The 72,089-nt window shown below is 45.8% G+C and overlaps 1 protein-coding gene across 1 annotated transcript; it reads left to right on the top strand.

Annotated features, from left to right (window-relative positions):
* Nucleotides 1-19,720: 19,720 nt before the first annotated feature.
* On the top strand, nt 19,721-49,424 carry LOC133347664 (uncharacterized). The gene is made up of 9 exons (XM_061560135.1): nt 19,721-19,894; nt 20,897-21,075; nt 33,868-33,984; nt 37,753-37,875; nt 38,800-39,006; nt 41,091-41,170; nt 44,828-45,045; nt 47,644-47,785; nt 49,239-49,424. Exons 1-9 carry the CDS (start codon nt 19,746-19,748, stop codon nt 49,341-49,343), a joined length of 1,320 nt encoding a protein of 439 aa, XP_061416119.1. The 5' UTR covers nt 19,721-19,745; the 3' UTR covers nt 49,344-49,424.
* Nucleotides 49,425-72,089: the final 22,665 nt, after the last annotated feature.

Here is a 72,089-nt window from a genome sequence, read left to right as displayed (position 1 = left end):
TTAAACATGGTCATTGACGAAAAAGTACAGAACAAAAAAAAAGTTAGCGAAAGAAGCATGTCGATATGCAAGCTTGTGAATACATTGCGGCTTAGAGAACATGCACAGGTAACTTACATCATCCAAAACTATTGATGAAAGTGGCTGGAAGGGATGAAGGCCAATGGTCAAAAAAATAATAACGGAGTGGCAGCCAAGGAATGGACACATCTAAGAGGACGTCCACCGAGGAGATGGAGCAACTAAATTCATTCACGAGTCGGACAACGTGGCTCACAATACTGGGGAGTTACACTGGGGAGTTACACTGTGTATTACACTGGGGAGTTACACTGGGGAGTTACACTGTGTGAGACGGCGTCCGTAACGCCGTCTCACACAGTGTAACTCCCCAGTATTGTGAGACGGCGTTACGGACGGATGTAAAGGGGCCTCTTCCTCTTCGTACTTGTACATCACTGGCAATACGGCCCCTTAATTCTGATTTTATTTCGTTGATTTCAAAAGTCACGAAATTTGAAAATGCACGTGCAACTTCCATTTCTCCAGCAGATCCACACCTGCCCATCATGCACGCATCACCAGACCGAGACCCTGGCAAGCCCCAACGGTTGGATGCTAATTTCCCCAAAATCCAGAGTGAGTCAATGGGCCCGGATGGAGTTAAGAAGGTAGCAGCAGGACCCAGGGTCACGCAAGGCAAGCAGTGAAAGGGGGCCCTGCCTACCTTTAAACCGGAATGACCCTAATCTACACATAATTCATGAAATGGGTAATTGAGAAGAGGTTTGTAAACTAATTAGTGTGCAAATAACTCTTACATTTCCAATTAATGGAGAGCATCTCTGGAGAGCGGTAGGCATTTGCTAATGAGGGCAGTCACTCAGGTTGTATTTGTGAGACCTGAGTCACTCTCATAACAAAGTCTCATTAACCTTCTCACACACTGCGCACACATAAATTATGTTCGCTATTAGCCTTGAAATATTAGGCAAGAGTATTTTTTGGTTATGAAATGCTAAAAGCTATTACTACAGCAGTGCATAGCATAACGATTGGCTTGATTCTTCGTCAGCGAGTAATTTCCTGAAGCTGTTTAGCACATCTGTACGCGAGGAATGCACGCTCGCAGTCGGGACTGTAGCCGTCTTCCCCCCCTCAGATAGAGAGTTCCAGAGGCAAGATTGATGAACGGCTATTTGTAATGAAGTGGTAGTTTATCTGTCATCTTAATCTGCCGTCTTTGTTGTCGCAGGAAGTCTAAATTTCAGCACTCAGTGCCCGGGAGCAACCGGTATGTGAGAGGTTATTGGATTCCTGAGCAAACTCGCTTTGATGCGAGGTGGGAGGAGACCGTCGCCAACCGACATTATGCAATGGAAGAACGTTTCGCACACGTGCGCGGGACTGCTCACTGATATCCGTGCGTCGACGTGATAATATTGAGACCCACCGCTGATCATTGCAGTGCTGCAAGGCTGAGTTGAAGAAACCAGATTTGGGCTCGCTCACAAGGCCGTAACTGACTTTGGAATTCCACAATCCTTTGTGGTCCCTGTGCCTCTCAACATTATTTTTGCATACTATAATTCAGCAATGCTGTGGGTAAACACACATCAACAACAACAACAAAAACTAATTAAGATTTCTGAGGTCCTAACCTTGCCAAGGTCGCATCCTTGCTCTTTATCGCAAACAAAGCAAAAGCCGTTGTGGCAAAGCCTTTTGATGGGCATGCCCTCTGTGCACATTTATCAGTTTTAATCTGCTGTTGGCTGGGGCTCAGTGGAATGGCAGGGCCACCTCTGCTCTCCCAGCGCAGGGGGTGAGCAAACACTCCCTTGCTAATGCCTGATAGCGGAAAGGAGGGCTGCGGATTAGCCGTACTGACATGCAAAGGCAAATGGCCCAAAGCCCAATAACAAACTACTACTTTAATTATGTATTATCCACCACTGCATGTCTGTAACAACCTCTCTGTTGCCATCTGCACCGGTGATGATTTGTCCCACTTCTCCAATCCGGGGCACCAAATGTGACGAATGTAAATTGCATATTGTCGGTCATACCAAATTTCGTGTGAATGAGTTTGTTCAGAAAACTGCTTTTTTCTGCGTTGAACAGGGCCCCACCGTTCACATGGAGTGATTTTGCATCGGGCAACCAAGAAACATTTTCGCTTAACAGGTCTGACTCAGCTGCAGAGACCCAGAAGATCGAATCTGGTTCAGAATTGGCTTGCTTAAAAAAAAATGCTGGATCCTAGTATTGGTCTGGAAAACGAATAGGCCAATTGACTAATCACATGTTTTATGTATATGTGGAGACACAAAACTGAGTTCTTGCTTGTATGCATAATATAGGGCAACATTGTAATTACAGTAATTTCGTATATGAGACCACTTTCAATAAATTAGAGGGCAGAGCAGTACATTCCATCACCAACTCACACTAAACCAGCAGGGTAAAATATGATCAAATAATCTCATTTTAAAAAATGCGGATTAATTGTGGATAATCTGAAAATTGGGACCGCTGATAACAAGGGATTTTGCGGATCCAACCGGCTGTCTGAAAGTATATGTGACAAATGGTAACACGGCAGAGGGCTGCCCTTCAGACAGTGCGGTGCACACTCCTGCGTGTGCTAAACAACCAAGCAAAGTCCTAATCCCGGACGGCTATCAAGGCAAAAATGACCATTGCTAAATTGGGAACAATAAGAGGAAATCCAGGACACATTTCCTATGAAGGAGGGCTGTCTGTCTACACCCCATGCATTATAATGGAGAGGGTGCCACCATGCATCCTTCTAAAGTGATTATTAAACCGCCAAGTCGGAGCGCCCAACAGGCACTTTGCTTTCTGCCACGAGCACAATAAATCTACAGACTTCCTGCAGTTATGTCATCTGTATCCGTTAAGCCTACACACACACGCTACATATATCTCTTCACTCATGTCGTAAGTGGTTATGAGACACGATAAAAAATGTTAGGTTATGATAAAAAAGAACACTAATACGTTCATTTATTCAGGGAAGCCTGAGTACTCGGGTTTTTTTTACAGGAGGTTCCTGCATGAAATATATGGCAAATTTCTTTTATTGAATCATTATCATTACCAACAATGATATATTCACTGTTTGGTGAAGGCCTCACCAAGGCTTTCGCCATCTCTTAAAGCCTCACAGTGCAACAACCCATCCAAGCTTCGGTGCACAAACCGATTTCACTGCTCCATCTCCATTCCCTCGCGTGTACTATCTCTTTTGGCTGCCACTCTGCCGTTAGTCTTGACCGCCGACGATCATGATTCATCCCTTCCTGGCCATGCTCGCTTACTTTTGTGAACAGTCCATATGATGAGAGGTGCATGTTTGGAATTAGACTGTGAAACAGGAAGAAGAGCACATGGTCCTGAGAACATGTGCAAGTTAAAGACATCCTTTTTGAGTACTGTACTAGATGCGGGTGTGTGTGCGTGGGGAGCGATAGTGTAGCGATTTGCGCGCTGTGCTGTAAACTCGGTGACCCGAGTTCGATTCCCGCTCATGGCTAACACCAGTAACGATTATCTGAACTGATCCTGGGCCTCCCCTAGGTCGACTCAGCCTAAAATAAGTACCTGGTGTGGTGTATGAACATCTCTACAAAGGTGGCCGGGCGTGGTCCTGGCCATCCACCCCCTCGTGTGCTGTGCCGGCCTTCATAGGTGCTCCCTACCAACACTTGGCCCCAATAACCTGTTGCAGGAAAACAGAGTGGATTGTAAAAACACACGAATACAAAGGAATAACAATGAAACATAACACACACTGCCAGCAACCTACTTGTTGTACTGCCTCGAGCAAATTCCTTACTTCCCTGCAGAACAGCATAAGCAATAAAATCTACAAATAAATAGGATAATGAAGCCAGCAAATGCACCTCAACTATGTCTTTCTGGCACTTAAATTGGGGCCTACGCTGAAACAATAAGTGATTGTTCAGCAGAGACATTTTTTTCCCAGACCCTGACTTGTCCTTGCTATTTCTTTCACGTTACCACGCCAGCAACTCATCAAGATAACTTGCGTCTTTCTCCACGTCAGTCTCCCCTGGAATGTTGGTCCATTCCCCAAATGCCTGTGCAGCCTCGAATCCTTGCAGCCTCCGAGTACTGTAACCCTCTTCACAAGCGGGACGAGAGAGCCACCGCTGTGTTCTTGCAGCCACCTTTACCCCAATTCCAAAGCCGTGAACCAGTAAGCATGCCAACGTTGAGCCCAACGTTGGCATGTGGCTGGAACCGTTGGGCCAAGTTTGGAGTAACAAGCCATGCTTGCCAATGACAATAATTACCTAGAAATGCTCCAAATCTCGTCAGGTCTCGGGGGTCAAGCCTGGATAGTGTATGAGTGTATGGATGAATGAGTGGCTACGATGCACCAACAGGTGGATTTGCACTTCAGCCAACTCTCAGAAGAAAACAAACTGAATGCCTCCAATCATAGCTGCTCTACATCGGCCACACGAAATCACCATCACGAACAGGTTGTCACGGGGCCACTTTGTGGGCAACAGAAGGCAGTGCATAAAAACCCATTGTGCGGTCCAAGTATTACCCCGATTTACGTCTCCCCCTTTCTAACGTCGTTTCGCAAATACGTCGTCACTTTATTCGACAGAGACGACGCACTGGCGCCCTCTGCTAGCACGTGAGAGCCCAATGAGAACAGTGGCTATCCCTCAAGATAGATTAGTGTGCAAACTAGATTTGAATCGAAGCCCCATAGACCATAGACTTCCACAGCATTTACATAGGCACCCACGATGGAGCCCACAGACAAAAATAACCACAGAATTGCAGTCATAAAAGCCAACGGACTTGTATTGAGACTCGCATACTTATATAGACCCGCAGATATACAGTAACAACCTGAGCTATCCCCCCCTTTTTTACGTTGTTGCGCAAATCTCAAATACGTCGACACTTCATTAATACCACCAACGGATTTGCGTCGTCTCAACCCACACTTACGTCGCTGACAGCATCGTCCGTCCTTCCTCGTATCCTCCGTCGCCTCTCAGCCTTCGCCTCCACCTGCTACCCTGTGCACGAACTACTTTGCGTCGCGCATGCAGAAACGTACCGTACTGCAGATGTACGTGCAGTATTTTGGCGATTTTGCGGGAAAAAACGCCTTTGATGTACGTCGTTTCGATATTCGTCGCACATTTTCAGGAACGAAACCGGGGCATGACTGTATTGTTGTGATCCCTCGCCAAAGCTAGCCGCCTTCACCAACCTGCATTGACCAGCGTGGTGAAGCATTACCAAAGCCGCCCACATACCGCACCCAAACAAAACAACAATGAAAATGTGTCCATTTCTCACAATGTCCTTGACAATATCATAACAAATACAGTACTGCACTTATATAATATACATGTAAGAGATTGCCTCCATCAATAAAAACATCTACACGAATTGAAGCACTTATTTAGCAGAAGACAAACGCAATTTGGTGTCAGGCAATGAAACACTCAAGTGTTAGTGGTACACGTGTGTACTTTATCTGCTTATTGTATTAAAAACAGTACGGCAATACTGTGATTCATCAATGTGGTACCAACTTTTTCATGCTTTCTTTTCTTCAGGTCTTGCCTCTTCGGTTTCAAAACATGTTGATGGCTTCGTCCCATTTCACTGCAACGAATTGTGTTCGTGAAAAAAAATCACTTTGTTAATGAATATTTTCTATAAATTGAATGTGGACCACTATGTAATAATCTCACCGGAAGAATACAGGACCGCACGTGCATTTTCGCAATCGTCATTGTTGGATGGTGGTTGAATAATGGCTATATGTTGCCCTCTGCTGTGCAATGTTGGAACTTGTTGAGTCAAAGCCACGTTTGCTTCAGATTTCAGGCCGTTCGTTTTTGCACAGGGTCTCTTTATCTGTGTGAGCCCCTCTCCTCTAAGGCGGTGAGCTGGTCAGTGGGATAATAAGTAGGCCTGTTGCCTGTTGAACAATATTTTAGTTTAAATAGTCGTTTTACCTTTCATTCTATCCTCACTCAAGAGCACTTTACACACTTAAATAATTGGCCAAACATCCCATTGCAAGACCCTATTGCAAAAAAAGTCTCGAGATTTTGTGAGGCTTTGCTGGATAAATAAAGGTAATTACTTTTATGAAATTGTGGGTTTTCTCCTGATATTCCCGTTTCCTCGCGCACAAACAAATACTGTACTCATAATCAAATGGGCTCAACGTTACATCCAGGGGACTCTTGAAAAAGATTGTCATGAGTAAAACACAAGTCAAACTTGTGAAATCTCAAAAGGAAAGGGTGTTTTTCATTCAGGGTGACCGATTTACAACAAGAGGGTATAAGACCTTCAATCCCGCATGGAATTTTGTTTTCTCAGATCAAGCTGGATTTATTCCGACCTATGTAATGGAAAAGCCTCCTTCCGTGCTGTCAAAATCACGCTTTAGTCGATCCCATATGCATGAGATATGCATCCCTGACAATACACAAACCCTTGATGAACACTAATTTTGTTAAATGTGCACGTCTCCATATGTGGAACTAAATTACGTTTTAAATGACACTCAGACGTAACTGGAAGATAATTTCATAATGACCGCCAGAAGGCACATTTCTAAAGGACAACGATTTCAAAATGGGATCTACATCAGATGAACATTTGGGTATCTTCCTTAATTTACCATTAGGTCCTTCTTACCAGGAAACCATCTGGTCGACGGTAATTAGCTTTGCATGCATTTGGCAGCCGTCTGTTAAACTTGAACTGTACCGCATTGCTGTGAATTAAACAAAAAAAAACCCAAGGGCTTTGAAGCACTGTACATTTATCCAGGCATAGTGGGACCACAATACTTACCCAGTCGTTGCCCATATTTTAACTGGTGAAGGAGAGACCTGATTTAATATGAATAGAGCAGGGGAAAAGGATACAAAACATTCAGTGTGGGGGGAAAGTGAAAAAAACCCTGCAAATTCGTGCAGGTAATAGTGTACAACAGAGTGGATTGATGGAGAAACAGTTAATGCACTCTACTATGAAGCAGACAAGCTGACCTCAATTCCTGGCCATGGCAATCATCAACTGCAAGTAAATATTGTAACCAGTCCTGGGCCATCCCTTTCCTTCTCCAGCACTTCCGATTAGCACGGTTGGCTACGTACGATACAAAATAAGTTAAAACTAAACTTGTTTTATTATTTTTATTTTACCAGGTAAGGCCACAAATGATAGCTCAAGAAGTGACTTATCATGTGGACAATACTCTAAACTCATGATTCTAAATATGGAGGGAAAACCCAGAGGACCCGGATAATAATGCATGCGACCACAGGGAGAACACGCAAACTCCAAATATATAGGAGTTAGGGTGGGGATCGAGCCCACGACCTCCAACATACCAGGTGAGGAAGTTAACATTCCATCACCGTGACGGGATGTTAAGTTCAAAATATGTTCATCCTGCACTAAATAACATGGTGAAGTATGGTTAAACAATACCTATGACCAAAGGATGTGAGGAGGCATCCATATACCCGTGACTTGACAAAGGGCTGACCATCAATAATACATGCTCATACATTATATGGTATTGTAATGTAAAAATATATAGCAAGTACACATTTAAGATGTATACAGTACTATGCAAATGAATGCGGTAAAACTGCATTATGTGTAAAATCAAATAATTCCGTTTAAAATAATGTAAAAATCCTGAAGCTGCTTCTTGGTTTCTTGTAGCAACGTATCATCAGCTTTATTTTCGGTGATTTCACGTGCACTGTAAATTTGTTTGATATTTGATGACATTTTTTTCAAACGTGATTTCAATTGATACCTACCATGAACACAGTCACGCCTCTGTCGCTGTGTCGATTTTCTTTGCTGCCTCCCCCTGCTTGAGAAATCGCAGGACTTCCGCCGAATTTCAGAAGCTTGGGAGCTCTTTATGAGAAAACAGGGTTGCCGAGAGGTCAAACGGGGCAGGATCAGAAGGCATCCTCCCAGCTGTGAATCATTTTCTTCATTTCCCCAGCCTTGCACTGCCCCCCAGGGTCTTTGGTCAACTTTTAGCAGAGTGTGGAAAGAGTGGCTAAATTAGATTTTTTTTTGGCTCGGCGATTTCATTCTGATAAATAAAAAACACATCATTGTCACGTCAGCAGTGGGATGTTCATATTATAATCCTCACTACAGGTGAATGACGTCCGTCTGGAATATAAATGTACAGCCCACAGTAAATCGTGACGGCCAAATCATGATGGACTTCATGGAATGTCATAATGGCATTGCAACAACGGCTTCTTCCTGCTCTAGCAATCGTCTAAACAATGGATCATTATCGGCATATATTCCAGATGCTTTGGATGCTGCCGTGTGGCGTCGTGGTGAGCACGTTCGACTTGCAATCCAGAGGCTGCCAGTTAAATTCGTTCCCTGGCGTGTCAGTGAGCTGACACCCCCCCACCCTCCACCTCTGTACACCCAGCAATGTACATGGATACACTACATAAGTGACACAGTTGATCGACAGGCAGGCAGGCAGGCGGTGTTTGGTGGGAAACGCGTGGGCATTTCCACCTCTTCTCAGACGTATGGCCAGCGTGAACGAGCAGGCCAAATAATTATATCACGATGTAACACGATTTTTGTTCCTGGGTAGTAAGTGTTATGTTGTAATTGCTTATGCTTAAAAAGTACAGAAAATGGCTATTATTCCTGTGGCACATTAGGAATGGATCACTCTTTTAATTATATCCTTGTGCAGCAAGGGAGTAAAGTGTGGTTCTGTGAAGGTCCTGATGTGCTGTGCAGTGCATCAATGCATGTGTGTACAGCAGCATGTAATGTCTGAGTCGGGCCTGTAGGTGGCTGGCGGGGTTAATGAATAAACGCACGTGTAAACCAGCCACATGGTTAATGGCGTCTCGGAAGAATTGCTGCGTGTAACACGCGCTGTTGCATTTTACAGAGTGACGGTGCGGTTCTTCACAAGATTAATATTAACTACAATAAATAAATGTGCTTGCCCTCGATTTGGAGCACCTGCCCACGTCCTTCATTTCGAGTGTGCAACATTCCCCACAAACTTTGCTTTTGTGACCAGGACTTTATGGGAAGAAATGACACAAATGCACACGTTTTCTCATTTAAAATAGGTACATTTCAAATTATCACTGTCCTAGTCACAAAAGCAAAGTTTGTGGGGTATAATAGCCATTTTATGTACTTCTGAGGCATAAGCAATTAGAAAATAACACTTACTACCCAGGAACAAAAAATAAATAAATTAGCTACACAGTGTTACCTCTGAGAGGAGCACTCTTGAGCTCCCTCCAGTGGAGACCCTTCGGCTAGCAATGGCACGAGCAAGCGGTGCATATCCAAAGCTGCACCTTTATCTACGTCAGCTTCCTTGCGTCGCACTTGTGGGCCAATTTTAAGTGAAACGCATTCGGTAGACCTGGCACAAGCACCCAACGCAATGACCTTGCAAATTGGACGTTGAGCGTGCACTTATCCCCCCCACCCTCCACGTAGGCCTCTCCAAGCAGCAGTGGTGGCCGCGACACCGAGTGGTGTGATCCATTCTGGCGTGGTTCTCAACGGACTCCCGTGATCCACCACCAGAAAGCCACGAGCAGCAACGACCCCGATGGATTTAACCCTGCAGCGCACAATACTACGTAGCCAACAGTGCAGATCGGAAGTTTACTAGACAGTTTGTTTGAACGATTTGGGGTAAAATGTCTAATTGCGATTTTTCTGACAGAAACCTCGATTTGATTTGTGATAAAAAAATTAAAGTCAAGCTTCAGTTCAATATTCACTGTGTAATAGATTTAAAACATGTGATGGAGCATTACCACATGATGCCATCAAAATATGAACTGCTCTATATATTCTAATGCACTTTTCAAATCGCAAAAAATCGCAGCCTTTGCGATTTGCTTATCGCATTGTTTCAAATTGCAATTTCGATTTAAAATCGATTAATCGTTTAGCCCTACTACACAGTACACGTTAAATACCCAGCGCCATCTGTTGGTACAACTTGTTTTTTTTAACGTACGAATTCTTCGTCGCAGATTTGTTTTATTTGCCATCAGCCGTAACGAGAATTGTTCTAAACTTGTTCTGATTTGTCTGGAGATTCACGCACAATATTTTGCAACCCATCCAATATTTCTTTGCCAATATAATATATATTGGCCAATACAGGAGCATTCGCAAGTGGTGGCAGGCCTTCAAGCCATCAAACCCTTATGACCCACTTTATAGTGAATGTTCCAACGAGAGTAACAGCTTAAGCTATACTTTCAAACCAAATCTAGATATATACTATATATATTTATACATACATTCACAACGTTCATACAGTACATTACTTATATTGCCAATAAATGTATGCAGAGCAACAAATGGCCTCTGATATTGTTTTTTTTATGGATAGTGCTTTATCAGAATAATATTCCCATATAAAAACCAGTGCAGTCAGTTATCCCATAACACGTATTTTTATAACGTGAAATGGATATAAAACGATTACTGTATTTGGGGACAACTATAAAATGTGGATGCGAATTGGATATAACGCGAACGAGTGAACAAAACTATGTCGCGCGAGTAGGAATAAGCGGTTGTACGGCTGCCTTGGCTTAGCATCAAAGACGGCGGGATGCTGCTGGATACGTCCACATGCTACCCACGCGAATCAGTCTTTGTTCAGCCTGCATACGCATAGCGCGTGTTATCGCGAACTGTGCTTTACACTATATATATTATAACGCGATTTTTCCATCACGCGGTGTTCTTCAGGAACGCAACTGCTACCCCGTTGTAGAAGAACAGACTGTATTGTTCATATTTACATACGCTTGAACACAACATCTGGCAGCTTCGATGCTAAACATATTTCGTGCAGGTGGTTAAAATAAATTTAAACACTTGAGTGCACAGAGTGCCCACTGCACAGTCTGAATCATAATTTGCGGCCCTTTGTCTATCCCAGGGTTGGGCAACCTTTCAACGAAGAGGAGCCATTTCTCCTGTTTTTGTCTTTGACCAAATTAGTTCGAGAGCCGCATCACACGCAGAGCTACTTGTACACAAACACAGCAGCAGATATTCTTCTTTCTTCTGGGATTACTCGTAGTCGTGTATGATTTCCCTACAGGTGTCACTTGTCTGTGTTGTGAGGTGGACCAGGCTGTCCATGGGTCCGGAGATGGCTGAATAGGCCAATCCGTGACCTGCAGATCTTGGCACAGTGGGTTCACCAGGATGGTCCATCCTGGTGCTCCCACTCGTTGTCTCTGTCTTTAGTGTGTGTGTTGCTTTGCGGCGTGCACTTTTCCTGGCTATCAACTCTCTTTGCTCGGCCTCAAAATGCTGAATTCCATTGTTTATTTTGGCCCTCCCATGATGGTCTATCAAGAGCATAGATTTCCCAGTTGTTTGGATCTATGTGGCTTCGCTTGAGGTGCATTTAAGGTTGTCACGGAAACGCTTCCTTTGACCTCCGAGGGCACGTGATCCATCGCTGAGCTCGGAATAGAAGATTTGCTTAGGAAGCCTCGAGTCATTCATGCTCACAAGGTGACCTGCCCATCTGAGTTGATACTTCATCATGATGGCCTCTATGCTGGATGAGTTGGATCACTCCAGGACACTGATATTAGTTTGTCTTTCTTCCCAAGTGATGTTTAGTATTTTCCTGAGACAGCGTTGATTAAACATTTCGAGAGATTTTACATGTTTACAATAAGTGGTCTAGGTTTCTGCACCATATAAGAGGGTTGGAATGATCAGCATTTTCACAGCCTACTTGGGTCTTGGTGGTAATGTCGTGGTCCTCAAAGACGCTGTTCTTGAGTTTGCCAAAGGCAGCACTAGCTCGGGCAATCCGATGTTGGGTTTCATAATCAATTAAGACATTGCTAGAGAGATGGCTGCCTAAAGTATGGGAAACTGGGAACGTTTTCTAGTATTGCATTGTTGGTAATGAGTGTAGGGGGTGGTAGGTGTCCTCCTGGAGCTTGTTGAAAAAGGATCTTTGTTTTGCTGGTGTTCAATGTTAGACCCATCCTGCTGTAAGCATCTGTAAATATGTTGACGATGATCTGAAGGTCAGCTTCTGAGCAGGCAATGACTTGGGTATCATCAGCATATTGGAATTCAATAACGGATGTGATTGATGTTTTTGACTTGCCTCTGAAACAGTTGATGTTGAATATGTTCCTGTCTGTTCTATAGATGATATTTATGCTTCTGGGAAGTCTGTTATCTGTCAGATGAATCATTCCCGCCAGGAAGATGGAGCAAAGAGTTGGTGCAATAACGCAGCCTTGCTTCACACCGGTCCTTACTTCGATTGTCTCTCAGGTTTCACCATCAGAGAGGATGACAGCCTTCATACCGTCATGCAACAGACGTTAACACATTTTGTTGGGCAGCCATATCTCAGAAGGATTCTCCGTAGCGGATCCCGATTAACAGAATCAAAAGCTTTAGTCAAATCAAAGAAGGCCATGTACAATGGTAGTCTCTGCTCCTGGCACTTCTCTTGGAGTTGACGGGCTGAGAAGATCATGTCGGAGGTTCCCCTGCCAGGTCGAAAACCACTCTGCGATTCAGGAAGGAGTTTTTCAGCAAGTGGTAGAAGTCTGTTTAGTAGGTTTCTTGCCAGTATTTTCTACCAGTGGCAAGAAGAGAGATTCCTCTGTAGTTGTCACAGTCTGACTTGTCACCTTTTTTGAAGACGGTGACAATTATGGCATTTTTCAGTTCGTTGGGAAGGTCTTCATCATTCCAGATCCTGGCCATGAGGGAGTGCAAGTGTTCTAGTAGGCGTTGTACTCCATGTTTGTAAATCTCAGCAGGAATCTGGTCGAGCTCACTCGCTTTGTTCTCTTTCATCTGCTTGACAGCTTTAGCCATTTCAAGCATCGTTGGTTCTCCAGCTAAATCATCAGTGGTAGAGTGTTGGGGAATCTCACTAAATATAGAAGCGTCTACAACAGTGTTGCAGTTGAAGAGAGTGCTGAAGTGTTGCTGCCAGTGGGAGATGATTGCATTTTTGTCTTTGAAGATTTATGTCCCATCCTTAGACTGAAGTGGTGCAAGGCCCTGTTTTGATGGTCCATATAAGACTTTGGTTGCTTTAAAATGCATGTGGGTAATTGGAATCTGCAAGAAGTTGTATTTATTCTGCTTTGTTTCTGAACCAGTTGTTCTTCAGTTCCCGGATTTTAGTTTGTACTTCCGATTTGGCCTCCTTATATGATTGTTGTTTCTGTCTAGACTGTTTGTGTTTTTGCCAGGCGATGAATGCTTTCTGCTTATTGTCAACTAGCTTTACTACCCGGCTTCGCCCGGGACTTGGATTCTTGTCTTCGATTAATACACGGCCTACGTGGAGGGTGGGGGGGATATGCGTGACGTCAGCAGGCACACTACGTGACACTGCCGCATGCGGGTGACATCACAGATGTGACGTCACCGCTCACTTGCAAAATATATACATTATTGCGCCCCTCCCCCCCCCCCCAAAAAAAATTACAAAAGTCTATTTTTATACATCTTGCATTGTGTAGTCTGGAAGATACCCACATGCCAAATTTCAAGTTTGTTGCATGTTGGGAAGTATGCTAAACATTTCGAAAATATTCACAAATTGTCCTTTTATATATGTAGATGAGGCCTGTGATTTCCTGGTCATTGTCATCAAACCAGTCACAGTTTTTCCTTCTTGTGTAGCCAATGGTGTTTTCACAGCTGGTTTCAACTGCCGTCTTCAGTTGTGTCCAGTACTCATGAACATTTCCCGAAGCTGGGTTGGTGCTGAGTATTTGAGCTAGTTGTTCTTACAGTCGGGTCTGTGCTGCTGGGTCTTTGAGTCTGGTTACATTGAGTCTTTTCCTCTGTAGTTTTGGTCGGTTGATGTGTTCATGGTTTAGTTTGAGAGTCATCACTGATGGAATTAGTCTGTGGTCAGTCCAGTAATCGTCTGCATTGATCATGGCACGAGTGATGCGGACGTCTGTGCTGTCAAGCTTCCTAACAATCACGTGTATTCTTCTGCCTGAATAGGGTGTTGGTGATTGTCACGTCGTGCTCAGAACAGGTTGTAAGAAGAAGGTGACCATTGCAGTTGGACTTTACAACTCCCTCTTGACCAATTACACCGTTCTACATTTGATGGTCTCTCCCAACTCCAGCATTGAAGTCTCCGAGGAGAATCAGCTTGTCAGTGTTTGGTCTACTCTGAAGGATTTGGTCGAGTTCGCTGTAGTAGGTCTCCTTGGTGTCTTCTTCAGAGTCCAGTGTTTGTGCTTAGGTGCTAATGATGGTTGCATGCTGGTCTTTTGCAGAGTTTCAGGTGTAGGGTCATACAACGCTCATTGATACCAATTGGGAGTTCACTTAAGCTGTTGATGAGCACGTTGTCTATTGCAAACCCTACGCCATGCAGGCGTCGTCCATGCGCTGGTTTACCCTTCCAAAAGAAGGTGTAGCCTCCGTTTAGCTCGGTCAGTTGGCCTTCATCCGCCAGATGGGTTTTGCTGAGGGCGGCAATATGGATATTAAATAGTCTCAGCTCGCGTTCCACAAGAGCTGTTCGGTGCTCTGGATGTTGTGAGTTTGGGTTGTCTGTGAGGGTCCTGACATTCCAGGATCCAATGTTTAGGTTAGATTTCTTTTTGTTTCGACCGCAATTATTGATGCTCCCTCTGGTCGCGGTAAGCCAGACAGAATGTTGCTAGGCAGGCTATGTTTAGGGCACCTTTTCTAGCCCCCTCCCCATTTGGGGTGAGCAGAGTGGATCCTTGAGGGCTGCTCAGTCACAGCTACAGCTGCCGGGATGCACTCCTGCCTAATCCGAGTGCATGACGACCTTCTAATAGCTGTCGTCTTGGTGCTGGGTTGTGACTGGGAGCTTCTAGCTGCATAGGCCTGCCCCGCTCACCACTTGCCAATCGCCCAAGGGCTTTGGGTGTGTCGTGTGGTGGTGCGATGGCACAGTTCCCCTGGAGGGTGCCAGTGCGTGAATTAATTTACGTGCAGTGTCTGTTGCACACCAGTTACCGCACAGGGCTTAACCAGCTACCAAGCCTGGGTCCAATGGCGAGGCAGAAATCCAAGACGATCGGAAGGCTTGTCCTGAAGCACCAGACATCCAGTGGCTCCGCCGCCATATGCCGCTGGCCATCTGGACCGTAGCTCATTCGCCCCACCGAGGTGGGCCGTTGGCCACTTGGTATCCACCCGGGATTTTATCAGGGTTTACTCCCTTAGCCTAAGTGGCTAACCAGAGCCCCGTTAGCCAGCGCGTTTCCAGGTGAGTCCAGACAGGCCTTCTTGGTTAGTGAAGCGGCCCAGGTGGTCGAACCGCCGGCCATACTTCGCCCTGTCTGGCAATCTTGTACTTTACCTGTTACCACCTCCCACGACGTGGACGAGTTTGTAACTAAACCCGGGGTTTTAGTTACAAACTCATCCTAAAATAATGCAGTGCAGCCACCGAACTTGACATAAATGCTCTACAGTTCTGAAGTGCTACAATTACACATTAAAATGTAACTATCGATACACGGGTAAGGATCAAAGTAACAAATCACATTTGCAAATGTGGTTGTATCCAAGTGCTACAATTACACGTTAAAATGTTACTATCGATACACGGGTAAGGATCAAAGTAACAAATCACATTTGCAAATGTGGTTGTATCCAAGTGCTACAATTACACATTAAAATGTAACTATCGATACACGGGTAAGGATCAAAGTAACAAATCACATTTGAAAATGTGGTTGTATCCAGCAATAATTTTCTGCTTCAGGTTTGTAACGAGGTGCAAGTTTTAATCGAGTGATATTAGCAATGATATTAGCCCACGGCAATTACACCGACCACTATGCTACTGCTCCACCCACAAGCACAGAGGCTTAGGGATATAAATACAAACTGTACTATAGATACCACTGTGTCACAGTTACCAATCGAAAACACAACGGCAGACTGCCATGCATGCAAATTCAATCCCCATTTGACGAGGGTCAGAAGCAAAGTGGAATGCAAAATGTTGTACATCATATCTGGTGTTATTGTCATTATCAAGGTCACTGCCTTGGCTCATGTCATTGCATACTGAGCAGATACTTGTAAATTGTTGATAGGGTATCTTACCAACAGCAAGAATTCCTTTGGGCACCTGCTGGATGGAACATTCACAGTGAATATTGTAGGGCGAGGGGTGGGAGTGTGGTGGCTGGGTGTGGGGAGTGGCGGTGCAGTGGTTAGCGCGTTGCCCGACGAACTCGGCAACTCGAGTTCGATTGCCGCTCGCGGTCAACACCAGTGGCGATTATCTGAACTGGTCATCGGCATACCCTCAAACGAGCACCTGGTATTGTGTGTAATTATTATTTTTCTGACCAAAGCACCCTCAAAGCACCCAATTACATCAGATATCGAGAGCCAAGCAGAGTTATTAGTCGGATGGATGAACTCCAGGCCTTACCAGGTATTGTAGTTTTGAGGCTGTGAAGTGATGGTCAGGTGACGGCAGCGCTGAGTGTTACTCCCTCATACGTGTAGGTTTTTTTTTTCAATCACTCATCAATGGACTCGGCTGAACGCTCCCAGCACGAGACCCTCCTAAAAAAGTCTTAATAAATAACTGTTGTTGTTTAATATTCGTATTGTTATTGTTCACAATGCACAGAGGAAATGAATATTTATTTAACGTTATTATGCCTACATAGCCTGAGCTCTGAATGTAAATTATCAAGAAAGTAACCATTGTCCATATGTCTGGAAAATAACGTATTTGTGTTGATAAGCGCAATTGAAAAGAGTCAAAATAAATATCTACAGATGGCCCTGACTTAAGTTCATAATATTATTGGAAATTTCCGGAATTAAAAGCAGAGGCTAAGGATGCCCAAAAGCGGAGGAAATTGGCTCTGTAAAGCTACTTCTGTATTAAGCTAAAAGATAACCATCCGCTCCCAGATGTCTCCTGACCCTGATTACATCGTATCGTCCACACCTGCTTTGACAGTTTGACATCATTACTGCGGCCAGCATTTCCTACTGATCATGACCGAGAACTTCGGGCGTCACGTTTCAAAATATGATTTACAACCGCTCAATATGTTTCATAAAAACTGTTATCGACGGACAACCACAATGGATGCTGTCACACACCAGCTTATTGATATTCGCGGTGCGTGGGAACACAGTCATCTGATGTTGTGTCCTATTCAAATTTCTGACGTGCACTGGGGTGCTTGGGTTGCAGAGATAACATTCTGCAAGAGAATTACTCCACGTGCATAATCAAGATGGATCTGTGGGTGCATCGATCACACACGGGGCCCACTGTCGTCTCTGCTGCGAAGAAGGGAGGGCCGATGCCTGGAACATTCACCGGCTGTATATATTGCCGCTGTAAGGCGGTGTGTCTTGTACTGAGGATGGTGGTGAGGCTGTATCAGCCTATGCTAGTGATGTACACGATGGCCAGAGCAGTGACGAAAGTGGTTACGCCATGTTATATCGCAGCTTGACGCTTCACGGCAAAATATCTGTAGGAGATATCACAGCAAGACGTTTGTTCCCCCCCCCCCCGCCTTGCGGCATTCCATTCGTCTTGAGTGCACTTCTTGAGTGCTTACCATCGATTCAGATTCTATCACACGCTGACGAGTTATCAAAAAAAGAAATCTGCGACACATCCAAAGCAATGCCCTACCGAATAACAGTCTTGAGACTTCGCGATGGCTCCCTAGATAAACACCTTGATGAGGCAATTAAAAAACAAAACAGACTCGAGCAAAGAGCCAGCGTTGGCAGGCTTCCTTCTTGCGAGCACACGGGACGATGCAGGTTGGTTGCACATTTTAATGATGCAACGGTTCCTTGGGTAGTTTTTTTGTTGTTGTGTGAAAACGGCAAGAGTGACTTTTGTCAACCAGATGTGTCCTCACACAGGTGAACCCTGAGCGAGGTGCAATTGTTATCTCGATCGATACATTTCACTTATCGCAGACTTAACAATGTTTGCCAAATAAAACGGTGGTGATCAATAACTGCTATTGGTGTTTGCCTACAGCTCATTGCATTCTGAACCAATCAAGGATCAGTATGTGTCCCTGATCAGTGTTAACATTGTCAAAACCAGCTGTCTTTTGTTGAAAGTTTTTTGATGTACAGTAGCGTATGTGTGCTTGGCACAAAGTGGGATGTATTTGTGTATCATTTCGCGAACCCTCATTATGGTTAAATTGGCTCTGTCAAAAAAGTATACTTAGTCTGCAGTCGATACCACATTGGGAAGTGTGTTAAAATTGAGTTACACGATTTGAGGATACGACAACAACAACAGACAGAGTGAGTTAATAGAAAGCGTGTAAAAAGCACACTGGTAAAAAATTGATTTAACGCTTTCGTGACTGCAGGGTTTCATATTCTTCGTTCTTTCGGTAAAGTCACGTAGAAGGGAAATAATAAAATAATATAAACATAAAACAATAAAAATTCTCACGACGTTTCGACTGCAACACAAGCAATCATCACACCTGATGACGATTGCTTGTGTTGCAGTCGAAACGTCGTGAGAATTTGTATTGTTTTATATTTATAGTATTATTTTATTATTTCCCTTCTACGTGACTTTACCGAAAGAACCAAGAATATGAATAAGCACACTGGTGTTTTGCACATTTTGGCACGATATGAAATAATATATTTTCACATTTTTGTTGCAGCAAATTTCATATCATGTACAATGCAACCACATATCTAAAGTGTATAACTGGGGCAGATCCAAGTCTGGTTATCTTGCAGCAAATACTCATGCGGGTAACCGTCTCCATCTGTCTCAAACAATTGGAAACCATTTCAGGCAACAATTGACGACTGTAACGCTCTGCGGCTATAGCCTTGGAGAGCAGGGCACAGAAGAGGCCAAGGCTCATGTGTCATGGGAGGTTCACGACACAGGGTAGGTGTGTGTGTGTGCGCGCGTGTGTATCTGCCCGTATGTTGTGGATTCTGTTGAAGCGATACAAGCAATGTGCTATGATCTCAGGGACCCGGGTTCAATTTCAGGTCACGAAGCACAACGCAATTGGTATCTAGCTCTCACTTGGTTCCTTGTGAAAGTTTGATGATGCCTCACTGTTACCCTTCCATGATGCCTATGAAGCAGAAACAGCCTCGACAAGAAATGCAATGGCACACCTGTATTTGTGTTGTAATGTACCGTCACGAACGGATGTATTCGTGAAAATGCATCAACGCAACTTCTGGAAATAGTTTTACGTCAAGGGGATTTGAGCTGGGTTTAATTCATTTTTTTTACAATAAAAGTTACATTAATTAAACGTTTTATTGTAGTGTAAATGTATGTTACATTTTAATAACTTTACAGCATTGTATAACTGGGAACATTGTGCTTTCATGCCACACACCTCTTCTTGAACTCAATTTCAACTCGGAAAAAAAAGTCAAATGGTCAGTTGATACACAGTGTTAATGTCCACATTTCGGGAACTCAAAATAACGAGCGTAAACATTATGAAACTTTGCTGACTGATAACACCTATTGGAATCAATAATCTGAAATCCGATAAAAGGGCTGGAAAGAAGCCATCGGCTATCATCGGGAGTGCAGGCGCCGAGCTACAGCTGCTAAGATGACCAAGTTCCTCCTCCTGTTGCTCAATGTGAGCGCATTCGGAGTCATTTATCTCAGCTCTGCCGTGGAATTGCCCAGGCTGCTCTACACCCGCAATGTCGACTGCCAAGTGGGATTCCTCAACGTTCTGCACAATCCCGTGCCAAGGTGGTAACCAATTCTGTGCGAATAACCCACGAGATTAACAACGCTTGCAGACTGCTTTTTAAGAGGCACTCGCCACAAAATTCACCGTCGTGTACTGCTCTAATCAGAGCTTTGGAGGTGGGTTTTGTGGATTGCACACAGGCCATCTTGTGGAAGCAACAAAAGCGGTTCAACACTGACCATTCGCTTGTCACAAACTGTTACAATAGGCCTTGCATTTATCGATCACAGTGTGATGATGATTGTGATTGGCTGAGTCTACAACCAACTAAGAGTTAACTTTCAACCTTCTATGAGCCTGGCATTCAACCTTCTGTGAGGCTGGCATAACCACAATTCCGTGCATAAGAAAATAAAACGTGGTAGAGGTGCAGCCCTGCAATTTCTTGCTCCCACCACTGTTGGTGGAAGGGCCTCCACTAGAGAGAGAGCTCCAGAGAACCCCTTTGGAGGTTATTTTGGCCTACGCCTTGAAAGAGGTGGGAATACTCGTACTGTACCCTACCACACACGAGCTGCCAATCAACTAACTTCGATGTAACCATTTATATTGCTGGATGGACAGAGGCGAGGGCATTTACGAAATGTGCTCATTGGTTTTCAACTGCCAGCGACAGGCAATCCAACCGATGGCCCCTGGATTGCAGATGGAGCATGCTATCCATTTAACGCGTTGGCTTTCGCGACCAATATTATTCACAATAAATGTTTTTTTAGGTTAGATTGCGTAATTATAAGTGTGCCGTTCACCGACCACCGCCCGACACAGACAACTAGTAAGGTTTGTCACGGAAACAAAACGTGCCAATCAGTTACTCCTTCTGCATCCCGGTTGTGTTTGACAATAAACCCACTAAAATGTACAACTTGAGTACGACGTTTCGCTGGTCATTTTCAACCAGCTTCATCAGGCGATTTTGCGGCAATGCTGCAACATTGCACCACGGCAAAATTGAACGCGTGAAAGGAGATCGAGCGCTCAAATGTCCATCTCTTTTGCAGCGCGGACGGCCGCAGCGTGTACGACCTGTCGCTCTCGTGCTTCGCGAGCTTCTCCAAGCACCCGGACAACGTCTCCGCCATCTTTGATGTTGGGCAGAAGTTCCACGACGCTTCCCTCATGACACCCACGCCGATCACGACCCACGTGGCTTGGCCCAACGAAGTCGAACAAGTGCCGGGTAAGGTCAGACCTCCGTGCCTTTCGATCTCTCACGCGACACGGTTGTTTTTGCTCTCATTTATATTCGCTTCATTTGCTGTACTTTGTCTAATTTTATTATATTTTTTCGCGTCACTTTTGGTGATCCAGACTACTCTTGCAAATGAGACTCATGCTGGTCTCTTTGGGTTCTCACACCTGGTTGAACAAAATAAACGCGAAACTTATCTTCACACAGATTCATAATGATTTTGGCACGCCACATCCATCTCGCCATGTTTTGTCCTCATTTGACTCGTAAAAAAATAGATAGATATATAAACCCGTTCACACGATTATATGAATCTATAGTTTATGTGTGGATGCCCCCATCACACAGTGGATTGTAAAATGGCCACACATGCACTTTATCACATTGTCAATTCCAGTCAAGGCTCATCACGTGTCACTTTCACAGCCCTAAACTACCTTCTTGCATGCCGGTCAAACCAGTGATATAGCTATCGAGTTTGCAGGTGTGCAACTGCACCAAGGCCCACTGGAAATTGTATAGGGGGCCTCATTTCATTTCTTACACCAGGACCCATTCCAACCACGCTACTCCACTGGGCCAAACAAAGCATATTCCGTTTTAGAGAAAGCGACTTATGTACCATTAATGTTAAGTATATTCACGCGAAGTGCAAATGTCAATTCTGTTGGGGCAAGTGACCCATTTGAATCCATAAAAAGGTGAGAATAAGTCTTCCAGACAGGCGAAGGCAGTGCTCATTTTTTGCTTGCTTGCCTTGGGGCATGGGGGATGCACAAGTCTCAGAAGTTATCTTGGCATTCTAACATAATTTCTTCACAGACATTAGACCCCTGGGCCACACGGTCATCTAACAGTGGTCCATAATTCCCTTTAAAGTGTGAGCTCGCCGAGGTCAAGAGTACGGGTCAATGTCGAAATTACTTCCCAAGAAATGTCAGGATCAAAAAACCGAAGGCTAAGAGTCCTAAGCTCTCTTTCTATAAACTGCTTTCATGTAGGAAATGAGTGGGTGCATGGCTTATCGACTTCTTGCAGAGTAGCACAGTTACAATCGCAGCTCTCGATCAACATAATGCTAATAACTGAGTACTGCCAAACTCTATGCTGGGCAGAGGTTAAGCGTTGTCCATAAAATGATACGTAAAGTCTCCCTACTCTTTGGTTTTTTCGGTAAAGTCACGTAGGTAGAAATAAAGTCACGTAGGTAGAAATAAAGTCACGTAGGTAGAAATAAAGTCACGTAGGTAGAAATAAAGTCACGTAGGTAGAAATAAAGTCATGTAGGTAGAAATAAAGTCACGTAGGTAGAAATAAAGTCACGTAGGTAGAAATAAAGTCACGTAGGTAGAAATAAAGTCACGTAGGTAGAAATAAAGTCACGTAGGTAGAAATCATTTATTTTATTTGTGACTTTACCAAAATAACTAAAGAGTATGGATTCCTGCAGTCACGAAAGCTTCAAATCAAGATTAAAGTCTCCCTGCTGAAATGAGCAATAGGATGGTCCGTAAATTCCCTAGCCTTGAGCCATCGTCATTAATCATGATCTATCCACTGCTGGATGAAGTGCTGCCCTAGCTCTTGCGATTACCCCCCCCCACCCCCCGCCCTCCATTGACTACTGGTGACTTTCCACAAAGTAGTATCCATTGAAACTAGCATGGGTGAGGGGGGGGGGTGATGGGCTGAGTCAACCCCTGATTTGTGAGTCAAGTACTCTAACGAGAGCACATTTCGGCACCGACCTCTCTACTGACCTTTTTTTTTGCCAAGATAGTGCAGTCCATGACACTGTGGGACAAAGCGAAAAAAATGTAACGCTAAACTCTGTTGGCATTTCATTAACCCACAGTCCACCGCTGCTATTGATCTTCTCAGCCCTTATTTAGCGAGCAGCCTGTAAAAAATAAAGCAGTACCAGTGAAGCGCTGTTCTATAGGATTGATCTCTTAACCTCCTTCAGCACCAGCAATTGTGAGTAATCACAATCCAAACTGACATGTCCAGTGCCCTTGTATTGAGAAACCCGAATGTGAAAAGTACTGCCTGGATTGATGAATGGCACCATACTTTACCTGTGAGTGATTGAGTCGGAATCATTGCATTGCCTTTCGTTATTAAAGCGCATAGCTATAATTTTTATTGGTGCATCCACCTAATTTTAAGCTGTCCAAAGTAAAGCAAAATTCAAGGGTAATTATATGCAACAATTGTGAGGCGATACTTCTTGTATTAAGCAATTCTTTTCGCCATTCCACATTGTTCTGAAAGGGGCAGGGACTTGTTTTTTCACATGAAAATCACTGGTGACTTCGAAAAAAGTGGCAGTTGATTCATTCATTGTGAGGGGATGATTGGCTGAGTTGATGCAGGTCTTTACATCATCTCTTGAAAGTAATGTCTTTGAACTTCCTTACAGAAATTTACAAAAATATATCGTAAAATACAACTTTTTAACTTGCTTTAAAGAATCTTTCACCGCTGCAGAAGGCTTATAATAATCAGTTGGCTGCATGAGTCAACAACATGCAATCAAATCAACATGAGCACACGCAATCTCAACAGATCGTGGAAGCTGATCAGGTTTAAGCCTGGTTATTACTTGGATGGGTCGCCAACAGGGCTTGCCAGGCGTTGCAGGCATGGGGCTCAGAGGTGGCCGGGAGATGTCAGTGCGGAGTGTTACCCCACATATGCGTGATGGGCAGAGGTGGGACAAAGTCATTGCTATGCAAGTCCAAGTCGAGTCTGAAGTCATCAAATTCATGACTCGAGTCCAAGTCACATGACTCGAGTCCACACCTCAGAAGTGGCACAAAGTCATTGTTATGCAAGTCCAAGTCGAGTCTGAAGTCATCAAATTCATGACTCGAGTCTGACTCGAGTCCAAGTCACATGACTCGAGTCCACACCTCAGAGGTGGGACAAAGTCATTGTTATGCAAGTCCAAGTCGAGTCTGAAGTCATCAAATTCATGACTCGAGTCTGACTCGAGTCCAAGTCACATGACTCGAGTCCACACCTCAGAGGTGGGACAAAGTCATTGTTATGCAAGTCCAAGTCGAGTCTGAAGTCATCAAATTCATGACTCGAGTCTGACTCGAGTCCAAGTCACATGACTCGAGTCCACACCTCAGAGGTGGGACAAAGTCATTGTTATGCAAGTCCAAGTCGAGTCTGAAGTCATCAAATTCATGACTCGAGTCCAAGTCACATGACTCGAGTCCACACCTCAGAGGTGGGACAAAGTCATTGTTATGCAAGTCCAAGTCGAGTCTGAAGTCATCAAATTCATGACTCGAGTCCAAGTCACATGACTCGAGTCCACACCTCAGAGGTGGGACAAAGTCATTGTTATGCAAGTACAAGTCGAGTCTGAAGTCATCAAATTCATGACTCGAGTCTGACTCGAGTCCAAGTCACATGACTCGAGTCCACACCTCAGAGGTGGGACAAAGTCATTGTTATGCAAGTCCAAGTCGAGTCTGAAGTCATCAAATTCATGACTCGAGTCCAAGTCACATGACTCGAGTCCACACCTCAGAGGTGGGACAAAGTCATTGTTATGCAAGTCCAAGTCGAGTCTGAAGTCATCAAATTCATGACTCGAGTCTGACTCGAGTCCAAGTCACATGACTCGAGTCCACACCTCAGAGGTGGGACAAAGTCATTGCTATGCAAGTCCAAGTCGAGTCTGAAGTCATCAAATTCATGACTCGAGTCTGACTCGAGTCCAAGTCACATGACTCGAGTCCACACCTCAGAGGTGGGACAAAGTCATTGTTATACAAGTACAAGTCGAGTCTGAAGTCATCAAATTCATGACTCGAGTCTGACTCGAGTCCAAGTCACATGACTCGAGTCCACACCTCAGAGCTGGGACAAAGTCATTGTTATGCAAGTCCAAGTCGAGTCTGAAGTCATCAAATTCATGACTCGAGTCCAAGTCACATGACTCGAGTCCACACCTCAGAGGTGGGACAAAGTCATTGTTATGCAAGTCCAAGTCGAGTCTGAAGTCATCAAATTCATGACTCGAGTCCAAGTCACATGACTCGAGTCCACACCTCAGAGGTGGCACAAAGTCATTGTTATGCAAGTCCAAGTCGAGTCTGAAGTCATCAAATTCATGACTCGAGTCTGACTCGAGTCCAAGTCACATGACTCGAGTCCACACCTCAGAGGTGGGACAAAGTCATTGTTATGCAAGTCCAAGTCGAGTCTGAAGTCATCAAATTCATGACTCGAGTCTGACTCGAGTCCAAGTCACATGACTCGAGTCCACACCTCAGAGGTGGGACAAAGTCATTGTTATGCAAGTCCAAGTCGAGTCTGAAGTCATCAAATTCATGACTCGAGTCTGACTCGAGTCCAAGTCACATGACTCGAGTCCACACCTCAGAGGTGGGACAAAGTCATTGTTATGCAAGTCCAAGTCGAGTCTGAAGTCATCAAATTCATGACTCGAGTCCAAGTCACATGACTCGAGTCCACACCTCAGAGGTGGGACAAAGTCATTGTTATGCAAGTCCAAGTCGAGTCTGAAGTCATCAAATTCATGACTCGAGTCCAAGTCACATGACTCGAGTCCACACCTCAGAGGTGGGACAAAGTCATTGTTATGCAAGTACAAGTCGAGTCTGAAGTCATCAAATTCATGACTCGAGTCTGACTCGAGTCCAAGTCACATGACTCGAGTCCACACCTCAGAGGTGGGACAAAGTCATTGTTATGCAAGTCCAAGTCGAGTCTGAAGTCATCAAATTCATGACTCGAGTCTGACTCGAGTCCAAGTCACATGACTCGAGTCCACACCTCAGAGGTGGGACAAAGTCATTGTTATGCAAGTCCAAGTCGAGTCTGAAGTCATCAAATTCATGACTCGAGTCTGACTCGAGTCCAAGTCACATGACTCGAGTCCACACCTCAGAGGTGGGACAAAGTCATTGTTATGCAAGTCCAAGTCGAGTCTGAAGTCATCAAATTCATGACTCGAGTCTGACTCGAGTCCAAGTCACATGACTCGAGTCCACACCTCAGAGGTGGGACAAAGTCATTGTTATGCAAGTCCAAGTCGAGTCTGAAGTCATCAAATTCATGACTCGAGTCTGACTCGAGTCCAAGTCACATGACTCGAGTCCACACCTCAGAGGTGGGACAAAGTCATTGTTATGCAAGTCCAAGTCGAGTCTGAAGTCATCAAATTCATGACTCGAGTCTGACTCGAGTCCAAGTCACATGACTCGAGTCCACACCTCAGAGGTGGGACAAAGTCATTGTTATGCAAGTACAAGTCGAGTCTGAAGTCATCAAATTCATGACTCGAGTCTGACTCGAGTCCAAGTCACATGACTCGAGTCCACACCTCAGAGGTGGGACAAAGTCATTGTTATGCAAGTCCAAGTCGAGTCTGAAGTCATCAAATTCATGACTCGAGTCTGACTCGAGTCCAAGTCACATGACTCAAGTCCACACCTCAGAGGTGGGACAAAGTCATTGTTATGCAAGTACAAGTCGAGTCTGAAGTCATCAAATTCATGACTCGAGTCTGACTCGAGTCCAAGTCACATGACTCGAGTCCACACCTCAGAGGTGGGACAAAGTCATTGTTATGCAAGTACAAGTCGAGTCTGAAGTCATCAAATTTATGACTCGAGTCTGACTCGAGTCCAAGTCACATGACTCGAGTCCACACCTCAGAGGTGGGACAAAGTCATTGTTATGCAAGTACAAGTCGAGTCTGAAGTCATCAAATTCATGACTCGAGTCCACACCTCGGAAGTGGGACAAAGTCATTGTTATGCAAGTCCAAGTCGAGTCTGAAGTCATCAAATTCATGACTCGAGTCCAAGTCACATGACTCGAGTCCACACCTCAGAGGTGGGACAAAGTCATTGTTATGCAAGTCCAAGTCGAGTCTGAAGTCATCAAATTCATGACTCGAGTCCAAGTCACATGACTCGAGTCCACACCTCAGAGCTGGGACAAAGTCATTGTTATGCAAGTCCAAGTCGAGTCTGAAGTCATCAAATTCATGACTCGAGTCCAAGTCACATGACTCGAGTCCACACCTCAGAGGTGGGACAAAGTCATTGTTATGCAAGTCCAAGTCGAGTCTGAAGTCATCAAATTCATGACTCGAGTCTGACTCGAGTCCAAGTCACATGACTCGAGTCCACACCTCAGAGGTGGGACAAAGTCATTGTTATGCAAGTCCAAGTCGAGTCTGAAGTCATCAAATTCATGACTCGAGTCCAAGTCACATGACTCGAGTCCACACCTCAGAGGTGGGACAAAGTCATTGTTATGCAAGTCCAAGTCGAGTCTGAAGTCATCAAATTCATGACTCGAGTCTGACTCGAGTCCAAGTCACATGACTCGAGTCCACACCTCAGAGGTGGGACAAAGTCATTGTTATGCAAGTCCAAGTCGAGTCTGAAGTCATCAAATTCATGACTCGAGTCTGACTCGAGTCCAAGTCACATGACTCGAGTCCACACCTCAGAGGTGGGACAAAGTCATTGTTATGCAAGTACAAGTCGAGTCTGAAGTCATCAAATTCATGACTCGAGTCTGACTCGAGTCCAAGTCACATGACTCGAGTCCACACCTCAGAGCTGGGACAAAGTCATTGTTATGCAAGTCCAAGTCGAGTCTGAAGTCATCAAATTCATGACTCGAGTCCAAGTCACATGACTCGAGTCCACACCTCAGAGGTGGGACAAAGTCATTGTTATGCAAGTCCAAGTCGAGTCTGAAGTCATCAAATTCATGACTCGAGTCTGACTCGAGTCCAAGTCACATGACTCGTGTCCACACCTCAGAGGTGGGACAAAGTCATTGTTATGCAAGTCCAAGTCGAGTCTGAAGTCATCAAATTCATGACTCGAGTCTGACTCGAGTCCAAGTCACATGACTCGAGTCTACACCTCAGAGGTGGGACAAAGTCATTGTTATGCAAGTCCAAGTCGAGTCTGAAGTCATCAAATTCATGACTCGAGTCCAAGTCACATGACTCGAGTCCACACCTCAGAGGTGGGACAAAGTCATTGTTATGCAAGTCCAAGTCGAGTCTGAAGTCATCAAATTCATGACTCGAGTCTGACTCGAGTCCAAGTCACATGACTCGAGTCCACACCTCAGAGGTGGGACAAAGTCATTGTTATGCAAGTCCAAGTCGAGTCTGAAGTCATCAAATTCATGACTCGAGTCTGACTCGAGTCCAAGTCACATGACTCGAGTCCACACCTCAGAGGTGGGACAAAGTCATTGTTATGCAAGTCCAAGTCGAGTCTGAAGTCATCAAATTCATGACTCGAGTCTGACTCGAGTCCAAGTCACATGACTCGAGTCCACACCTCAGAGGTGGGACAAAGTCATTGTTATGCAAGTCCAAGTCGAGTCTGAAGTCATCAAATTCATGACTCGAGTCTGACTCGAGTCCAAGTCACATGACTCGAGTCCACACCTCTGAGGTGGGACAAAGTCATTGTTATGCAAGTCCAAGTCGAGTCTGAAGTCATCAAATTCATGACTCGAGTCTGACTCGAGTCCAAGTCACATGACTCGAGTCCACATCTCAAAGGTGGGACAAAGTCATTGTTATGCAAGTCCAAGTCAAGTCTGAAGTCATCAAATTCATGACTCGAGTCCAAGTCACATGACTCGAGTCCACACCTCAGAGGTGGGACAAAGTCATTGTTATGCAAGTCCAAGTCGAGTCTGAAGTCATCAAATTCATGACTCGAGTCTGACTCGAGTCCAAGTCACATGACTCGAGTCCACACCTCTGTGGTGGGACAAAGTCATTGTTATGCAAGTCCAAGTCGAGTCTGAAGTCATCAAATTCATGACTCGAGTCTGACTCGAGTCCAAGTCACATGACTCGAGTCCACATCTCAAAGGTGGGACAAAGTCATTGTTATGCAAGTCCAAGTCGAGTCTGAAGTCATCAAATTCATGACTCGAGTCCAAGTCACATGACTCGAGTCCACACCTCAGAGGTGGGACAAAGTCATTGTTATGCAAGCCCAAGTCGAGTCTGAAGTCATCAAATTCATGACTCGAGTCTGACTCGAGTCCAAGTCACATGACTCGAGTCCACATCTCAAAGGTGGGACAAAGTCATTGTTATGCAAGTCCAAGTCGAGTCTGAAGTAATCAAATTCATGACTCGAGTCCAAGTCACATGACTCGAGTCCACACCTCAGAGGTGGGACAAAGTCATTGTTATGCAAGTCCAAGTCGAGTCTGAAGTCATCAAATTCATGACTCGAGTCCAAGTCACATGACTCGAGTCCACACCTCAGAGGTGGGACAAAGTCATTGTTATGCAAGTCCAAGTCGAGTCTGAAGTCATCAAATTCATGACTCGAGTCTGACTCGAGTCCAAGTCACATGACTCGAGTCCACATCTCAGAGGTGGGACAAAGTCATTGTTATGCAAGTCCAAGTCGAGTCTGAAGTCATCAAATTCATGACTCGAGTCTGACTCGAGTCCAAGTCACATGACTCGAGTCCACACCTCAGAGGTGGGACAAAGTCATTGTTATGCAAGTCCAAGTCGAGTCTGAAGTCATCAAATTCATGACTCGAGTCTGACTCGAGTCCAAGTCACATGACTCGAGTCCACACCTCAGAGGTGGGACAAAGTCATTGTTATGCAAGTCCAAGTCGAGTCTGAAGTCATCAAATTCATGACTCGAGTCTGACTCGAGTCCAAGTCACATGACTCGAGTCCACACCTCAGAGGTGGGACAAAGTCATTGTTATGCAAGTCCAAGTCGAGTCTGAAGTCATCAAATTCATGACTCGAGTCTGACTCGAGTCCAAGTCACATGACTCGAGTCCACATCTCAAGGTGGGACAAAGTCATTGTTATGCAAGTCCAAGTCGAGTCTGAAGTCATCAAATTCATGACTCGAGTCCAAGTCACATGACTCGAGTCCACACCTCAGAGGTGGGACAAAGTCATTGTTATGCAAGTCCAAGTCGAGTCTGAAGTCATCAAATTCATGACTCGAGTCTGACTCGAGTCCAAGTCACATGACTCGAGTCCACACCTCTAGTGGTGGGACAAAGTCATTGTTATGCAAGTCCAAGTCGAGTCTGAAGTCATCAAATTCATGACTCGAGTCTGACTCGAGTCCAAGTCACATGACTCGAGTCCACATCTCAAGGTGGGACAAAGTCATTGTTATGCAAGTCCAAGTCGAGTCTGAAGTCATCAAATTCATGACTCGAGTCCAAGTCACATGACTCGAGTCCACACCTCAGAGGTGGGACAAAGTCATTGTTATGCAAGTCCAAGTCGAGTCTGAAGTCATCAAATTCATGACTCGAGTCTGACTCGAGTCCAAGTCACATGACTCGAGTCCACATCTCAAAGGTGGGACAAAGTCATTGTTATGCAAGTCCAAGTCGAGTCTGAAGTAATCAAATTCATGACTCGAGTCCAAGTCACATGACTCGAGTCCACACCTCAGAGGTGGGACAAAGTCATTGTTATGCAAGTCCAAGTCGAGTCTGAAGTCATCAAATTCATGACTCGAGTCCAAGTCACATGACTCGAGTCCACACCTCAGAGGTGGGACAAAGTCATTGTTATGCAAGTCCAAGTCGAGTCTGAAGTCATCAAATTCATGACTCGAGTCTGACTCGAGTCCAAGTCACATGACTCGAGTCCACATCTCAGAGGTGGGACAAAGTCATTGTTATGCAAGTCCAAGTCGAGTCTGATGTCATCAAATTCATGACTCGAGTCTGACTCGAGTCCAAGTCACATGACTCGAGTCCACATCTCAGAGGTGGGACAAAGTCATTGTTATGCAAGTCCAAGTCGAGTCTGAAGTCATCAAATTCATGACTCGAGTCTGACTCGAGTCCAAGTCACATGACTCGAGTCCACACCTCTGTGGTGGGACAAAGTCATTGTTATGCAAGTCCAAGTCGAGTCTGAAGTCATCAAATTCATGACTCGAGTCTGACTCGAGTCCAAGTCACATGACTCGAGTCCACATCTCAAAGGTGGGACAAAGTCATTGTTATGCAAGTCCAAGTCGAGTCTGAAGTCATCAAATTCATGACTCGAGTCCAAGTCACATGACTCGAGTCCACACCTCAGAGGTGGGACAAAGTCATTGTTATGCAAGTCCAAGTCGAGTCTGAAGTCATCAAATTCATGACTCGAGTCTGACTCGAGTCCAAGTCACATGACTCGAGTCCACATCTCAAAGGTGGGACAAAGTCATTATTATGCAAGTCCAAGTCGAGTCTGAAGTAATCAAATTCATGACTCGAGTCCAAGTCACATGACTCGAGTCCACACCTCAGAGGTGGGACAAAGTCATTGTTATGCAAGTCCAAGTCGAGTCTGAAGTCATCAAATGCATGACTCGAGTCCAAGTCACATGACTCGAGTCCACACCTCAGAGGTGGGACAAAGTCATTGTTATGCAAGTCCAAGTCGAGTCTGAAGTCATCAAATTCATGACTCGAGTCTGACTCGAGTCCAAGTCACATGACTCGAGTCCACACCTCTGGTGATGGGTACAGTATTTTCCAGACACTGCGGTTTCCTCCCACGAGAAGCCAATTTAACTCGTTAATGGAATTGGCCAAACATCCCAATGTAGCAGAACTCTCCTGAAAATGTATTGATGCATTTTCGCGTACGCATTGCAGATACCAGAGTGAACTCGACACACTGGTCAGTTTTTTTCTGTGAACTTTAGGTTAACGTCGCCCTCTTGTGGGGCATGGTGTGATAGCCTCTCATGGTGGTCCCAGGAGGAACTATTTTCACCCGTCCCTGGTGATTCGATGCATTATCAAGATTCAATACTCTTTTGATATGAATAGATATTTCAGTGAATGGCAGTGCCTGTAGTGACTGCATGGGTGACACGAAGCCATAACAAGCAATAGGCACTAATTGAAACGTACTGATTTTTTTACAATTTATTTTAATCAAGTATCATGAACTTTAGAATGTATATTACCATAGTTGATTATTTGATACATTGCCCGCTCCATATCAGTCTCAATCTACTTCATGTCGACAATCAACAAATTGATACAATGGCTCATGTGGGATTTTGGGTCATGACATTCGCGCGTGATGCAAGGCCCTTAAAAGTATCCAAAATTGCCCTTGGAAAAGAGAACTGGTGTCTCAATGGGCTCACATCAAAAGAAATCAAGAAACTACCTATTTAGCAAACATGTAAATAAAGTCAATTAAATTTCGGTAAAGTCACGTAGGTGGAAAAAATAATACATCACGACGTTTCGATCGCAACACAAGCAACCGTCATCAGGTGCTTCAGCAGTTTTCTTGCTGTGGTTGTCTCACCTGATGACGATTGCTTGTGTTGCGATCGAAACGTCGTGATCTATTATTTTTTCCACCTACAGTCACGAAAGCTTCAAATCAATATTAAATTAAATGACTTCACTTTCAATCACATTTTGTTCAAGTTCGTCAACCATCAGCACAGTTTGTTCGATCGGCAGGTCGTGTGTGGCGAGATAATATGCGGGCACTCCCACCCCTTCCAAGACGTCTGGCCAGCTTAGCAGAGTGGGGCCGTGATCCCTCGGGTTGAAGTCTTTCTGCCACCAGTGGAATGAGTAAGAACTTGCGCAGGGCTCCGCCATTACTTTTACTAATGTGACAAAAATCCCAGCAAACCAAAGTTGCCCCTAAACAGAGCTCTTCCGCGTTAAATTGCAATCATACTCCACATGTATTGGCCTTCACCAATTACTGCAAAGGGGTTGTAGCTATCGAGGGCGCAGGCGGTGCAACTGCACAGGGGCACATGGGCCACAGAGGCCCAAGGTGTCGGGTCACGACAAAGACGGGAGAAGCTGCACAGAAGGGAGGCCCATTTCATTTCTGTGCACCAGGGAGCATGCCAAGCACGCTCCGACGCTGATTGCTGCATTGCACAGTCTGAGTGTTCATTGAGCAGCATGTCTGGTTCCAACGCAGGGTATGTTTTAAAAATATATATATCCACAACAATGAAATTGCGGTAATCTAGGTAAATGATGCCTTAGAAGAATTGGCGTGATTATTTAATGGCGATGAGCTGGTTGATGGCAGGTCTCCGGCGATCTCGCGACGGCGCTGATTTCGATGCAGTGCACAACAACAATGCTCTGAATCATGACATTTGAAGCCGCAGTCGTTTTATTGGCCCACGCATTAGTTTATGAATTTCATATATTATCTCATTGTCATCATCAGCCACGGTCAATCTACTGCTGGAGTGAAGGCCTCGCAAAGCTGCCGCCGAACATGAGATGTAATGAAGCACCCGGCACCTGCACACGAGTTCATTTCAGAGCTCCACCTCAGCAAGAAACAAGCAAACCTGTAAAAACAAAGTTTTTCACTATAAATCCTTTATATGCGTGGCATCGGGGCGGCTAGAGTCCTCTCGTCCTCTGGCTTGAGATGGCTGCCACCTATGGGTCAGATGATTGTCTGGCAGCATTAGGCAATTGGTAATTAAATATTTAAAACATTTTCCCTAAACAGTGTAAAATTTGTTGAATTTTTTTTTCACGAAAATGCATTGTCACGCACAACGAGTCTGTGTGCAAAATGTCAGCTCGATTGGATCACGGGAAGTGGGTTAAAAAACGACCGAAAGAATTGCACGGTCCTAAGCAAGCGAACTTAATATAAAGAATTAAAAAAACCGAGCAATACATCTGCATTTCATCGAGACGTATCTCACGCGCGTTGCCTTCTTCTTCTCTTTCCAGATGGGATATTTCCTTCCAATTATTACTGGACGTGTTCCGAAGGATTCATGGTCGGAGGCAAGGACAACGGAAGGGTTTCACTGTGGGACATGTCCAGGGGGCCCACAGCCGTGGATGGTATGCAAGCAATGACAAAGGACCATGTCCTCACGGCGGGTCACGGGACGACGCAGTGCCCGCGTGGGGCGCTGGGCAGAAACTGGTTGAGCGACTTGCGCGCCGAGTGCTACATGGCCAAAATCACGTCCGCTGTTCCACACGCAAGCGGTTCATATTTTGCAGCCATCTACTAAATTCTGCGAGGTTATTAGGTTAGAATACAGTGCGTGTACGTGTTGACACAAAAAGGCGCCATCTGCTGTTGCATTCACCTGAATAGCTACTTTTAAGTAATCGTGATTATTTTCCTCGGATTACTGAAAAAGGTTGTTGCCACGTGTCTAGGATGGTCCTCTTCTTCAGGTGGCTACTGTCCCGGGGGGAGAGAGGGGGGATCTGTAAATCTTCCCGGGCACTGAAAAGACCAATTCTTTGTTGTTGGTAGTTTTGTGATACTACACCACTTAAGACAACGCATTTGCATGTAGTTTGCCTCTCCTTTGTCATCGTTACATATCGTTTTTCCTATGATTTGTCCTGGGTTTTGTTTTGTACCTCAGAGGTGGCAACCTCTGAGGTTCGAGCACTAAGCTAAAACCGCTGAAAGCCTGGGTTTGATTCTAGATTTGAAGCTTTCGTGACTGCAAGGATTCTTACTCTTAGTTTTTTCGGTAAAGTAACGTAGGTTAAAAATTTAAATTAATATAAATAAAATAATAAAAAATCACGACGTTTCGGAGGCAACACAAGTCTCCGTCATCAGGTGGGACCGTCACAGCCAGATTTGCTGTATCAAGTGATATCAAGCGAAACAGTAAATCTGGCTGTGACGGTCCCACCTGATGACGGAGACTTGTGTTGCCTCCGAAACGTCGTGATTATTTATTTCAATTTTATTTATATTAATTTTTATTTCAAATTTTTTACCTACGTGACTTTACCGAAAAAACTAAGAGTATAAAGCCTGGGTTTGAATCCAGGCAGCCACCGTAAATAAACCCGGCTCTCAAGAGTCGTGAGTTGACGTTCTCAGCTCAGTCACTCATGATGATTGAACAAGATTTGTTTGTAAAGTGTGTTTTTAATTATAATTCCTAGTACATCTTGAATTATGATAATAATAATAATAATATGCACATTGGGTGATTGTCACGCAGAAAACGATTTCACAAAGCAATGTCATTTTCCAGAGCTGCTCCCTGACACAATGTTAGACGACCAACCTGAGTCATTTCTGTGTCAAATGACATGGCTCTTACAAAACAAATAGGACAACCTTGGTGGAATTTGAACATCGACCGCAAAACAAAGATATCGTATAAAACAAACTCTATGACATTTCACGACGATATGACACCGTGAGCAAGTGTCACAGACCATATCCAACATTTGAAAAAGTGCCCTGAAATAAATCTCCACCACGAACATCAGTCTCCCCTATACGTAGTTACGCGAGTCTCCTGAGCAATTCTAGATTTGAAGTGTTCGTGACTGCAAGGATCCATACTTTTTGTTTTTTTTCGGTAAATTCAAGTAGGTAAAAAACAAAAGAAATAAAAATGAAAACAATTAAATTAAATCCCTGAGCAAGACTTATTTTGTTTCAAATCAGTCCAAACTGGTCGCGAAAATATGAAATTTAATTAAACTTCCGCTTAATAAGCCCATTCCAGCTCGAAGAGAAAACAATGGATACTCATATTGAGACACTAATTGGAGTGACACCTCTTGAAACAATCCTGCGGTGTTGTTTCACATTCCCTGACGTGATGTAACACAGGCAGGGCATCTCTGTACGTTGTGTACGCCTCCGACAGAGTAATTGGAACAATATTGAGTTATATTCACAACAAACAATTGTATCCATGTCGTTTGCCTATTCTCATTATTGGTGGAGCGCTGAACTATGAACCCAGCGACCGAAGCTCATCGGTGGCGAATTACAACCGAGTTATGCTCCCACCCCCTCAGTTCCCCCACTTCACCAGCCCCCACTTCACCAGCAAAAACATATTGACTGACATGGCAAGGGGAGGCCTTCATCCATTAATGACTAATCGATTAAAAAAAAGCTGGAAATTACTGTTATTACATATTACACTTTTTTTTTTTTTACAAATAACCAATTATACCTTTAATAACGAAATGCCATTGTGATAATCAAATGTCATAGACGATATCCATAATTTGATAACAATGCCCAACCAAATGAAGTTGATCAACAACAACAGTCTCTCCTCCTGACTTTGCTCGGGACACCGAGGCAACCGTTATTATATCTCAGATGTCTCATTTAATATAGATGATCGAAAAATGTTATTGGAAGAAAGTATCTTAAATTCAGCTTTAAAAGAAACTGGCACCTGCTTAATAATCTATTTGTGTACATTTTATTTTGTCAGATCACGAACAACACCCGATTTACATTTATGCGTCTTTCACAAGCGCTGCGCTTTTCATGCGTGAAATTGCAATAAGTTTGCTCATTACACATAAGTTAAGTATTATGCGACTTCATCAGCATGTCATCATGCACACACCAGCTTAGGAAGTAATTTCTCTCTTTGCAATTATTCTGACTCATTTGAAAAAACATTTGGATCATCATAATGGACAGATCCATGACTTCCACTGTAAACATTTCAAATGGATCACGTGAAGGGTATACAAAGCCAACTACGAGATGCATGTGTGGAGACAGTGTAGCAAGTTGGCTGCTAATCTATTTCGTGTAAAATTTTGAGTGTTATCTCCTTTTACTGCATGGGAGAGGCTCTGGGAATTATATTTTCCATCTGCATACCTAATAAGCAAATTATCCAACATCTCAATCCACGACCCTACATCATTATTTTATTTCGTCTTTTCTGAATTAATTTTCCGTGACGAAATAACCCTTAAGCACCCAATTACGTAAGATCTCACGAGCTAAGCAGAGTTGAGCCTGGTTATTACTCAGATGGTTGACCTCCAGGGCTGGCCATGTATTGTGGTTGTTAGTCTGTGAGGTGTGTCCAGGAGATGACTGTGCTGAGTGTTATCCCCGCTTAAAACATTGTGGGTTTTCTCAAGGCACTCCAGTTTCCTTCCACAAGAAGCAAAACACTTATTAATCGAATTGGCCAATCATCTCGATGCAGGACCCTTCTGACGCTGTTCTTGGTCAATACAAGGAAACATGAATGATTAAAATAAAGTGAATACAAAAAATTCACTTGACTTTTTTATTTTTATTATTTTATTGTTATTTTTTTTTCTATCTACATGACTTTACCAAAAGAACCAAAGAACATGAGTTCCTGCAGTCACGAAAGCTTTAAGTCAAGAATAATGAATAATTGCTATAAAAATATGGCTAGGTAGGGCTTGTGACGTGGCCATAACATTATCCTGGGCAAAGGTTAATTCAACCCATAATTCCTCTGGAATCACTCAAATCAGTGCCACTCTCTGGGACGTCAACAGTTGTTGTCCTATGGAGAGACTGATCCTTGGAATGTGGAATTTCCACCAATGGTTCAGGACTGCCAATGAAGATGAGCAACTGCCCCATGCTTGTTTGAGCATGCAAACACTTTCTGACCACTTTTGGCTTCCCAAAAAACGGCACTCAAATGATTGACCCCAGAGGGACGATGGGACGAATCAATCCCTGACCAAGTCATTTGAACTCACAACCTTCTCGCTTGTGAGTTGATCTCTTTAACCACATTGTCACGCGACAAGATACAAATTACAGTATGTATCTGTGTGCTATATTGCTTTGTTTTCGTGTTGTTTTTTTAGGTGTTTTGACGCTGACCGTGGACGAGACTGGGAATAAGTGGTTCTACCACCGCGTGGAATGGGTCGACATGGACCACGATGGCCTGAAGGACGCGCTGACCGCTCGGGCACAGAGCACAGGACGTATGTGGCAACGCAGTCAGGACATAACGCAGCCAGCCGAGTCAATCACCGTCCGACTGTCTCGCGCCTCGGAGGGAAGCGTTCCTTTATTACTTTAGTGTGTGTGTGGTTTTTTGTTCAAGACAAACGGTCGTCTTGCCTAGCGTGATCGAGCTTCGATCTATTCAACGTTCACTCATTATTTGAAAGCAACTCTGCCCAGCACTTGCGTGTGTCTCTCTCCGCATGAGCTAGACGCCACGACTGCAGAGGCTTTCGCGGCTGTATCATACAGCTCTCCGAAGTGGGTTTTCATTTTTAATATATACGTGGTTGCAGCGCGTTGTTCGGCATCATGTCCCACGTTTTGCTCCACGTGCTTTCTTTCTCCACATCAGGTGGAGAAAAAGGTCTAACGTCATGCCGTACAATGCACGGTAACAACCTGACAGACACATCGGTGAGCGTGTCGGACACTTGGAGTTTTTTTTTTAGATAGATTGAGTAAATATAAATGTGTCGTTAAACTCACCACCACCCGACACAGCCAATTAGTAAAGTTTGTCACGGAAACAAAACATGGCAATTAGTTACCGGTACAGCACACCGGTGTGTTGGAGAGTAAAGCCATAACATTAATCCATCGGTTTAACACCGAAACAGGAGGATTTCCTCCACAATCATGCCTGACGTCTGATGAGACTGGTTGTAATTACCGGCGAAACGTCGTACTCGAATTGTCAATATTGTGGGTTTACCCTCCAACACACCAATGTGTGCTGAACCAGTAACTCAAATCTTACTAATCTTACTCATTGCCAGTGTCGGGTGGTGGCGGGTTTAACGACGCAGTTATATTCACCCCCTCCCAAAAAAGATCCCCTATTGTGTATAACATTTGTCGCGAAAAGCCTACGTGTTAATAAATCCTCTCCTTCATTCCAGCCACTGGAAACGGCCAGCTGATCTGGTTCAAAAACCCGGGGCTGATGGGCGGCCAAGTGCAGGAGTTCTGGAAGGAGAACGTCCTTCACGAGGGCCCCGACGTTTATTTCCGCGCCGTGCAGCTGCCGCTGCCAAACGGCGGCACCAAAATGGCGATCGTCAGCACCGTCTTCTGGGGACAGCAGCTCACCGTCACCTGGACGTCCGGCAAGTTACCGTCCGCATGACAATACGTGTTATTTGCCTGTCAGTCACGGGCACTTGGTTAAGCGATTTTCAGCGTAAAAAAAAAAAACTGTCGCGTCAGGGCTTATTCTGACTGGAAGAAGCCTCAGATCATCTATGGCAGTGATGATGAGTCATATGCAACCTTTGCCCCCCCTCCCCCCCCCCCAAAAAAAAAAAACACGAGACGGAAACATATACGTTTTAACTGATGTACATGTGTGTGTTGAACTTCGTGCTAAAGAGAAGGACAGCATATCTAATACAACTCGGTACCAGGCTGGACGATGAAAGGAGTTCGTTTGTTGCTGTAGAGTACAATCTACTTCATGAGAACTTTAATTGCCCATGTGTGAATCAGTGGGTAGCCAAATAATGAGGCTACCAATGGCCAATTGGGTGGAGGTCTAAGGCACTAATGAGGTTTTCAGGTTGCTTACGCAATATAGTTACATTAACGAATGTGGTTTAGAATAAATTGTCTAGGACGGGCTGGTGCTGGCTTGTATTCTACCAATGACACTGTCGCACACTCACCCACCACACCTCGTGTGCGTTTTAATGCCACACCACTGTTCTCACATGCCGTGTTTCCCTCAGGCCAGGTGACTCTGTAGCCAGTGCATGGACTGACAATCAGTATATTGGTAAAATCCTGGTCGCAGGCCAACGTAATCCATCATCGCCAACCCCCTGGACGTAAATAAAATGAGTACCAATTTTAGAGAAGTCAACTTTGATTGTCTATTGGTTAAGAATGGCCCCCGTTCTAGGACGGTGCAATTCCCAACACAACAGAGATAGGCAGTAATAACGGTCTGCCGTACGACAAACGTTTCTCTGCAGAAGCGAATGTTGGGCAGTGCAATCCCTAAGAGTGCAGAGATAAAGCCACTGGAAAATAGTTCAGTAATATCTCCTTCTGCGGAGCATTCTCAAACACATGGGGGGGGGGGGGGGGGGTTAAATGCACTCCTGACTGTGAGCGTTCTGAATGGATTAATATCATGATATGGATGCCAGTAGTGCAATTGGAATAAAATTTGGAAGAGCACTTTTTTAATGAATGCCCCACTTGCACGAGGAGACAGTTTGACTGACGTGACTAAATTCCTTGCCTTGGATTTTCTCTTCAGATGTCTCTGTGTACAAGAGGCATGCAGACTTGATAATGGGCTCTCGTTGAGTTTTAATACAGGCATTTGATTGACCGGTCGATTGAGTAATGAGCTCCACCCACACTATTAAAACCTGCTCATGTATATAGGTGCATGATATTATTGTAATTGCACCTTTTTCATCACGCAAGAAGGTGCGAAATATCCCATACGTGCAAGATTTGCAAACACGTAACGTTGGGGATCAAGTAGATTTGAAAATGAAATTGTCAAAAATGGGATGATATAATTACAGCATATTTCCTGCGCAACTTATAATCCCCCCAAAAAACACGAGCATATTTACTTTATATATGCTTGTTTGAGCATGGTATAATTAGATTATTTAAAAACTGATACGTCAAATGCGAATATATATTTGGTATGCAGACTACATACGATACTAAGAATTGACAGCGTTTGTAAATCCAAAGCTTAAAGGAGTCCTCTCCAAAGCATTTTGGTAATAATAGTTGTTCTGACCATACTTCACCAGGCTAGTCAGTGCCGGTAGGTGAATGGGGGTGGGCTCCGCACTGGTTCCGATACCACTTTCTATCAATGTTTGCCATGGCCCGGCATCGAACTTAGATTTCCGGGTTCATATAGCACATTTTGCTTAATAACCACCATGCCATGATCACTCCCTCCCACATACTACATATATTGTAATCATTAACATAATACAGAAGGCGGCGATAATGAGTAAGATAAGTGGACTTCATAAGCCAGAACTCTCATTGCATTCACTTCGTAATTGTTTTCTATATAAATTGAGTACTGGAGGTTACTGAGCGTGAGTTCATTAGCGTAAGATTTCATCAAGCCGCACTTTGTGAGCTTGTCACGTTTGTGATAATCGAATGCACCGTGACATGAACGTTTTTTTTTTCTCTTCGAATTGCTTAGACCCCAGTGACAACTGGAGTGACTCGTCCAAGACCATGTCTCGCGTTATTGACACCGAGGGCTGGTATTTTGATCTCAAGGCAAGTACACACACCTGTCACTGGCCTTCTCTAAAATAATGGGATGGGGTTTTTTTTTCAGACTCAGTGATTCATCGCCACGATTCAGGGTAATTATTGAATTCAATTATCAATTATATCGTCTGGTTTTCACCGTGTCGTGCGTGTTCTGTTTCCACATTCATTCTGTCTCATTTATAAAAAAAAATGCACCCAATATTCCTTCTTCCCATATCTATACCTTCACGTAACAAAAAATGCAAGTGTTTTTTTTAACACATCCTATCGGCCACACGGATTCCTGGGTGTGTTTTTCCCCCCAGCAGCTGTGTTTTAATACAAGCTAACTCTGGGCCGATTTAAACATTCAGTATTTTTTATTGTTTTATATTTTTACTATTTTATTATTTCCCTTCTACGTGACTTTACCGAAAGAACCAAGAATATCAATCCCTGCAGTCACGAAATCTTTAAATCAAAATTCAGTATCTCGTCAGCAGTCAGGCTCTGCTTGACCCTATGCCAGATAACTGCCAGATGGTCATAGGCAAGGACCCTATTAGATATAGGATCTTAGTTGAATGGAACATATAATACACGTATACAGTTGCGTTTGCTCCATTAGCTTAATTGCAACATTAATTTAGCCTTTGCATATAATCATTCGTAATTAATTGATGCATTTTCCGATCTATTTTAATTGACGCAGCATTCACAAGCGTCGTCCCCAATGCGACTGTGCAATATAATACAACGCAGCATCTAAATGCCACCGCATTTCAAGACACTGGATGCAAATAGTGGGCATATTTATTTCATGTTAACAGAGAGGCAGTCTGAAGTTGCAGATCCATGGTATTGACACTTGGATGTAAATATTCCCTACCTCCATCTGCTCATAATGTCCCTCCCTGTGATGACATATTCCTTGTCCCATTCTCACCAATTAAGCAATCTCTACCTTCGTTATATTAGTTTGTGTGAGTGTTGTACTCAAAGACTCGTGGACGTTCATTATAACAAGTTACATTTGCTTTACAGTGCTCGTTATGATGGTGATATTTAACAATGACGATAATTGTGATCGTCGTGTAAATATGATTATTATTGGTGATGGTGTTTCATAATTTTCACTATTGATATTAGACAATTATGATAATGGTTAATATTAAATGATAATTGATGGTATTGACGTAGAATGACATGTACACATTATCATTGATATTTCATGAATTGTACTTTGGATGTTAAATGACGACGATGATGATGATAGTAATTATGATGATTTTATATGGCGACGATTCTTTGGGGGCTTTTCAATTCAATTCCGTGGACATTCGGCGGCCTTTCTTTTCACCTGGTGAGAGCCAATTGATTCCAGGATACAGGTACAGTGCAGGTAATGCTGTTCCTGTATCCTACAGCAACCGGTAAGCAGATACACCCAGTGGGCTCTTGCCCAGAGACACCCCTCCACAATCATGACAGCAGGCATATATATATACAGTATCGGGTTGTGTTTTTTCGACAGCCATTTCACAATGTTGTATTTCATTCATGGCACACACACAAGTTGACCTATTATGTTTATCTAGTTATTGTTGCAAAAGCTGACGTCGATTATTTTTTTCTTCATATCCTGTGAAAAAGACAAGCCACAGAAATGAACGCGTGGGGAATCGAACCGTCCACTGCTCGCACACCGGCTCAGTGCTGAGCGCAGAGAGAGCTGGGCTACAGAGTCACCAAACGCATTCATCGAAAGCAAATTGATATCATTATCATCAGCCATGATCGATCCACTGCTGGATAAAGACCTACCCAAGCCGCCGTCTCTTATGATCAAACTGATTGCATTTTTCAATCTGCTCGCTGGATGTCCTCCCATTGTGTTTCTTGTAAACGGCGTATTTATTCGAATATCAGTGCGAACAATTGATGGGTCTTACTTCAGCTATTGGAGAAAGATTGTACTCCAACGATGGATTGATTCATAAATAGAACATTTCACTCACCTTTTGTCAATTCATTGCTGGATGAAGCTCTCTGCATACCGTGTCGGTCATACAGGGTTTTTGGCCATACTTCACCACGCTGGTCAGTAAATGTTGGAAAAGGTGGGGGGGTGGGGGGTGCAGGAACAGTATAGATGTCATTCATCACTGATGTTAGCCATGACCGGGAATCGAATTCGGGTCACCCGCGTTCACGGCTGTGCCACCACTTAACCCTTAAAACAAATGCCGCAATACAATTTAGGTTCATAAAACGATTCAATGTGACCCCATCTCAGTCCAATGTGACAATGCGCGCAGGTGAATTCAATGAGTATCTCGAATGCACCGACAGTGGTCGCAGACCGGCGCATGCAGCCCACGCAGCTTCCCAGGTGAACCGGGCTGGTGGGAGCCCAGCAACTTTTGCAGCAACAGCGGAATCCTTCATCATTATCGCGACACGCTGCCTTTGTGTCTTCACAATCAATGAAGTTCAAGTTCAAGTTAATTTATTAGGTATAGCCCTGTGAGCCATTCGGCTCTTGAATCGGGTGCAACCGAAACAAACAAAAAACTAAAACATGAACAAAAAAACATCTTAAAGTGAATATGTGACTAAGTGCAAACAGAAAATCCAAGAAAAGACAGCAAAATATTGCAAAAAAAAATCACCGTACACCAACGCTGTCTGCAAAAATCCCAGTGGGATGCAAGTCAAACAACCAACAGCAACCACAGGACAACTTAGATTAAGGCCATCAGTCTAACTTTGTACTACAACAAACAAACATGGCTAAACCAATACACTTTTCGAAATCACCAAAATAAAGCCATGGAAGCAATGAAACAGTGATCACAGGGACTGTGACGGAATTTTCACAATAAATGGCATAAACAACATGTACTACCAAAACCCTGCAGCCATAGCTGGCTGCATGAGTCACGTTATCACCTGAGACTGGAAAACCTGAAGCGCACTCTAAATCTGGAGCCACAAACAACTCACTGGGGGTGTCCACACTTAGGGCCGCCCATAGTTTTCCGAGGTTGTTTCCGGGGCAGAATGCCACGCAGGGCTCCCTGAGCTATCGAGCTCTTTTTCAGAAGCGACCTGGCCACTAATGATAGGTCAACGAAGTTGGCTTATCACGTGGAAATGTACAGCAGCCAAATACTTGAAATATATGAGAAAAATTCATCGTAAGGGTCGTCAGGGTCGGAATCGAACCCACTACCCCCCTCTGTACCAAGGCGAGGTAGTTAAAATCTCGTCACCGTGGCGAGACAATGCGGGGGGGGGGTGGAAACTGCCTGCCCCTCACACCAACATATACATAACCAAGGGTGTTTGACAAAAAATGCGGTTACTTCCTGAAATCCGCAAAAGATTTAAGCAAACTTCCACAGGTTGTCGTCGATACAGAGGAAGACTATGGCTGGAATTGGACGGGCTTTTGTCATCGACTGCAATGAGAGATGCCGACTAAATTAAACTAAACAATGTTTTTTTATTTTACAAGGTAAGGCCCACTGAGCAATACAGCTCTTTTTCAGAAGCGACCTGGCCACAAATGATTTTGCTCAACGAAGTGGCTTATCGTCGCGTGGAAATGCATGTCAGCCAAATACCCTTCAAGCCACATTTGTCCTATCTAATGACACCGCGTGGTGGGCCCTGCAGTTCGTGGACCTGAACGGAGACGGCCGCAAGGACATCCTGGCCACCACGTGGTCCCAGCAGGGCAAGGACGGCAAAGTCCTCGCCTACGAGATCCCCGACGACTTCATGGAGGGCACCTGGACGAAGCACGTCCTCGCGAGTGGCTACACGGTGCACTCCATCTTCCCGGGGAACGGATCTCCCGGAGCGCCAAAGACGTTCTTCCCGAGGGCTGGGAGGTATGGGCGCTGCGTGGCTACATGGGGCAAAATGCACGAACGTTCTTTTCGGGGCTGCTGCTGTTGCTGCTGCTGCCGTACCGCGGTGTTGTTCGGCGCGATGTTGCGATGTTCTCGCTCCGCGTGATCGGGAGCCTTTCTTTTGAAGGGGAACCCAAGTTGAGCAGCTCGCGTTTCTCCCTCGGGTTACATAGAGCGTCGCCCGGCCGCTGCTTGCTGGTGTTGCCGGTTTGTTTGGTTGGTTGACTCTGAATGGACTCAAGCTCTTCGGCGACGGCCGCCCGCCCCCGATGTTGGTGTCGCTTTGTCTGGGAGGAAACCGCAGTGCCCGGAGGAGGCTCACTCGCCATGTGTGCACGCGACGGGAACAACGCGTGGTTACAACCTGAAAACGCATCGCACAAATGGGACTACTGCCTCTCCGATCGTATACAGGGCGCTTCAAAAAGATGTTAACACTTACGAGAATTTGCAATAATATCACAATAAATGTGCCTCCGGGCTCTGGAGACCACCTGGAACGGATTCCAGGCACGTGTTGACAGTGATGGAAAACAAGTGGAGATTATTTGACTTTTTGAAGCTATTAACATACATTTGTTATCATGTCACATTGTATTCTCCGTTATTTTTCCATTAAAAAATTAAAGTCCCATATAGGTGTTAACATTTATTTAAAGTACCCTGTACATAATCTTTCAGGCCAGACACTAGCTGGTGTGTGTTAAATATGTCAAGGTGTGTGTGTGTTTAAGTTCGATAACTGGCCGTGGCTAATGTCTGTGGTGAGTGATGTCAGATACCAGTCCTGTGGCTCCTCTAGGTTGGCTCAGTCTTAAATGGGCCCTGTCTTGCGGTATGTAGACATCAGTATCAAGGATTAACAAGGTGATCGGGCATTGTGATCATAAAAAAGGCGCTCTCTCGCGGCATCTGCCCCGACAATATTTACAACAATATTTGGGATCTTCAATGTGTTGTAGTACAGCATACGAGTGTGTGCACGTGTGCACCTGTTCGGTGGAGCTGTGGTGAAATTGTTTGTGTACTGTGCTATGATTGAAGCAATGCGGGTTTGATTCCCAGCTGTGCACAACGCACCCATGGACAATTGGAATCTGAAGCTGAACTTTGCCCTTTCCTTGCTGACTCACGGAAAGCCTAAAATGAGGCGGTGGTATTTGTTGCGCGCCAATATCGCGCGTGGTGCTGGCCACACCGCCCACCTATGTGCCTCGCTCCGCTTGACACGCGTCGGTTGAGGCGCAAAGGCAGAGCACGAGTTAAATAGGAGACATTTGTCTTTGTGTGTGTGCACACATGTTTGTGCAAACCTGTGAACATGTCCGGCATATTAAAACAAACAAACAAAAAAACTTTAGTGGTGATCGTACAGAACTCTGCACTATGACCCCTTTCACCTGCATTTGATTCTAATTTGTGCTATCTCTGTTTTTGAGTCCAATGTATCAACAAACACCGCCGGGGAGATAAAGGTGACTGGGGTTATTTTTGTCCAGCTTACACCCCTCAAACTTTTCGTGGCACGATAAATGCTCGCAAATAGCAATTTCCTTATAGCCCAGGCAGCGCAAAGCGAGGTCCGTGTTTTTGTCTTTAAGTTTGTGAGAATTAATGGACATGTTTTCAGCCACATGAAAGCTGTTCTTAAGTATAATCATAGTAATACTTTACAACCCCCATTGGTCAATCCCCTTCTGGGTGAAGGTCCAGGACAGTTTAAGATATCACTCACGACTGACGTGAGCTGTGGTCAGGAATCAAACTCAAGCCGCTTCGTTTGTCGCACCACGTGCTAACCACTGCACCACCATTGCACACCCATACGCTTGAATTGTGGCATGACATTTAATCACTTAATTCGCATGGTTTTATTTTCCATTTTTCACATGTTAACTTACGAACATTTTCCATGTTTCATCATCATTATCATCGTCAATGCACTGCTCGATACTGATCTCATTGTTCCAATGCCTTGGTGGACTTCCTCTGAGATGCATTCCACTTTTTTGGTTGCCAATATGGTTCTATGATTGACCATCGGCCATTGTCCCTTCGAGGGACGTGTCCGGCTCAAGCCCCACTTACCTTTCCCAACAGCTTGAATGATCTTCTTGGTTCTTTCGGTAAAGTCACGTAGAAGGGAAGTAATAAAATAATAAAAATAAAACATAATAAAATTATTCTCACGACGTTTCGGCCACAACGCAAGCAGCCGTCCTCAGGTAAAAACCAGGTCCGTCGAGGCGACAGACTCTGTCGCCTCGACGGACCTGGCTGCTTGCGTTTGTGGCCGAAACGTCGTGAGAATAATTTTATTATGTTTTATTTTTATTATTTTATTACTTCCCTTCTACGTGACTTTACCGAAAGAACCAAGAAGATGAATCCCTGCAGTCACGAAAGCTTTAAATCAGCTTGAATGATGTTATCTGCGTATGTTCTGTCATCCGTGTGGCCCTGTCTCCATCCCTCAATGTAATTCCAACCAGGCATCTCGGCCATGATTCTTCACTCACTTTTCAGCTTCCGTTCAATAACCCACTTGGTAAACAAATGCGTTTTGTGCTTGTTCAGCTCGCAGAAGAAGCCAACGATTGTACTCGCCGGAGATGACGACGGCAAGGCGTACATTCTGGAGTCCGTGAATGACAACGATTCCAACCAGTGGGCTTACAGCAATCACACACTGTTCGATGCCGGCGGTATTGTGGGAGAGGTACGGCTCATCCACATTCATTCATTTCATCATGTTTCTCTCTTCATTGTGCACGCTGATGAACCGTAGGCGTGGTTGCGGGCACCAGTGATTGGCCGCTGTCTCACAAATGCCGTCGTCTGCCACACACGTAATTAAACTAAAAAACTAGCATGTGGCAGCGAAAAAGATCTTGAAGATGCCTCCAACGTCGGAGGCGAAACGTCGCGAAGGAAAAAAGCGCATCGCCTGCTACGGCTATCCCAAAAGAGTAGCTTTTAGGAGCATCTTTCATACATCGACATCAATACACTGGCAATTAGTTTTATGGGAACACTTCCACGAAACTGATTTTTATAAGCGGTTCCTAAAGTTCTTCGTCGTGTCAGGCTGCTGCTATAGGAAAGTGCAAATTGCAGATTGTGGACATTACAATGTCCTCAATGCCTCGCGACCGCTTTAAATGTGGGACGTGCTGAAAAGATGCGTGAAATTGTTTACCGGTGGATGCAAAAAACTAACTTTAGGAGCTAAGTAGAAAAGTACCAAATTGAATTGACATGGCGCTATTGAATTGACATGGCGCTTATTAAGTAAATTATAATTTAAGTAAATTATAATTTACTTAATAGCGCCATGTCAATGCAAACATGTACCGCCACTATCATCACTGAGAGACACAGTGCAATGCCCTGATTGAGGGTCTTAGTCCAGGATGTTCACTTGTTATTCATAAGCAATAATAAATATGGACAGCCCTTTGTCACAAATTTGCTGGATGAGGGCCTCCGCATGCCATGTCATCATGGGACGATACATTATACATTTTAGGGGTAAATACATTTCCAGCCCTTTGTTAATCCACGACTGTATTCCCCACAATCATGTTGGTCATGGGCGTTGTTTGACCGTACTTCACCACGCTGGTCAGTGAAGATTTTGTGAAGGGGCAAAGCCAGGACAGGTTCAGACATCATGGACAAACTGATGTTAGTCGTGTCTAGGAATCGAGCTCAGGCCACTAGGTTCATAGCGCAGTGCTCTAACCACTGCACCAACAATATAACATAAATCATTTTTAAAAAAAACGCGCGGCCAGTATGTTTTCGGTGATAACAGGCTTGTCGGCAGTATACTTCCATCGAGCAATTAACATTGATTAAGGACACATGCATGATTGCATTATCACTGTGAAACCCGAAGCAATGCATCGTTAAACGCATTGCGACAGCACTCCATCAAATCAAACGATTCTCGCGAGGGCAAGAGTGTCCATTCTGGGGTCCCAGCGAAGCCCCATAAATTGCGGTGGCTTTCCGCCCAGCTCGTGAGTGAACTGGACAGTCAATATTGAAACAAGTGAACTCCTCTGACCTGTTGGCAATCAAGTCACACCCGCTCGCTTGCGCAATCTCTTTTCTCTTTCACCCCTCCTCGCCGTAATGGGCCCGACGCGCGCTCGTGTCGAATGCAGATCGCGGTGGAGGACGTGGACGGAGATGGATTCATGGAGATATTCATCCCCGAGTACAGCAAGCAGCTCATCGCCGTGTTCTCATACAAGCCGGTGGAGAAATGAGCAATTGCATTGACCTCTCCTGCTTTAGAATTGTGTAATAAACATACAGTGATAAGGAAAATAAACAAAACAGGAAAATTATTGATGCAATCTTCACCGTCTTCATCATTCGCCACAACCTATTCTCTGCTGGATGAAGGTCTTCCGAAACCGTTGCCATTTCTTGTGGTTACGCGATGCAATGATCGGTCTTGTTCCTACACACGAGCCGATGTCATCACTCCATCTCCACGGAGAACGACCTCTCAGGCGTGTTTTGTATTTTTGGCTGCCAATGATGTTGGTCTTGACTAATGGCCATCATCCCTTCCAGCAACAGAAATATTAGAGGAGGCATATAAGTGTTTGTTGCTTTAGAAAATTTTTGCAAACAATGACAACAAAGTTCGTCTAGAACGTTCCAAGAAATGCTCAAATGAAACTCACACATTCAATTATAAAACTTCAGTGAATGCGCAATCATCTGAGCGTGATTCGGTCATGCCAGTCATGCAATAACAATACAAGACCAGCAATTATTTTTTAAGAAATACTTTTATTGCGTGCATGAATGTTCAACATCATATTTCCCTCTAGGTTTAGTTGTAAAATAATCAACATGTCACGGACTGCGCTATAAAAAATAAAAAAACCATGTAAAAATATTATTGCCATTTATTTTATATTGCACGGTGCAATGTGCAAATAACTGCTCGTGGCAATAAGCTAATAATAGTGTTTTGGAACGTATGCCACAAAAGGAAATTAGCCTTTAACGATGATGGATTATTTTACACAAACTCAACAAAATGCCTCCAATCGGGTTTTGATACGAGTGTGAAATCATTAAGAGTACGTGTCCAGAGGGCACCGTGGGGCATTTGTGCGAGTCTATGAAGGCCACAAACTCCTTGCCCAAACGTGTACACAAACTGATTATGCACAGCCGTGGAGCGTCGTGGGTAGCAACAAACACAAGCACATTTCCACCATTGTGCCTCTTTATGCACACGCACGAAGAAATATGTTTCAGTCAATTTGCCAATTGACTTCCCGGACCAACAACAGCAAGCAGCATTTGTTTTAAGCAAGCAAACTCTGGACCGGTTTCGACCTTCTGGGTCTCATGAGCAGCATTGAACAAGCACAACTTTGCTGATGAGACCCGTAAGGTCAAACCGACCCAGGGAGTGCTTGCTATTCAACAAATGCTGCTTGATCATATCGATCTAGAAAGGCAATTGGCTGATGGACTAAAAGTATATGAATGTATATGTGGAGACACATAATGGAGTTCTGCTTACATGTGCTTTACCGAATTTATAGTTCAGTTTGCAGAGCAGCAGAGCTCTCGAAAACTGAGCCCATCATCTCTCTTGAGTTGGTAAAACGAGCACCACCTTGAAAATTGCATCACAAGGTGGGACGTTAACAATGATTGTCTTATGGATATACTGGGTACTGGTATACGAATGTGGAATTCTCACTACTATGGCAGGACCCTAAAATGAGTGGCTAAAATAATAATTAAAACAATGTATTTGTCGAGAAAAGTATCACCGACTCTTCAGCCTTGTGGGAGGACATCTGAGAATTCAGAGAAAAACTATATGAAGGGATAACACTCAAAGCTCCACACAGATAGATTCAATAATCTATTGATTTACTGACATTTCCTGGCCACTACACAACCCGAGTTAACAATACGAAGCTCAAACTGGCTTAGCTTCTGAGATCTGATGGGTAGCAGGTTGCAGCTTAGACATTTTGTCCTCATCATATCTACAACACTTACCCATCATGTTTACTTGAAGACTTTCGTATTGCTTATCCTGCCTTGTCGCGAATGTTCTAGCATCTGTCTCAGACACCCGTGCACAAATGTCAACATCAACTGAAGCCATCTCCTGGCAAACGTACCTAGACATAAACGTCTATGTTGCTATGCATCCCACTAGACATAGACGTGTCGGTTGCTATGCTCCAGAAGGAGATTCACAAATGAAGAAGTGGCTCAGCCATGGTTGGTTTTTTACGCACAAATGAGCAACTAGGCGAGCACTGGTCATATGGGGATAGCGTGTGTGTGCGCGCAGAAGTGTAAACGTCAGTTGTTGCACTTGAAAACAAATATTTTTGTCTCGACTCGAACCCCACAGCCGTTCATCTTTTGGAAGGGCATGAATTTTTGTTTAAGTTCATGAGTCATATTCAGCAGAGGATCCCCGGAGTTTACTCAGTATGACTTAGGCACGCATATCCTCACACAAACACATGCACACGTAATGCAGCTCATTACTTGACCACGCAAAGGACGAAAGGCCAATCGGCCAATACGAAGAACTTAGATATTGACTTAAATAAACTCACCCACCTCCTCATTGCATGCTGATGTGGTGCAATGATTAGAACAATGGACTCGAAATATATATATGGTGGTTTCACCATAAGGACGGTCACTCCATCGTGCTCTTTCAAATGCGCTTCTGCGGCCGTCTGGAAAGCTCTTCCGATAAAGGAAAGCGACTGGAGCTTATGCACTTTTAAATCTAAATTCAAAACCCATTTCCTTAAGACAGCGTGTATGTGTTTAGATTGTTGTCCATCCTATGATGAGCACGGCTGGCTACTTCCAGTGCGAAAGTTCAACATAAATACATCCATCCACTACCCAGGCTCAAACCTGCTTAGCTTCTGAGATTTGATGAAGTCAAGCGCATTCCAGGTTATTTGCATCCATTGCAGATAAAACGTACCACAAAGTAAATTCCAATTTGAGACGAGTGCTCCCCGATATGCGTTGAATTATTAATGGTAAACATTATGAAACATACATACTGCCAACCTCTTCACGTGAATATCAAACAAAAGTTGCGTACGTGGGTGCTGCCATGATGCCATGGATCGCACATTATCTTACAGCAGGTGATATAATGGGGCACATTTCTCAATCAAACTCAGCTTCTGACCGCCCAGCAGTATAAATGGGAACACCACAGTTAGTCGATTGCGAGGTCATGTGTTGTTGGGTAAAGTCAAGGTACTCTCACCCCCTCCAAGATGTCTGGTCAGCGTGAAAGAGTAGGCCAAATACCCTCCAGACTCAACAAGGGCTCTCCTCACCTCGAGTGGAGGCCCTCTCGCCGGCAATGGCATTAGCAAGCAAATGCACGCGGCTGCAGCTTTATCTTTTAATTACTGATCAGTGTGGTTGTCAAACAACCTCCACGACTGGCAACGGCTTGGGGATGCCTTCATCGGCAGTGGATAGATCATGACTGTTGATTATAGCTCTCTAGTCTCTGCCCATTCTAATTCGTGTTATATTCTACTCACATGAATGCTTGTAATGCGTGCTTGTAATTAATAATTTTCGTGGGTTGGTGAATCATGCGAGGATTGAGCTCTAGTGTGTGTGTGAGACATGTATCAGGGAAACAAGGCAGTACACCAAGTGGATTATTTTTTCTGTATGGGTCGGTAAGAGGTGTGAGTGTGACCTCATCAATTCTGAGAGAGAAAAAAATACTCAATGGCCCAAAATGTCTGTTGCAGTTGACAATGGTTAGCAATGAACTGCATGGGGAGGTCTTCCACCAGCAGTGGATTGACAAAGGTGCTGTCGATGACACACGATGATATACGAACTTGCAAGGGTTCCCAACGCTTTTTAAATATGTCACGAATTGCAATGCGGATGGTCCTTTATCCGTTCCGTGGTTGATAAACTATGCCCTTATTATATTCTTGGTTCTTTCGGTAAAGTCACGTTGAAGGGAAGTAATAAAATAATGAACGTCATTTTATTGTTTTATTTTTATGATTTTATTATGTCCCTTCTATGTGACTTTACCGAAAGAACCAAGAATATGAATCCCTGCAGTCACGAAAGCTTTAAATAGAATATGCACTGTTTTTGGTTGAGTTGAACAGCGAGACGTCACCGTGGCTTGAATTGACAAACGGCCCACTTCTTGTGAAAACTGACATTGCCAACGTGCTCTGACGCATTTCGCCAGGACTTACATAAGGCGCTTACTTGAATGTTTCATCGTGAAAACATTACAAAGATGACTCAACACAGGGTTAACCCTCGAGCCGTTGGCTCCTTAAAATCAATACGGACACGCGCCTCTCCAAACCAGTTTGGGCAGCAGGCTGACGCCGTGTGAACACTTGTGTCACACAGCAAGAAGGGCCTGAGTTCGATTTCCAAACTCGGGTGCCTTCATGTATGGAATTGAGGGGGGGGGGGGCACGGTGGCGAGATATTAACTACCTCGCCTGGTATACAGGTCGTGGGTTCAACCGCGACGCCTGTAGACACGGAGTTTGCATGTTCTCCCCGGGGTCACGTGGATATTTCTCCGGAATCTCCGGTTTTTCCCTCCACATTTAGAAACATGCGTTTAGAGTATTTGGCTGATATACATTTGCACGTGATGAGCCACTTCGTTGAGCTATCATCTGTGATAGCCAGGTCGCTTCTGAAAAAGATCTAAATAGCTCAGTGGGCCTTACCTGGTAAAATAAAAATAGTTTTAGTTTAGTTTTTTGAATGTGTATGTTCTCCCCTTGTTCTCCATCGGTTTCCTCCAGGTTCTCTGATGCCATACCCATTGCTAAATAACATACAATGTAACTGGTATTGGCCAAACATTCCAAATCATGAAAGTTATCTGGGATTACACAGAGTACACATACTTGGTAGGACCCTCCAGATATGGAGTTCTGAGACTCAACGACGCGATTATGGTTAAACAAACATAATATCAAGAACAATCCATGCTCAAACGGAGACAAATAAGCTGATAAGAGTGATGAAACAAGCACATGGTCACCCCCTTTTGCACAGAAAACATTCTACTCGCCCATAAACCGATTGGACAAGTGAACGTATGTTGTCCAACAGCTTTTATTTAAGGGAAAAAACTCTGGGCTCGTTTCAGCCTTTTGGGTCGAGTCGGCAAAGTCAGTCTTGTCAAACCAATACCCGCTGGGTTGCCAGACGGTATCGGTGAGAGCACTCCCTCTCTGCCATGAAGCCCCGTTCAGAAAATTAAAAAGCAGTGCTGTATCAACACTCATTACCCGCTGGTGTGAAGCATTCGGGATACAGCAATACCTTGACTTGCTACTACTTGACTTTCGTCGCTTCGCTCTTTGGGCCGTTTTCAACTATAACCACATCTCAAATTTCGTCCACGTGGCTTTCGTCTTCCGTCCGATTTCATCCCAAACCTTCCGCGACGTTCGCGCCCCGCGCCGTCTTTTTCGTTCAATAGAAGCCGTTCAGTGAGCATCTCTTATATTTGTGTTTATTCATATATTATTAATACTGTTTTTTTCCCCCTGTAATTATACTGTAAACAATTCATAGTCACATCATGGGACCTCCTTTGCCAGTACCAAAATATGAGAATAGGTTTTCCCCTTTTTTATGGCAACAAAACAGCTGTTACGATGTTAAAACACCAAAACTGAAACCTTTTTTTTCATCTACGTGACTTTACGGAAATAACCAAAGAGTATACTTTTATAAGTAATCATGTCTGTGTAGTGGTGGTATTGACGTGCGCCGACAGTGATGGATCACGGGGCGCGGGGTTGGGCACGCGATGTGGGCGTGGTATGGACGCGCGCGCCGGTGGTAAGGCGCGCTGACACAAGCTGGGAAAAGAGGATCGTAGCGAGTGCGCAGTGATTGGTCAGATAAGTGGGTGCTCTCAGCGACGTCCGCAGGAGGGGTATAAAGGGAGACGCGCGAGAGCACTCGTGGAGTGTTAACCAGTTGAAGACCGAAGACGGGGTGGAGGAGGTAGTGGCCCGAGACCCCTAGTCCCGCCGTCCTTGTGAGGACCGGGGCCCTGTGCGGCTCGGAGCCGAGACTGGGGGGACCGTAGTCCGACGCCCGTGTGGGTCGGGACGGTGGTACCCAGAGCCGAGACGGGCACCCCGGCTGGGTGTGTCCCGGAAGGCTACGGGGCGTAAGAGCCCGTGTCAGTATAGCTGAGTGGGTGTTAGTCACCCGAGTAGCTAAGGAGGGTGTTGGTCACCCGTGTAGCTGAGTGGGTGTTGGTCACCCGTGTAGCTGAGTGGGTGTTAGTCACCCGTGTAGCTGAGTGGGTGTTAGTCACCCGTGTAGCTAAGTGGGTGTTAGTCACCCGTGTAACGAAGTAGGGTGTTAGTCACCCGTGTAACGAAGTAGGGTGTTAGTCATCCGTGTAACTACAAGTTGGTGAAAATAAAGAGTGTGCTACCCGTGAAGTCGTCTCCTGCCGAGTTACTACTTTACAACTGGCGTCAGAAGTAAAACCTGTCTTCAAGGAGAATGGACACAAGGAAGACTTCTCGTTCCCACGTGCAAGACCGGGGAGACGACGGCGTACCGGTGACACCACCCTCGGGAGGAGAGGACGAGGAGTTGCCGCCGATGCAGCACTTCGCAGAAATGGCCGATGCTCCGCTTGCCTCCGACACCAGCCTGCAGGACGCACACTCCCGCCTGGCGGAGTTGCTGCTCGCCGCCGCTGCGATCTTGGCGGAGATCTCCGTTCCAGCGGCCGGTGGAACGCCTGCGGGGTTGGAGGAGGCGGCGCGGCTGGAGGGTTCCCGCCATAAGGCGTTTCGCGCCAAAAGTTTTGGAGTTGGCGCCATTTTTGAGGGTCCGCCACCGGTTGGCGGGAAACGCGGACACCACGTGGCCAGAGATCTCCACACAGCACAGCCCGCGTCATCGGCGAGCGCCGGAGCTCTCCATTTTGCGCCTGCAGAGGGAGCCGACATTTTCTATAACCACAGCGGAGCGCGGGAAAATCGTTCCAACGACGACGACGACGATCGAGTTCTACAGCAACGATTGCCCGCGCTGTCGGTGTTCAAGGCGGACGGGGGCGACTGGGGAGCCTTCCAGCGACGGTTCATCGCGCATCAAGAAATGTCGGGGTGGTCCGACACCACTGCCCTGCGCGCGCTGCCAGCGATGCTCGACGACGACGCGCTTGCGGCCTTCACGTCTGCCCCGAGGTCGTCCCGCTCAACGCTCCAGGCCGCGCTACACCTGATGGCCAAGGTGTTCGGCCCACCCTCGACCTGTCGCCACCAGTTCTACGATCGGCGGAAGGTGGTTGGAGAAACAACGCTCGCCTATCGCACGGCGCTGCTCGCCCTGGCAGACTCAGCTTTTCCCCGCATGGACAAGGAGGGGAAGGACGCCATGGTGATGGAGCAGCTGCTGGCGTTGGCTCACGGATTGGGAGTCCCCATTAATACGGCGGACGAGATGGACATTTGCTCTCTGGGGATTGCCACAAGTATTCACGCTTACGAAGTCCTAAAGCGAAAGCCGACGGTCGTCTGCGCATCGGTGGGGAACGGGGCACCGGCCGCCACGATCATCGGCCCTCAGCCTGCTGTGCCGCGGGAGGAGGCCTTCGCCGTTTCAAGACCGGGGGAGTGGAGAACGGGAGGTCGTTCGCCCACACGTTCACACCGCAAGCTGGAGCAACCGAAACCTACGACGTCCCTCGTCGTCTGCTACAACTGCGGCCTTCGGGGCCACGTCGCGTCCGGGTGCCGGGCCCCACGTCAGCGTACCGCGGGACCACGTCCGGACGACGACCAGGGCCTACAGACATCCCAGCTGAACCCGGCAAGTCGCGGCACCTCACACGTTCGGTCCACATGCACGGCACGTTTGGGTCGCCGCTTAGCGGTGGGGGGACCGCGTATGGGCACCGGGGGTTCTGTTCGGCGAGAGGGGTCCGTACACGGCCCGAAAGCAGTCGAATGGTCCGAATTGGCCCACAGGATAGTGGCTGCTTCGGCCGGGTCGTCCGTGGTAACGGGGTACATTGACGGGGTTGAGGTCCGGGTGCTTGTGGACACGGGTGCGTCGGCCACTATCATTTCGGACCTTATTTATAACATTCTTCCCGTCCAATGTCGACCCCTTCTGCCGGTGGACGTACCGTTTTACGCGGCAAACGGGGGATCTTTGGGAATCATCGGCCAGATTCGGGCGACTATTTGTATTGGCGATATAAAATTGGCGGGTCCTATTTTTGTATCATCTTCGTTGGCCGTTCCTTGTTTACTAGGCACGGACTTTCTGTCTAAAATGCCCATCAAAATTCTCATAGACCAGGCCTGCATTGAGCTCCCGTCGGGACGGCGGGTTGAGTTTTTGAAGAGTCCTACTAAGATACGCACGGTTTGTGCGACGGTGCAGGCGCTGGCAACCCAGACTGTACGGGTGCCCCCGGGTTCGCAAATGTTGGTACCCCTTCGGTTGAGGAAACCCCTCGGGGCAGATGCGGGGGCACAGGGAGTTCTGTTGGGGCCGTCTAACAGAGCTAAAGGGGGCCTCGACTTAGCGGTGGCCCAGACCATGGTGAGGGGGGACAGTGCGCCGTTCGTTATGGTCCTGAATACGGGGTCGCGGCCGGCCGTGATTACGCAGGGAACGGTGCTGGCTCACGCCGCGCCGCTACCCGTCGAGGAACAGCTCGTTGCTCACGCCGATTCGAGTGCCGATACGCATTCTCATAGTGAGGAGGGGACGGAGTGGTTGGACTCGTTGTGTGCCGGGTCCAGTAACTTGTCCAGTGTGCAGTCGGGTGCATTGAGGGGCTTGCTACTCGAGTTTGCTGACGTGTTTAGCAGGCACAAGTATGATATTGGCTGCACAGACCTGTTGCGCCACCACATAGCTACTGGGGACGCGGCCCCTATTCGACAGAATCCCTTCCGGCTCAGTCCAGCCGAGAAGGAGCATGTGCAGTCGGCAGTTAATGACATGTTGGCGGCCGACATCATTGCGCCCTCTTCCAGTCCGTGGGGTGCTCCTATTGTCTTGGTTAAAAAACAGGATGGGTCCTTGCAGTTCTGTGTCGATTTCCGCCGCCTAAACAAAATCTCAATGGCCGATGCGTATCCGCTCCCCAGGATGGATGAGTCTCTGGATGCCTTGGCGGGAGCACAGTTTTTTTCGACGCTCGATTTGCTTTCGGGATTTTGGCAATTACCCCTCGATGACGAATCTAAACCAAAAACCGCTTTCCGGACACCGGGAGGCCTATTTGAATTCAACCGATTACCCATGGGTTTACATTCCGCTCCTGCCACGTTCCAGAGGCTCATGGAATTGGTTTTGTCAGGCCTCCAATGGGACACCTGTTTGATTTACCTCGATGATATCATCGTTTTCAGCCGGACTTTTGAGGAGCACCTCCAGCGACTGAGAGCGGTGTTTCTCAGGATGCGTTCCGCTAAGCTTAAATTTAAACCGGCTAAATGTTTTCTGCTTCGGGAATCGGTCAGGTATTTGGGCCATATCGTTAGCCGTTCAGGGATCTCGACAGACCCTGCTAAGACGAAATGCGTCAGCTCATGGCCAACGCCGACCTCTGTCACTGAAGTCCGCAGTTTCATAGGATTCGCCTCCTATTACCGTCGTTTTGTCAAGCAGTTTGCCACCATAGCCAGGCCCCTGCACGCTTTGACGGCTAAAGGGGTGCGGTTTCACTGGGGGTCGGAAGAGGAGGCCGCGTTCTGCTCCCTTCGTGACGCCTTGGTGCAGGCTCCCCCCTTGTGTTACCCCGATTTCACGCAACCGTTTGTGCTCGACACGGATGCCAGTAACACGGGTATCGGGGGAGTGCTCTCACAGGTGGTCGCGGGGGTCGAACGGGTGGTCGCCTACGGTAGCAGGGTTCTGTCCCCCGCGGAACAACGCTACTGCGTGACACGTCGTGAATTGCTGGCGATTGTGTTTTTTATACAGCAATTCAGGCCGTATCTTTATGGCCGTCATTTTACGGTTCGCACGGACCATGCGGCTCTCCAATACGCTATGCGGGTGGCGCAGCCATCCGGCCAATTGTCCCGATGGTTGGAGGTCCTTCAGGACTACCAATTCACGACGATTTACCGTAAGGGGTTGCGCCACTCGAATGCGGATGCATTGTCGCGGTTGCCGCCGCGTACGGAATGCGCATGTCTGTTAGGATCGGCGCGGTGTAAACCCTCTGTCGCTGTCCCCGCGGAAGTTGTGCTCGCCGCCACGGATACTACGGGGGTCGACGCTCCCACGGGGAGGGACTCGCTGTTAGCGTTGCCTCTCATCGAGTGGGGCCGTCTGCAAATGTCCGACAGCTCCCTACTCACGCTACGTCGGAAGGTTGACGATCCCGAGGGAGGGGAAACGTGGGTCGGTTCCTGGGTGTGCAGACAGGGCCTTTTGATGAGGTGGGACAACATGTCCCGGCGTCACGTGCTCGTGGTGCCGTTTGCTATGCGGGGTAGGGTCGTCCTGGCTGCCCATGAACGACTCATGCACCTGGGGTTTCACAAAACGCTCGCCCTCATTCAGCGAGACTACTATTGGCCGGGGATGGGCAACGACGTGGCGAACATTCTTAAGGGATGTGTAGGGTGCGCCCAAAGAAAACCACCACCAATAGCGGCTAATCCACCGCTGCAATCCATTCAGGTTTCGCGCACGAACGAATTGGTCGCACTGGACATCTTGGGGCCCTTTCCCGCTACGCCTCGGGGAAATAAGTTCCTGCTGGTTGGCGTAGAGTACTTCACTCGCTGGCCCATGGCATGGCCACTCGCCAACCAGTCGGCTGCGGCAGTGGCGGACGCCTTTGTCCAAGGTTATGTTTTGGACAAAGGCGCCCCCGAACGCTTGCTGACGGATCAAGGGAAACATTTTTCGAGTGTTTTGTTGCGCGAGGTGTGCGACCTGTTGGGTACAAAGAAAGTACGTACCTCCCCGTACCACCCGCAGACTGACGGTATGGTTGAACGTCTGAACAGGACGATTATGTCTATGCTGTGCCAACAGGTATGCGATGACCAGGTGGATTGGGACTTACAGGTACCGGGGGTACTAGCGGCCTATCGGATGGCACCTCATGCGGCGACGGGGTTTTCCCCATTTTTTCTGATGTATGGGCGGGAGGCCGATCCGGCCATGGACGTCCAACTGGGGATTTCCCAGCCACGTGCAAAATCTAAATTGGCAGACCATATCAAGTTTAACATCGCCAAATTGGCTGAAGCGCGAGAGGCTGCGAGATTGAATTCGCGGTCTCGGCAGATCGCGAACGAGCGATTGCATGGACGGAAGGTGCATTGTCCACACGCATCGTTGGCTACGTCCCCCAAACTGTTGAGACCATGGAGGGGACCGGTGGAAATTGTGCGGGTTGCACGACCCCAGAGTATACAGATTAAATGGGGAAAACGCCGTTGGTACGTGCACCCCTCCCGACTGAAACCCTACGCGGCGCCGCGTGACCCCGGGTTGTGCCGTGACGACCGAGCGTGTGATGTGACCGTCGACTCGGGGAGGGATGTGTCGCAGGTTGATCCTCACGTGTCTCCACCTGACCCACCCCCAGGTGTCTCGGACCTGACGGCTGTTGACCGTCGGGAACCGGAACCCCGCGGCTCGCGCGGAGCCCCGATGCCTGGCCCATGCCTTCCTGAACTGCCGGCGCCACCGGATGGCCAACTGCGTCTGGTGCCGTACGACGGACCGGCAAGGCGGACTCGGGCTAGGACGCAACACTTTTCATGAAAAAAAAAAAAAGATGATTTTCCTTTTTGTTTAAAGCCCGACCTCGCTGCCGGGGTCCCCCTCTGCCGGGGTAATGTCCCGTTCAAGTGACGCTCGGACACATTGGGACGCTGCACGAGTCGGAGAGAAAAGAAGAGAAATTTTTTTTTTATTGTTACTCTTTCCGCATACACATTATCGTTGCCACTCGCCGGATTGCGCATATTGTTCTTGTTGTGGGCGTGGCGGTTGCTGGGTTTTGCGGATTGCGGTGTTCATGTTGTGTTGTTAGGGTTTTGTTGTTGTGTTACGGGGCACACATAGGGGTGAAGGGGTGTTGTATATTTTATTAGCAGCCGGGTCGGCTGCGAGCTATGTGGTAGGGGGTGATGTAGTGGTGGTATTGACGTGCGCCGACAGTGATGGATCACGGGGCGCGGGGTTGGGCACGCGATGTGGGCGTGGTATGGACGCGCGCGCCGGTGGTAAGGCGCGCTGACACAAGCTGGGAAAAGAGGATCGTAGCGAGTGCGCAGTGATTGGTCAGATAAGTGGGTGCTCTCAGCGACGTCCGCAGGAGGGGTATAAAGGGAGACGCGCGAGAGCACTCGTGGAGTGTTAACCAGTTGAAGACCGAAGACGGGGTGGAGGAGGTAGTGGCCCGAGACCCCTAGTCCCGCCGTCCTTGTGAGGACCGGGGCCCTGTGCGGCTCGGAGCCGAGACTGGGGGGACCGTAGTCCGACGCCCGTGTGGGTCGGGACGGTGGTACCCAGAGCCGAGACGGGCACCCCGGCTGGGTGTGTCCCGGAAGGCTACGGGGCGTAAGAGCCCGTGTCAGTATAGCTGAGTGGGTGTTAGTCACCCGAGTAGCTAAGGAGGGTGTTGGTCACCCGTGTAGCTGAGTGGGTGTTGGTCACCCGTGTAGCTGAGTGGGTGTTAGTCACCCGTGTAGCTGAGTGGGTGTTAGTCACCCGTGTAGCTAAGTGGGTGTTAGTCACCCGTGTAACGAAGTAGGGTGTTAGTCACCCGTGTAACGAAGTAGGGTGTTAGTCATCCGTGTAACTACAAGTTGGTGAAAATAAAGAGTGTGCTACCCGTGAAGTCGTCTCCTGCCGAGTTACTACTTTACATCTGCATTAACCACAATACTTGTGGTCATAATGCAAAAAAAACATACTCTGATAATATATGCATTGTCTTTGAAACCTATTCTCACATTCATAGTTATTTTTGTGATAACAGTATAATACTACAGTGTTCATAGTTATTTTCGTGATTATAAAACACGTGTACAGTATTCATACTGCGCTTATATTCATATTCTTAGGTTTTTTCGGTAAAGTCACGTAGGTCAAAAAACATTAAAAAGTAAAATATTATATTATATTATTTTATTTATTTTATTTTACTTTTTAATGGTTTTTGACCTACGTGACTTTACCGAAAAAACCTAAGAATATGAATCATTGCAGTCACGAAAGTTTCAAATCTAGAAATACTGCGCTTATTTTTGTGATTAATGTAAACACTTCTTTTTGTCCTTTAATATATTCAAAATCGGTCCTAAGTGTTGTGATAGTAAAGCTAAAATAACCCATAAGGTTCTCAATTTGCAAGAAAAGCTTCACATAGTCAAACCTAATGAGCAAGACATGTCCCATGCTGATATAAGTCGCAAGCTAGGCGTGCCTCGCACAACTGTCAGTACAATTCTTAATAATAAAGCTAAAGTGTTAGAGGAAATAACAAGCGCAACGCCAGTGCATACCAAACTCATTAGAAAACGGCACAGTTTAATTGGTGAGATGGAAAAAGTTTTAAATGTGTGGATTCAGGATCAAATCAGCCACAACATTTCTCCAAGCCAAGGCCTTATCACGGCTAAAGCCCTATCTCTATTTAATACAATGAAGGCTGAAAAAGGAGAGACATCAGCAGAATAAATATTTGGGGCTAGCAGAGGTTGCTTTGACAAGTTTAAGAAAAGGTCCAATTTACATAATATAGTTACTGTAGTTATTTGCATTTACGCTTTTCGCCGGCCAAAGTAAGTTTGCAAGTTAAATAAAGGCTCTGCTTTAACATTCGTCCATATTTGACATGAGTCTATGCTCTGGTCCCAAACCAGATAAAAGTGCAAGGTATTCCTGTAAAATAAATTAATCAACCTCTTTTCTGGGTCTGTTATCAAGCAGCATTTAATCAAGCAAAGAAAGTGATAATGACGTGACCCAAATGGTTGAAACCAGTCAAGCGTTTGAAAATGAGGTAACATTTTATCTACTTTATGTATACAGGAGAGCTGCACAGAGTCATAGGACTCATTTTCAGGAGGCTCCTTCATTGGGTTTTTACAAATATATGTTTTCAGCCAATTAATGTATCCCCATACAGATGGAAACAGATGGCGAATAGTCCACTTGCTGTACTGCCTTCTCATGGGGAGCCAGTGTATGGTACCTCAACGTCCATGGGAAGAGAATTTCACATTTCTGTGACCCTCTAACCATCCCCTTCACAGTGCTGTGTTATAGGCGACGTGCGTTGCCACCACCACCCAGTAAAAGTCAATACAGTGTACTTGCTGCTGCTTTCATCCTCCCATTGCTATGACACCTTCCATCACATTTGAGTTGGGTTTTCCGATTCCTAATCTCGTTATTTTCCCAACGGTTTGAGAGTTTTGTGAATTATATTTGTTTGGCAATTTCATCCTTTCTCCAATCTCTCCCCTGTTCCCCTTTCTCCCTTGTGGTGACAGTTGGCGTGTGTGCCGGTTACTTCGCCCCCAACTTTCTGTGCACTGTCCATGACAATGCGTGTTGATATGCTGGTGGCATCATGTTCATCATTGTTTTTTCTCTTTGGATTTTAATCTGTTGCTTAAGAATCAGTCTAAACTCGTGTACCTCTTGAACGATATTTTATTTCCATTTCCTGCCACTTTTGCCCGTAATTAACTTTGTCCTCTGGCTATTTTGAAGACTAACCGGCCACACACCCGTCTGCGGTTACTTCCTGTCGTAAATCTTTTGAGGGCAGAGACATCCATAATGTTTCGGGGTTTTTTTGAGAGAATCTAAACCTCCACCAACACATTGAGAAAATCAAGTCAATTAAAACTTCACTGCCATCATTAGGGCTCCTCCATGGTCATTGTCAAGACTCATCTTTGAAAAAGGTGTTAATTATCTTCATGTCCCTGCAGGCTGTGAACTCTAATAAGACACCAAACTGAAACCTTTTACAAGGACTCATGTCTGCATTGACCACAATGCTTGTGGTCAGAATGCAAGCAAAAAACACACTCTGATAATATATGCATTGTCTTTGAAACTGATTGGTCCACACCAGAGACAGCTTTTTTTTTAGCCTTGTCTCAAACGGTGTTAGACCAGAGGACGCCAAAAGGCGTACAGCACAAAGACAATGCACTATCAGAGTAATGAGAGCTCGGGGTGAGCATCTACATCATGGGACCTCCTTTGCCAGTACCAAAATATGATAGTAGGTTTTCCCCCTATTTTCTGGCAACAAAGCTGTCTCTGGTGTGGACCAAACAGTTTCAAAGACAATGCATATATTGTCAGAGTATGTTTTTTGTTTGCATTCTGACCACAAGTATTGTGGTTAATGCAGACATGATTCCTTGCAAAAGGTTTCAGTTTGGTGTTTTAACATTGTAACACCTGTTTTGTTGCCAGAAAAAAGGGGAAAACCCTATTATCATATGTTGGTACTGGCAAAGGAGGTCCCATTATGTAGACACCTCTCATATTATAAATTAGAAAGTCCTCCTCTGATCTCTGCTCCCCATCACCTATCGTAGCATTGATAGTGTCGTGTGTTTTGCCCTCACTTTTACATTAATCTATTCGTACATTTTGTTTGCTTCTCCACCCTCAAGTATTATTATTGGGCGCATGCATTGGCATTACCATTCACTTTTAGTGATTTTACAGCCTTAATGTGAGCTGGAAAACTCTCTATGAAGTACTCTTGAATCCTCAAACTCCCGGAGAGACGAAAAATTCCACTTCGCAATTACCGTCACATTTCCCTCTACAGTAGAAAAGGCTGCAACTGTAAACGTATTTTATCTTCTCTCACTTCCTCCTCAACCTCACCGAGTCCAGTTATGCCCCATCAGTCTCGTACAGTCTCGTCGATGCTATCGAATGTGCAGGCGGTCCAACTGCGCAAGGGGTGCACGGGACAGAGTGACACAGCCACGAGATTCGGGCTGAACGATTAATCGATTTAAAATCGAAATCGCAATTTGAAACAATGCGATTAACAAATCGCAAAGGCTGCGATGTTTTGCAATTTGAAAAATCCGATTACTTTATTATTGAAATTGTTTTATTTTTGTAATTATTATAACTTTTTTTATTTAACTTAACAATTGTTCTATGTTTGATTGTTTTATTTCCATTAAATCATTTTAATAAATACATTTTGGAAGCAATTCATATCTTTTAAGTTCTCATCCTTGCATTAGAATAGCAGTTCATATTTTGATGGTATCATGTGGTAATGCTCTATCACATGTTTTAAATCTATTACACAGTGAATATTGAACTGAAGCTTGACTTAAAAAAAAGTAATCGCAAATCAAATCTCAATATCTGTCAGATAAGGGTGAGAGGGGGGAGAAGGGGGAGAGGGTGGAGGATTGGACGGATGAGGCGGGGGGGGGGGGGGGGTCCCATTTCATTCCTTGCACCAGGAATCATGCCAGCTAGAGAATTCAACGTCAACACAGTTGAGTTGATTGATACAGCACTCACCGATTCACTCCAGCAGCTCGCTCACGGATGATCGGTCACCTCCGTATCATCCTTTGATCACTACTATCATGTGTCATTGTTCCCATGGACTTCACTCAGTCATTCTTACTCCCGTGTTGACGACTCGATTTAACCAGGCTGACTTGTGCGGTCTCATACACAGTGTGTGCTAACCACCGTAGCTCAAAACAACACACTCACCCACCCACCCACCGCAATGCAGATCACCCCACTTCCCTTTCGCCTTCTTCCCTCGCTATCATCGTCAAACTTCCCAAGTTGTTACAATAAAAAAAAACCTCGCACACACCGTCGTATAAACAAAAATGCATTCTACTCTGCTGGCCCAAAATAGTTTTTTTTCCCCACGACAGGGGTTTATGCATAAGCCCACCTTTCTAGAAAGAAAGAGAGAGATAATATATCAACACACGCGCGCGCCCTTGGGCGTGAACACGAGTCCATACATAGCAGTGCACGTATGCATGATCGCGTGTGAATACGTGACACTTATAACGGCCTCACGTGCGTGACGAGAGACGCGCACGCAGCACCTGGCACCACGATGCCCTTTCGGTTCGTCGAGGCAAGCCGAGCTCGTCGCGGTCGAAGCAGGCGAGGAATACATCCTTGCTGTCATCCTGCCCAACAGGTTCAGCAACTACGACGAACCTGCACTCGCCGCAATGGCGGTAATGACCCCACTGCGATTGGTTCGCAAGCGACAGGAATTTGACTGCTTTGTTGGTTAAATGTATTCATTTAAAAAATATATATAGAGTGGATAAGAGATAGGCTATTACAGGTCAAGTGGACGATAGCCCAACACCGAAGATACGGATCGTAACAGAATACTGCACCGGATTAGAAGACGCACCCATAAGTTAGACGCACCCCTAACTTTGTGCCCTTTGTCAATAAAGAAAATAAACTAATATTATCTCTCTGACACGCAACATGTACACACACGCTTAGCAGACTGTAAGACGCATTACCAACTTTTGATTAAATCTACTTTGGCACCCCCTATTAGCACGGTTGGCTACGTATGGCGCGAAAGAAGTTCAGCATACATGTGTACAAGGGGAAACAACGTGCGTCGTATAATCCGAGAAATAGGATCGGTCCTACGAGGTGAGATCCTCATTTCCCCTTTTCTACCCCCACTGAAACCAGCCGTGATAGTACTCACCGAGCGGGGGGGATGTTTGTGACATCTGTGGCTCAATGTTGGGGGTTTGTCAATTGTGATTTTTACACGGCAATCATCGCCCCGTGCTAGCAGTCTAATGCCCAACTGCAGGGCGTTGCTGGACCACCTTGTGCCCCAGAGGGACATGTTGCCAAAAGGGAGTCCCCTCGGCTTAACAAAACACGCTGCCTCTGAGAATTTTCCTTACGTTATTGTACGTTGAACTTCTTTCGCGCCGTACGTAGCCGACAGTGCTAATCGGATGTACGGGGCGACACATATTATTGGAGTGATATAAACGCATTCGTGATATTAATTGTGTTAACATTTTGTAACAAAAAAATGTGTATCCGGTACTTTTAAAGTAGATACATTTGTGTGCAAATGTTATCACCAAATCGTCAGATTCATGAGCCTGGATGGTTCACCACTATGCATAAACGAGCTGTTGTTGGCTGCTTTGTATAATTCCACACGCAATTCGATGCGTACAATTGAATAATCAATGTTAATCACTGGCGAATCGATGTACGTACAGTAGTGTATCGCTCAAGCCTTCATGTATATTCGACGAATGTGGTATCAGAAATATAGTTATTTTTTCTATAATTAAGGTCGCCACTAACCTAGTATCCAAAAATAATTGTTATTAAATCACGTGGCTTTTAGGTGTCTTCAAGCATCATGTATTTGCAGTGCAATGATAATGATGACCTACAGCCACGTGTCAACCGGTGGCACAGCGAGCAGAATGAGAGGCCCGCATAATCCAAAGGTTTCAGAGTTCAGATCCTGGTGGGGTAGGGGGGCGGGATGACTCAGCCCATCATTATCCCTCACTCCGGGGGGGGGGGGGGTCTATGAAATGAGCACCGCCTTGTGGTAAGGGCAACTGTGGTTGTCCCTGTGCCGAGACGTGTCCCCGCCATGAGAGCGTGGAAATGTCACGTGTAATTGGAAACGAGCTCTTCCTGAACGCTTATTAGAGTTTGCACTTTACATGCCGTGAATCCGACGGAGTCCCGTGAGAATCGTGACTGCGTGTTAGAGAGGTCGCCCATTCTGTCGCCTGGCGCGAAAGATGAAACAATGGGCACAATAAAAAAAATGTTTATCCCACCGGCTCTGTCCACCGAGCACGATAATTGGGGGAGTGCACCACCGTCGATCGACAGGTAGGGCTTGCTGGGATGAAGTGTGTGGGTAACTCCCACCGCTTCCTGAGCGTTTGGCCAGAGTGGAAGAGTAGGCCAAAGATACCCTCGATAGGGGCTCTCTACAGCGCCCTCTAGTGGAGGCCCTTCGACAAACAGTGGCGTGAGCAAGCCATTGCAGGGCTGCACCTTTACCTTTAAACCCACTTTGGTAATGTTTGGTCCGATGCCTTCTTAAGAACGATTCCCGTGTGGCACGAAATCGATATTTGTAACTTTCCTGAAGTCCACATTCAAGAATGAACTATTTTGAAACACAGCGGTGAAGCTAGCGGCGTCTAGCGGCAGCAGTGGCCGCGCAAAGTCAACGCACACCACGCATGTTCCCACCCTCTGCCAATCCACTGCTGGATGAAGGCATCCCCACGCCGTGTCGCCCATGGGGGGGGGGGGGGTGGGGGGAGGGTTTGACCAACTTCACCACGCTCTGTGGAAGGGGGGAGTGGGCGAGCCAAGGACCGGTGCAGGTATCACTCGCCACTGATGTGGCCTGCAGCCAGCGTTGACCGATGGTTTCCGGATTCTGCACTGCACCACGGTGAGCCCAGACGACAGAGAATGCAGTGATCTATACTAAAGCATCGACTCGTGTACGCGTCCCTCAACATAAAACAATCTCCACAACGACGCAAATTATTGTTTCATTATTATAGTCATGGCTCTCTGCGTTTTCTTCCTGAAAGCTGCTGGGTTTGGCATGGAGCAGGGGGGGGGGGGGGGCTATGGGGTGTAAGCCACGACCACGAGAACAAATGATAAATATTCACAATTGTCAAAATATTATTGTACACCTATATTGCTCTAATACCATTCACAGGTGTATCAATGGAACTGCACGACTTCAATTAGGCGAGATGTCCGTGGGTAGCGTGCCAAAAATAACTCCCGGAACAGCATTCCCGGAATGACGCACCGATGGCTACAAAGTGACGAATCGATGCGCTCGCTATTCCACACCGAACGCGGAGAAAGCCACAGCACGCGAGTGAGTCACGCGTAAGCCGTGACATCGTTCACTCGGCCGCTTTGCTGTAATCGCGACAACGGGCGAAGCCGAAATTACACGGGACGGGCACGCGCAAGTGTGTGCAGTGTGACAGAGAGGCCGGGCTTAACCGCATCGCACAACATGAACCTTTGGAAACACGATATCGATTACCCGGCGACGAGCAGCACCGGTGACGAGTGCTACCTAAACAGGTGGTCCTGGTAGCCCCCCCCCCCCTCACCACCACCCCCCACCACTTCGCCAAAACACCCCGAAGTGGTGAAATATGGTCAAACGTCACCCGACAACCCGCACGGCGTGGGGAGGGGGGGGCGCGGGGATGTGGTGGGGGGGGGGGCGGCTCATCCAGCAGTGGACTGACAAAAAGGCCATGGTACAATCCCAGATGACGGACGCATAATGCATTTTGTGCACGCTGTTAGTGTTGTGATAAAGCAATTACAAGACATAGCCTTGAGGTTGCCTTTGTGCCTGAGTCACATACAAATGCGATTAGCATCGTCAGACAACGAATCTTCAGCTAAACCATGAAAACAAATGTATAAAGGACCATTCTGATGTCCAGTATTCACACGTGGAGGGCTCGACATTTGACGCAAACTCGTGGCCTTCCAAATAAAATTCGGCCAGAATGCGTCTGTCTGCATACCTCGCAGAGCCAAGTTCAAGTTAATTTATTAGGTATAGCCCTGTGAGCCATTCGGCTCTTGAATCAGGTGCAACCGCAACAAACAAAAAACATGAACAAAAATATCTTAAAGTGAATATGTGACTAAGTGCAAACAAAAATCCAAGAAAAGACAGCAAAATATTGCAGAAAAAAGCACCGTACACCAACGCTGTGTGCAAAAATCCCAGTGGGATGCAAGCCAAACAACCAACAACAACCAGAAGACAACTTAGATTAAGGCCATCAGTCTAACTCTGTACTACAACAAACAAACATGGCTAAACCAATACACTTTTCAAAATCACCAAAATAAAGCCATGAAAGTAATGAAACAGTGATCATAGGAACTGTGACGGAATTTTCACAATAAATGGCATAAACAACATGTACCACCAAACGCCAAGCGTGGGGCTTGAGCCTGGTCAGCGCCTGGATGGGGAGGCTGCCACACGAGAATGAATACAGCACAGCGCGTTGTTAGACGTGGGGTTTGCAAGGTGGCACACGAGATATCGCAGGAGGAGAGTTTCAAGTTTCATTTATTAGGTATAGCCCTGTGAGCCATTCGGCTCTTGAATCGGGTGCAACCGCAACAAACAAACAAACAAAAACATGAACAAGAAAACATCTTAAGGTGACTATGTGCTCTTAAGGTGCCACCCATCCACTCATACGGGCGGTGGGCTTTCACCACACTCAATGCTCGACACTCAATGGTATTGGCCAAACAATCCAAATGCAGGACCCTGCTGAAATTTTTTTTTATTTCCTTGAGATTAAGTGTGGCCTTCGCGGGTTTATGCTTGGTGTATATTAAATTGTGAAATAATGTTCAGTCTTTTGTCAATCCGTTGCTGGATGAACACCCTCCCCGTGCCGTGTCGGTCACGGGGGGCCTGTTTGAGCATACTTCACCGCGCTCGTGAATGTGGGTTGGTGAAGGCTAGGAGCATAAAAGAACAATGGATTTTGCAGCACTGCTGCTCTCTGTTTAGATAACACATGTTCCATGCGTGGTGATTGCCCATTGATGTCCTATCCAGGCTCTGCTCTGTTAGGCCCACCGAGATCTGACGTCACCATCAGATGCATTCCGGGAGATCTGATCACAAGCGTTGTTATTATTATGTTTATGGCAACAGCACTGTACGTTCCGTATTACATATGGGGAAGACAACAACGTGTGTCCTACACATAGACCATCAATATATGATTGCGGAATTTTCACCACTGGCTCAGGGGCTGTAAACAAGGAGATGAGTACGTACCACCGCAACGCTCGTTTGAGCAAAAAATAATATTAACATTGTTGAAGTCACTCCGTTACGAATGGACCCCACCGCCTGCGTTTTCATTAAGTTTTGATCACTATTGAATAACAAATTCGCTTCACCTCTACATACATCAAATCTCTGGGACACTTTTTGGCAGGATCAAGGTGTCTATGTTGGTGTTTGTAAATCTTAACACCTCCTGTATTCTTGTCGGAAAGGGTAAAGCCTACCTTTTGTTTGCATCATCTTGATACTGGCATAAAAACGAGATGTAACTGCCCGACCCCAGCTATGAATGCTTTGATATTTGAATTGCCTTTGTGCTGTTGACCTTTCGGCGTTCTTTAGTCTAACGCCGGTGATAAAAAGTCATAAAGGAATCTGTCTCTGGTGTAGGCAGATGAGTTTAAAGGTATTTAACCACACGCATGTGTGGTTAATGCAGACTTTGTGACGGGTGTCTTTTTGGCGTAGGAACATCTTAACACCTCCTGTATTCTTGGCGGAGAGGATAAAGCCTATACATTTTTTTTCATCAACTTCTCCAGCAATCTTATCGGTCACCCGGAAAATATTCGCGTGAGTCCCGTCTTACACCCAAAGGTGCCTTTCACTTGGCAACTATGGTACATGGGGGGAGTCGGTGTTGCCAGAAAGGGGTCAGTGGGTGAGGGTATGTGGACATGATCGTGGGGGGAAGGAAATTGTAGTGGTTACCACACTGTGCTACGTTTGCGGCAAATCGAATTCGATTCCCATTCACAGCCAACACCAGTGACGATTATGATGGATTATCTGAACCAGTCATGGGCCTCCTCTAGGTCGACTCAGCCTCAAATGAGTACCTGGTGTATGGTGTGTAAACATCGCCACTGGGGAAACAAAGGCCGGGCGTGGTGTTGGTCACCCACCCCCTCGTGTGCCGTGCCGGCCTTCATAGGTGCTCGCTAACAGCACTTACCCCAAAGTCTGTTAAGGCTACACGAGGGATCTTTGTCTTGGGTGAGTGGGTGAATGGATGTCAATTGAGGTGCCGATGGTAGGGGTA

The sequence above is a fragment of the Lethenteron reissneri genome, chromosome 26 (genome assembly GCF_015708825.2).
Source record: "Lethenteron reissneri isolate LAM-NWPU_2019-01 chromosome 26, ASM1570882v1, whole genome shotgun sequence".
Classification (NCBI taxonomy): domain Eukaryota; kingdom Metazoa; phylum Chordata; class Hyperoartia; order Petromyzontiformes; family Petromyzontidae; genus Lethenteron; species Lethenteron reissneri.
This window is presented reverse-complemented; position numbering and strand designations above follow the sequence as displayed.

Bases quoted from the DNA above. Each gene is read 5' to 3' on its own strand.
- LOC133347664 (XM_061560135.1), top strand. From the start codon at position 19,746: ATGACCAAGTTCCTCCTCCTGTTGCTCAATGTGAGCGCATTCGGAGTC. The intron at 37,876-38,799 runs GTATGTGGCAAC...CCTTCATTCCAG, and splicing joins TCGGGCACAGAGCACAGGAC to CCACTGGAAACGGCCAGCTG. The intron at 39,007-41,090 runs GCAAGTTACCGT...CGAATTGCTTAG, and splicing joins CACCGTCACCTGGACGTCCG to ACCCCAGTGACAACTGGAGT.